The sequence below is a fragment of the Hibiscus syriacus genome, unplaced genomic scaffold (genome assembly GCF_006381635.1).
Source record: "Hibiscus syriacus cultivar Baekdansim isolate YM2019G1 unplaced genomic scaffold, ASM638163v2 tig00111812_pilon, whole genome shotgun sequence".
NCBI lineage: Eukaryota > Viridiplantae > Streptophyta > Magnoliopsida > Malvales > Malvaceae > Hibiscus > Hibiscus syriacus.
This window is the reverse complement of record NW_024063187.1, coordinates 2,127,190-2,199,278: the sequence shown is the minus strand read 5'-3', so window position 1 is coordinate 2,199,278 and position 72,089 is coordinate 2,127,190. Positions and strand designations below refer to the sequence as shown.

The window sequence follows — 72,089 nt, the reverse complement described above, 5'->3', positions numbered from 1 at the left end:
TGGAAGATAAAGTGAAAATTATCCAAAGCAATCTAAAGATAGCCTCGGATCGTCAGAAATCATATGCGGATTTGAAAATGAAATAAATATAGTATCAAGTGGGAAACAAAGTATTTTTGAAAGTATCACCTTGGAAGAAGGTGTTACATTTTGGGGGTAAAGGAAAACTGAGTCAGAGATTTATTAGACCGTATGAGATATTAAAAAGGGTTGGACCCATGTCTTATAAGTTGGCTTTGCCTCCAGATATGGACAAGATCCACAATGTTTTCCATGTATTGATGCTGAAGAGATATAGATCAGATCCCTCGAATATCATCACTCTTGAAGAGATAGAAATCTGACCAGATTTGACTTATGAGGAAGAACCGGTGATGATCTTGGCTAAGGAAACCAAGGAATTGCATAACAAGAGGATTTCATTAGTCAAAGTGCTTTGGCAGAATCATAAGGTGAAAGAAGCTACCTGAGAAAGAGAAGAGGATATGAAAAAGCAGTTTCCACATCTCTTTGCTTCAGGTACTTCTTTAAAATTCGAGGACGAATTTTACTAAGGGGGAGAATTGTAATGGCCCAAATACTAATATAAGGACTATATTGAAATGATTCAAGAATATTAGGATTTATTCTATTAATAATGAAATATGAGAATGGTTAGAATTAATTGTTAAGACTAAATTGTGACTATGGATTATTAAGCGGGCCTTTTGGTCTTTTATATGAAAGAGAATTTAAATGTATTTTAAATTGGTATTAAAGATAAGGGAAAAGAGGATTATGTTGTAAAAAAAAGTTCTCTTTCTTCTTCTTCGTTTTCCCCCGTAGAAGAGCTCCATTATAAGCTCAAAGGTAATATTTAAATCTAATGGTTTATTCTTTTAATTTTTGCTAGTTAATGAATCCTTGTGTATGATGGAAGCTTAATGAAGGTTTAGATGGGATTAAAACAAGGAGATAAGGGAAATAAAAGAGATTTTAGAAAATAGGTTTTATAATGATATGTTAATATACGAAGGTTTATTAATGTTTGTTGGTAAAATTGACTTGTCAATAAGGTAAATGAAAGATTAGAAGCATTGGTTGAGTGAAATAACAAGTTAGAAATTGTGGTGTGATTATTAGAATCAAATGCTCGAGGAATATTAGATGTTTTAAGTGTCTAAATGAAGGAAAGTCAGTAGGGACAAGTAGAGAAGTGTTATATAGTATTGTTAGGGGTAAATGAGAGGAAAATTGGCCAAATTTGGGTAAATTTTGGGTTGAAAACTAGAAAGGGGTATCGGTACTGGTAGAACAATACTAATACCATAGACAAAAATTGGGTTGAATTATATGAGAAGTATTGATACTAATTTAATCAGTATCAGTACCGAGCTATGTAGTATCGATATCATGGTAAGAGTATCATACCAGGAAACATCGAACCTAATTTTGGTATCGATACCGAAGAGGGTATCGGTACCATAGCGTAGTAGTATCGATACCATAGTGAGGGTATCGATACCCGGCTACATCGAAGCTAATTTTTGTATCGATACTGGAAGGGGGTATCATACCATAGTAGGGTAGTATCGATACCATAGTAGGGGTATCGATACTGAAGGGCCAGAAATTTTAAGTTGGGCTGATATTGTTAAGTTATAATTGTTACGAAACACGCTAACAATTGATATTATGCATGTATTTAATGAATGTGGAATAGATCGAAATCAAGCTCATGAGTCGAGTAATTCGAAAGGCAAGGGCCAAGTTCCAAAGTAATTATCTTCTCATTTTAGATATCTAAGCAAAGCGAGCCAAGTGAGTACATTTTATTGTATGAAATCTAGATGAAAATGATTAGTAATTATGTAATATGAAATCTTTAATTGTTAATGTATATTTTATTGTAATTACTATGTTTTATTGAATATATGGAAATGATATTGTGTATGAGTTAGAGTATGAATTGCTCTAAAAGAAATGAAAATACTAATGCATATGGGTGCATTATTGGCATGAAAGGATGCATTATTGACATGAAAGGATACCATAGTTGAAATGTATATGGGTACATTATCAACAGAAAAGCATACTTTAGTTGAAATGTATATGGGTGCATTATCAACAGGAAAGTATGCTATATTTGAAATGCATACGGGTGCATTATCAACAGAAAAGTATGTTAGGTTAGAATGATATGGGTGCATTATCAACAGAAAAGTATGCTAGAGTTGAAATGTATATGGGTACATTATCAACAGAAAAGTATACTATGGTTGAAATGTATATGAGTACATTATCAACAGAAAAGTATACTATAGTTGAAATGCATATGGGTGCATTATCGACATAAAAGAATGTATTATAGTTTAAATTGCATAATGTTGTATTATAAACATAAATGAAGGTTACAAATGAAAAGAAAGAATCATGACAAATGATTATGATCAATGGGGAATAAAATATGTATGAATATCCAAAGGTTATTTATTATATTATGACTCACTAAGATATACTTAACGTGTCTATTTCCACGCGTAGGTAACAACAAAATTAATCAAGTAAGGAGTGAAGCCATAACAGCAGATATTATTCACCAAGGTTGACTCACCAGTAACAATAGGACGGTAGTAAACCTTTTGTGAAGGCATATAATTAAATTTAACATAACATATTGTAATGTGTTTTAATGAATACTTATTTATTATGTTTATTTATGTGGAAATTAAGTTTGTAATAAAATTTAAAGACTTTACAAAAGCTGTAAAACATTTTTTAAGTAATGTAACAATTGTATACGTATACGAAAACGTATAAACATATATGGATGTAACACTTAGTGCCGATACGGTCGTTCATAAACTTATTATGAATTTCGTGGGTTGCACACTTAATATCGATACATAAAAATGCAACATTTACATTAACCAACATGTAATTATAACTCTCAATGTACATAATAATTGCCCTCACCTGGTTTGCCTCACTATTATGCACCGATGTAGTTCGACTACTCTGCGACTTTATCATTGCCTTTCGGTTTGCTTCACTCGGGAGGTTATTTCGGTCTAAAGAAGCATCCATAGTCACACATACAATTATGACGTTAGTATACACACTAACCTTTATACTTTTAATAATACTCAAAAGTATATTATTTTCAATTTTTATTAAAATTCATCATATCTAAAAATTCTAGGTTCAATAGTATCAACACCCCTACTATGGTATCAATACTTCTATACTATGGTACCGATACTCCCTTTAGTATTAATACCATTTTTGCATTATGGAATCCATAATATCGATATCTTCCTCTTAGTATTGATATCCATATCAATATCGATACTAATTGCATCAGTATCGATATGTTCATCCTATTTCCTCAAATTTAAACCTATAGTACCAGTATTTGTTGAGTTAATCGATTGACGGAATTGGCCAAGAGGGGGTGAATTGGCAATTAAAAAATTTGGTGGAAGCTTTTGCAGAAAATTGAAAGAAATTGCACAGCGATTTAGAGTGGTTCGACTTTCTCAATCAAAGTCTACGTCACTACCTTAGCTATCCACACTAAGGATTTTCCAACAAATTCACTAATTTGTTCTTTCTTTTGAGGCCAAAGAGATAACCTTACAACACCCTCAAGAATATACCCCAATTCTTGAGAACACTCTTTCCTAAAGAGAAGATTACAAATTTGCAAACTTACAAGGAAAACCTCTCAAGGTAAGATGTTTGCACAATTTTAGAACAAGAAAAGAACACTCACAAATAATTACAAATGAGCACAAATGGTGTTCTTTGAAAGCAAAATGAATATTGAAAGGAAAATTGGCTTGATTTGCACAAACTGGTGTTTGATACTTTCTCTCTTGTTTCTATATAATTTCTTGTTGATCAAGGGCTTCAGAACTTGTTTAAATACACCTTGAATCACTTCTGAATGTTGGGGATGATTAGTGAAGATCATATAGCCGTTTTAGTGTGAAAACAATTAATAAAATAGCTTGGAGCGTGGGGGGAATCGGTACCCCCTATGGGGAATCGGTTCCCTAAGTGTAAAATTCAAATGTTTCGACCGTTATACAAGGGGGAATCGGTACCCCCTGGGGGGAATCGGTTCCCTCCGAGCATATTGGAATTCTCGGAGCCAAACCATTCAGTGGGAATCGGTACCCCCTTAGGGGGGAATCGGTTCCCTCTGAGCAATCTGGAATTTTTGGCTTTGAAATGGTTCGAAATACTTTGTAAAATTATTTTGAAATTGTTTTAAGATTAAAACTTAATTTTACACTTTGAGTAAGGATTAAAAATGATCTTTGAAAGATTTGGAGTAATGTTCTGATATTCGAATAATTCTATCAAATATACTTAGAAAATCATTTGGAAAATCTTAAAATTCATTTAACTTAATTTGTTATATCGAAATATCAAAATGTTTTCAACAATCTCCCCCTTTTTGATATAACAAAACATTTTAGTAATTTTAAGATTTTGAAATCAAGTTTTGAAATTACTCCCCCTTACTTTAACACTTCTCCAATTTATCATTTAAAAAACACTTTAACACTTCTCCCCCTTTTTGTTAAATCAAAAAGACATTTTAAAGAATTTAAACAAGGTTTTGAAATCATTTAGCCAATTGATTATATATAATATAAGCTGCTAAGATCACAAGCAAGAGAAACGTTAGCCATTAGTTTCATAATCAATATTCATAATTAATGTGAAATGGAAAAATTGGTCATATATCTAATCATGAAGTAAATGATGCAATAATGAATAAATTTAATCACACCAAATAGATAATTTCTAACCATTCATGAATCCAAACAAATTCAAAGTCAATCAATCCACAAATTCAAACATTCCAAAATATTCAAAATGTTAAAACAACAAGTTTAGAGTTCAAAGCAAAACATTGAATCACATATCCGGATCAGGAGGAGGAAAACGAGCTCGCATAGCGTCCATTTCGTTAGTGAGGTCAATAATACTTGCGTTGGTTGCTTCATTATTTGCACGCATTTCCCAAAAATTTCTAATTATTGAGCTCCCATTGTGGATAAATGGGACTCTATAGAAGTAAAGCGTGAATCCATAGTAGCGTATCGAAAATCGAATGTCTCCATAAAGGATTGGAAATATGGAGGCATTGGATGCATTTGTTGTGCTTGCTCTTCGGGCTGCTCCTCGGGCTGATCAGGTTCATCTTCGGCTTCATCGATGTCTCGCATTAATTGCTCAAGCTCGAGATCTTCGTCAGCTTCGGGTGGAGCTTGTGAAGAACTAGCTCCTAGAGTATTTGCAGAAGATCGAACCCATTCACCGGTTTCCTTATCCTTAATCCATCCCGCTCTCGTTAAGGAAAGAAGGTTAATTTGTTTCTTAAGGGGAAAACGACATCTAGACCGACTCTAAGGCCATCTTTGGAAAACAGATTACTCAAAATGCAATCGTAAACAAGAGATGAACAGAGTTTTTTGTTAGGAACAAGATTTACAGTTTCAACAATTTCAGCAAAAATAAATGAGGTAGGTTGATTTTAATATTGTTTTCGAAACAATGTAACCACCAAAGATCTAAGGCTCTAAGAGTAGAATAACGACCTCCAGATGGTCGAAACCACCAAGAAATCATTAGATGAAGAAAACGTTCATGAAGGTCTAGGACACTTGCACTATCCCTTCTTTTATAACGAGATCCTAAAACCTATTTTTCATTTGAAATCCCATCATTATCTAATCCGAATGTATTGGCTATGTAAGCTGAGTCAATATATAAGAATTGTCCTAGAAGGTAGGAACGAATTCCTATGGTTTCAGTTTGATTTTTAACACAAACGGCATTAGAATAGAAAATACGAACAAGTTGATGATAAACGATGGGTTCAAGGTCAAAGAGTTTATCAAATTTCCACTCTTGTAAAATAGGAAGATATTTAAAATTGATAGCTAACATAGCTTGACGAGAAGGAATACGTTTTTCCCGGATTTTGTAAGAGTCGAAATATTGATAATACCAAAAACGATGATTTCTAGGACCAGGATGATTGAAACACGAATTTTGGATAGTCAAATTAGGATTAATAGGATTAGGATTAGAAATTGGAATAGGTGGAGGATTTGGAGGTGGATTTGGTTGACGGTGTGAACGACTAGATGAAGACCTAGCACGTTTAGGATTGGACATGGTTTAGGAAATCGGAATAGAATTGATAACCTGCAATTTAGAAAACACGTGTATGCAATTCAATCAATCCCAAAACTCAATTGAGTCCTCAATATTTCAAGGTTCTCTAAATCAATCCTAATGGGCAAAGTTTTTGAAAAACTTTTGAAAAATATGGTTTTGAGAAACAATATATGTATAGTTTTCATAACAACAACATAATTTAATCAAACACAATAATTTGAAAATTAACATTTTTTTTAATTTCGAAAATTTAAAAAAAAATTGGAAAATTCTTGTGTTTTTGATGAAATTGGTTGTAATATCTAGTTTATAATCACTAAACAATCAATGCCGATCTAAAGTTCATCCTAGAACTAATTAAAACAAGTTCTATGTTCAAAATCAATAAAATAGAGAGTTTAGAAAATTTTACCTTGAAGGATGAGATTGAGTGGATTTTGATGTTGTTTGCATGATTTTAATGATGATTGCAAGTTTAAGAGATGATATTTGAAGTGAATTCCGATTAAAATTGATGATTTGAGGCAAGAATGGAGATAGGGAGAGAGTTGAGAGGGAACGGCGGAAGAGAGAAAAGGGTTTCGAACAAAAATAAGGGTTCTGCCCGTGTATAACCAGAACCCCATGGGGTATCGATTCCCCTGTGGGGGGAATCGGTTCCCCTTCAAAGGGGATTGGTTCCCTCATGGGGGGATCGATTCCCTCTGCACCAAAATGCTAAAATCCGATTTTAAACACTCAAAATGCTAAATTAATTTCCTCTAGTGATATTGGCAACTCATATATTGAAAATTAATCATGTTCAAATAATTAAACTAATCTTTAAACGATATTTGAACATAAAATTAATTTTTCATTACCCCTAACTAATAGCAATGAATGCAATCAAAAATTACTATTATAAGCATTTTTCATTTATTATTAAAAGTGCTAAAATTATTTTAAACACTAAGTGAAGATAGGTTGGTCAAACCTAATTCTCTCCTAAGTGTCCAAAATTTTCCTTGTCTAAGGGTTTTGTAAAGATATCCGCTAATTGGTGTAAAGTATCAACAAATTCTAGAACTACATCTTCCTTAGTGACATGGTCTCTAATGAAGTGATGTCTTATTTCAATATGCTTAGTTCTAGAATGTTGGATGGGATTTTTAGTGAGACAAATAAAACTAGTATTGTCACACTTGATAAGAATGGTACCTACTTCAATTCCATAATCAAAAAGTTGTTGTTTCATCCATAAAACTTGTGCATAACAACTACCAGCTGAAATGTATCGGCTTCAGTGGTAGATAATGCAACACAATTTTGTTTCTTTGAAAACCAAGGAATTAGCATATTTCCAAGGAATTGGCAAGTACGGGAGGTGCTTTTCCTATCTAATTTGCATCCTCCATAATCCGCATCAGAAAAAGCATGCAAGCTAAAGCTAGAGTCTCTAGGATACCAAAGTCCTAAACTAGGAGTGTCCTTAAGGTATCTAAAGATTCTCTTAACAGCTAGTAAATGTGATTCCTTAGGGCATGATTGAAATCTAGCACATAAGTAAACACTAAACATAATGGTTAGTAAAGTAGAGATCCAATCATTGACCTATATAATTTAACATCTACACATTTACCTTCTTCATCTAAGTCAAGCTTTGTTGAAGAGCTCATTGGAGTGTCATGAGGTTTCCCATTTTCCAGTCCAAACTTCTTGAGCATATCTTTGACATACTTAGCTTGATTGATGAAGATGCCATCTTTTCTTTGCTTGATTTGGAGTCCCAAGAAAAATGAGAGCTCCCCCATCATGCTCATCTCAAACTCACTTTGCATTAGCTTAGAAAATTCTTGGCAAAGAACATCATTAGTAGAACCAAATATTATATCATCAACATTAATTTGAACTACTAATAAATCTTTACCTTTATGCTTCAAAAACAATGTAGTGTCAACCTTCCCTTTTGAAAAACCTTTTTCAATTAAAAAATTTGACAATCTTTCATACCAAGCTCTAGGAGCTTGCTTTAAACCATAAAGAGCTTTTGTCAATTTTAAAACATGATCCAGAAAATTTGAATCTTCAAAACCTGGAGGTTGTTCCACATACACTTCTTCTTTTATAAAACCATTTAAAAATGCACTTTTAACATCCATTTGATATAATTTAAATTCATTGAAACATGAAAATGCTAATAACATTCTAATTGCTTCCATCCTAGCTACGGGAGCGTATGTTTCATCATAGTCTATACCCTCTTCTTGAGTATACCCTTGAGAAACAAGTCTAGCCTTATTTCTCACTATATTACCACTCTCATCAAGCTTATTCCTAAATACCCATCTAGTACCTACAGTAGATTTATTACTAGGCCTTTCAACTAATGTCCATACTTTACTTCTCTCAAATTGATTTAACTCTTCTTGCATAGCCATAATCCAATGTTCATCATTTAATGCTTCTTTAATATTCTTAGGCTCTATGCATGAGATAAATGCAACATAATTACAAATATTTCTAAGAGAAGATCGAGTTGTTACCCCTTTTGATGGATCACCTATAATTTCACCATCCTTGACATAGTTGTACTCTCTTGGATAAGATAATTCCCTTTCTTCAATGGTTGGATTCTCAAGAGGATCATGAGTTTCTTCATTTTTCGTTTCTTCCTTTAATGATGGTTCTCCAACGTCATGTCTAACGTCATTTGTATTTATAACACCTACATCATCATTCACACAAGAATCCTTCCTCGGAAGGGGATTATCATCGAAAACAACATGTATAGACTCTTCTACAACTAAAGTTCTTTTATTAAATACACGATAGGCTTTAGAATTTAAGGAATAACCCAGAAAAATTCCTTCATCACTTTTAGCATCAAATTTGCCAAGGTTTTCTTTACCGTTGTTTAAAACAAAACATTTACATCCAAAAGGATGAAAATAACTAATGTTAGGCTTTTTATTTTTGAAAATTTCATATGGAGTTTTCTTTAAAATTGGTCTAATCATTACTCGATTTACAACATAACAAGCGATATTTGTGGCTTCCGCCCAAAAATATTTTGGCAAATTATTTTCACAAAGCATGGTTCTAGCCATTTCTTCTAAAGTTCGATTTTTCCTCTCAACAACTCCATTTTATTGAGGGGTTCTAGGTGCTGAAAAATTATGGCTAATACCGTTAGAGTTACAAAATTCAGTAAATACAAGATTTTCAAATTCAGTTCCATGATCACTCCTAACACTAGTTATAGAGTAACCTTTTTCATTTTGGATTACTTTTGAAAATTGTTCTAATGCTTCATCTTTAGTATTTAAAAATAGAACCCAAGTATATCTAGAATAGTCATCTACCAAGACAAATGCATATTGTTTTCCACCCAAGCTAGTAGTTCTAGTTGTCCCAAAAAGATCTAAATGGATCAATTGTAAAACTCTACTAGTTGATACATCATTAATGGATTTAAAAGAAACTCGCTTTTGTTTTCCTTTAGCACAAGCATCACAGATTTTATCATTATCAAATTTAAGCTTAGGCACTAGGTCTCCTTGAATTAACCGTTCCAAAACACTCATACTAGCATGTCCTAGTCTCCTATGCCATAACCAACTATCATGTTCATCCTTAGCAACTAGGCATAAATTAGTCATATCAAAAGAATCTAAATGCACCATGTATATGTTTCTTATTCTATGATCAACAAGCATAATCTGATTATATGCAATAACAATGACTTTACAACCATTAATTTCAAATAAGACATTATATCCTTTATCGCATAATTGACTAATACTCAATAGATTATGCTTTAATCCATTCACATATAAAACATTTTTAATTTGTATGGAAGAGGTATTACCTATTGTACCAATACCTTCAATGTGACCTTTTGAATTGTCTCCAAAAGTCACTTCTCCTCCATTTTTGGCGTTAAGCTCAATGAACTGGCTTTTGTCTTCGGTCATGTGTCTTGAGCATCCACTATCAAGGTACCATGAATTTGAATTTGTTTCTCGTGCCTTGTAGCAATGCTCATTTCCCTACAAACATAGATTAATTTTTGATTTTTGGTACCCAAATTCTTTTGGGTCCATATTCATTAGTTTCCAAAATCCTAGTCCCCTTAGGTATCCATTTGTGTAGGATATTTTTATCTTTAGTAGTAATGAGTTCTTTAGGAACCCACATACTTCTAACGATTTTTCCATTAGAGGTTCTTTGGGGACCTCTATGATTGTAGTTTCTAAAACTTTTTCTAACAAAGTTGGATTTTGAATTTCCACATTTTTCAAAATGTTTTGTTCCAACTTTATCAAAAGAAGTTTTAAGATCATCGATTTTCTTTTGATGATCATCATTGATCTTTGAAAGTAAATTTTGCAAATCTAAATTTTTCTTTTCAAACTCTTCTAGTTTGATTTGCAAATCTTTGATTTTACTTTCAAGATCATTGTTGGTTTTGGATATGAGTTTGTTTTCATTTTTCAATTTTGAAACATCATTTTTATATTTTAAAAATAATTTCTCATAATCCAAAGCCAACCCATTATATTCCTCTAATAACTCATCATAAGATAAATCATCAAAATCGGATGAGTTAGAGATTACCTTAGAATCTTCCCCAAATGCCATCAAGCACAAGTTAGCTACTTCTTGTTCCTCTTCATCGAAACTTTCTTCATCGCTTCATGTAGCCACATGAGCCTTGTGCTTATTCTTTGATTGACCCTTTTTCTTCAATTATGGGCAATCATATTTGACATGCCCTGGCTTTTTGCATTCGTAGCAAATGATTGGGTCCTTCTCTTTTGGTTCATTTTTGAGGCCTTTATTTCGTTTGAATTTTCTTCCTCGATAAGGTCTCATCATTTTTCTGAACCGTTTGGCAAACAATGCCATTTCCTCGTCATCATCATCGTTATTCGAATCGCTCTCATGTTTTGTGGATTTGAGAGCAACTCCAATGTTTTTCTTCTTCTCCTTCTCCTTTGGTGTCTCGTCAATCTTGTCGAGGTCCACCTCATCTTCGAGCATCATTTCATGAGTGAGGAGTGACCCAATTAGCTTTTCAAGAGTTAAGGACGTTAAGTCCTTAGACTCGATGATTGTCGTCTTCTTTGATTGCCACGATTTTGGGAGGGAGTAGACTAACTTCCTCACAAGCTTTTCATTTGAAATGATCTCTCCATATGATTTGAGACCATTGACAATCGTTGAAAATCTATCCGTCATAGCTTTGATATCTTCATTTGGTTTCATCCTGAAATTTTCATAGCTATGCGTTAGAATACTAATTTTAGATTTCTTTGCCTCATCGGTACCTTCATGAGTGACTTGAAGTTTGTCCCATATTTCTTTGGCGGTTGTACACGATGAAACTCTTCCGTATTCATCTGGTCCAAGAGCACAAAAAATGATATGGATGGCTTTGGAGTTGAGCTGGAACATTCTTGTCTCTCCTTCACTCCACAACCTTGGATGAGTGAGAGGTTTGATGTATCATTCTTCTACAACATTCCATGCTCTCATGTCACTTGCTTGAATGAAGTACATCATTCTATTCTTCCAATAGGCATAGTTAGCTCCATTGAAGAAAGGAGGCTTGTTGATGGGCATCGAGTCGAGACCGGAGTCGAAGTTTGAAGCGGAGGCCATTGATGACTTTGATTATCGATATAACTCTTCCCGAATCGACTCAAGAGGTGATTAAACCTTCAAATGAGTTAGGCTTTGATGCCAATTGTTGAGTTAATCGATTGACGGAATTGGCCAAGAGGGGGTGAATTGGCAATTAAAAAATTTGGTGGAAGCTTTTGCAGAAAATTGAAAGAAATTGCACAACGATTTAGAGTGGTTCAACTTTCTCAATCAAAGTTTACGTCCACTACCTTAGTTATCCACACTAAGGATTTTCCAACAAATTCACTAATTTGTTCTTTCTTTTGAGGCCAAAGAGATAAACTTACAACACCCTCAAGAATATACCTCAATTCTTGAGAACACTCTTTCCCAAAGAGAAGATTACAAATTTGCAAACTTACAAGGAAAACCTCTCAAGGTAAGACGTTTGCACAATTCTAGAACAAGAAAAGAACACTCACAAATAATTAAAAATGAGCACAAATGGTGTTCTTTGAAAGCAAAATGAATATTGAAAGGAAAATTGGCTTGATTTGCACAAACTTGGTGTTTGATGCTTTCTCTCTTGTTTCTCTATAATTTCTTGTTGATCAAGGGCTTCAGAACTTGTTTAAATACACCTTGAATCACTTCTGAATGTTGGGGATGATTAGTGAAGATCATATAGCCGTTTTAGTGTGAAAACAATTAATAAAACAGCTTGGAGCGTGGGGGGAATCGGTACCCCCTATGGGGAATCAGTTCCTAAGTGTAAAATTCAAATATTTCGACCATTATACAAGGGGGGAATCGGTACCCCCTGGGGAGGAATCGGTTCCCTCCGAGCATACTGGAATTCTCGGAGCCAAACCATTCAGGGGGGAATCGGTACCCCCTTAGGGGGGAATCGGTTCCCTCTGAGCAATCTGGAATTTTTGGCTTTGAAAGGATTCGAAATACTTTGTAAAATTATTTTGAAATTGTTTTAAGATTAAAACTTAATTTTACACTTTGAGTAAGGATTAAAAATGATCTTTGAAATGATTTGGAGTAATGTTCTGATATTCGAATAATTCTATCGAATATACTTAGAAAATCATTTGGAAAATCTTAAAATTCATTTAACTTAATTTGTTATATCGAAATATCAAAATGTTTTCAACAGTATTGTTCTTCCAGTACCGATACCTTTAACCATATTTTTCATTTTTCATTTCGATTTTTACCCAAATTTCGTTTAAATCTCTTACTTTAATCACCAACCATACCATTAAACACATCATCACTTAACCCAACTAATTTTCCTCCATTAATCTCCCTATAACATCTAAAATCTCTAAAGAACACTCCCAACCAAGAATCACATTACTTTTTCATACATGTTTTTAATCACATCCAAGGCTTCTAATATCTCATTTACTTCTTTGACAAGTCAAATTTACTTGTAAACCTAAATAAAAACTCATATATCAACATATCACTCAAAAACCCATTTTCTTAAATCTCAAATAAATCCTTCATCTTTTAGTTTTAATCCTCATTGAACTTTCCTTAAGCCTTTATAACACTTAAGGTTTCAAAACCAACCAAAAAATGAAAAGAAAAACATTGAAGAATCCTTACCTTGTTATAGAGGGCACGAGACTACGGTGAAGAAGAAGAGAACCACTTTGACTTATCCCCTTATTTCACTTATTAAATATCTTTAATAATAACGAATATTAAATTCATTTCCCTCCAAATGACCATAATGTTCTTCCATTGTTTCATTCTTACTAATTAGTCTTAAACACAATTTCCTAAATCATTCCCTATACTTTTCAATCTACTCACTTCAACCCACCAAAATTTTAAATACTTTCACTATGGTCACCGACCCGATAATTGGGGTATTACAGATTGATTGTAGTGCCTTAGGGTAGACTGCTATTCCATAATTAATGGAAATATCTTTCTTACAAAAAGAATATAATCTAATAAAAATTGAATAAAATAAATAAGTAAATATAAGATTTAAGAGACTGATAAAAATATAATGAAAATTTAGTCGATCTCTCATTTTTTTATCTTTAGGGTTTGTGACATTTTCTATAGATCATGTTTTTTTTTAATTTTGTTTAGTTAAGGACGACATCGATTTTGATGTTGGTTGTTGATTGTCGGTTTTTTTCTTTGTATTTTTTATTTTTTTAATAAAATAATCCTACCTCTGTGATATATTTTTTTCTTCATTTATAGCACATTTTGTCTTCTTTTTCCGTCGTCTACCATTCTTTTTGTTTTATGTTTTCTTTAGTTTGAATTTGACGACGTCACGACGTTCGTCTTTGATTTGCAATTTTCGATGATCTTTCAATTGCTTAATCACTTTTATAATTCATTTGATGTAGTTAAATTTATTTGTATATATTTTTTTGTTCGAGTCTTTTAGTTAAGGCTTTAGCATTTTATCTTAGAAAAGTAATTTTTAAACTTTTACCTTTTTTATAATTGAGATAAAATTGAATGAGAAAATCAAGAAATTTCACATTTCTGCTGTATATTGGGTTTAACTATTATTTGAGTTGTGCAAGATAAAACTTTCATATATAATTCTTAGGAGAGTACTCAATAAGTGAATTTGAAAATCAACAAAAATATCTAAGGTAAAGTCGAAGAAAGAAAATATGGAGGAAAGTATTTGCGTTTGCTGTAGATACACATACACCGGGAGCAATAAAAGAACGTCCAACCTTCCCCCACTCTCTCACTCAAAATTTAATTTTTTACTCTCATTCCATACTTCCATACTTCTTTTCTATTTTCCTCACTCCTTGCGGCAGATCCCTCGTTTCCCCCCTTTTTCTCTCTAGAAAAGAAAAAGAGAAACTCATTTCGTTGCATTGCTGCGGTCGATCTTTGCCGTGTTTCGTGAATCTACAATCCAGATCTTCTCTTTTTCTAGGGCTTTTTAATTTCTTTTTTGCTGCTCGGCGCAGCAGTGTAGCAGCTTCAGTTTTGTTTGGTTTATGAGGTGTGGTGCTTCGCGCGGAGAATGCTCGGGTGGAACCTTAGGAATCTCCGGTGGCTGTCCGGCGAGGCTCGAGTTGCCATCTGTTTTTGACGATGGTGGGTTTGGACTCTGGTTCAGCTAGAGAAGATGCCTGATTTGACTCTGTTCTTGTTGCTTTTTGTTTACTTACTCAGCTTTCTCTCTTGTTCTTGTTTAGGTACTAACTCTTTCGGGATACTTGCTCTTTTCTTTAGTTAAATTTCTTTACTTATCTATTGGGTTTGCTGTAAGTATAGTAGAAACGGAGGAAATGTGGAACAAAAACCAGTTCTACTCGAGCTTTAATTTTATTTGGAAATAAAATAAAAAGTCAAAACATCAACATGTTTTATTTAGCTCAGTAATCTTTGCCTAGTGCTGATTGGCTCTCTCATGGCTACTTATTTGTCCACTATAAAGTTATCCCTTTGACGAACTTGCCGGCCTTCGAGAAAAATGAAATTGTAGAAAAAAGCTTTGCTTTTTGAGTAATCGTTTGGTAACCAAAACTAAGAATCTACAAGTCTCCAATTTCCCCGTTCCCTATAGTATTTCTAAAAGAAATGGGAATTTGGGGAAAAAGTTAGATAATTGATGAGTATTTTAGCCCCTTAAGCAATATACGGTTCCATGTTAGTTTTCTGCTGCTTTACTGAAAATGATGTAGTTGAATTTGCTTATACCATGTCTCATATGTAAATATATATAGATTATTTTATTGTGGTACTATTTAAAAGGGAGTATGAGCGTTAATTATCTTATTAAAAATGTTTTAGCATTTCTATTGAAAAAAATGTTTTTAGCATTTATTTTGGGTATTTTGAGTAAATGATCAAAATCTGCTACTATTGGAACTGTTGAAATCTTTGTCATAATTATCGAATTTGTTGTAAACGTGTAATATACAGTTTTTCATGATACAAATCAAGTGTTTTGATATACCATTTTGGGTTTTATCAACATTTTAAAATATTTTTTATGTAGTCCATTTTCGAGTTTGATACTAAGTATATATTCATTTTGTTCATTTGATATTTATAGTTTTGAAAATTTATGTTTATATAAATTTAAATGATTGTGTGTTGAAGATATATTGAATAATAGTATTTTTTATTAACCAGGTAAATACCATAATTTAGTGAATATGTTCAATTGTTGAAAGAAATGTAAAAAAAAAATTATCTTGAGAGAAGAGGCATTAGTAATTTGTTAAAAGAATAAAGTAATATAAAAATAAAAATCTACAAGTGCCAATAGGTATGAATTGGTATAGACCGATACAAGATATGTGCCAGTTCTAAAACTGAAATGGTATAATACTGCTACTGTACTGGTACAAATAACTCGAATTCAAATACAGCTATGGACATTTATCAGTATAATAACTACGGTTACTGAAGGAAGATTAACATCCGTGCCATTTTATTTTACTTTATTTCAGGGCTGCGAATATTCTTGTATCCATTACAACCAGTGCATCGGTTGTCTGCAGTGGAAACAATAGTTGACCGCGGTAATAATTTATTTCATTGACATGTTAATGCAGTCGAACAAAACTCTTTTGATTTTTCCTCGTCTAGACTTGAAAGAACCTACTATGTCCAATTCAAATAGCTTGATGTAGATATTTTGTATCCATCAAGAACGTTAACTGAAGATATATGAAGTAAAAGAAATTTTGAGTGATATATGTTTTTCTGTGTACTAGTCCACTGAACTTGCTCTGAGCCTGTTTGGCAAGTATAACACATTACTTAAAATATTCAAAGATGCATTCGGTTTCTACTTCTAGTTGATGGATTGGCATGTTCCTGCTAAAAAGCTGTCATTTTTGACAAGTTTATGATTTTTGTTATACAGTTTTCTATGTTCTTCTGCCCACTAATTGTTAGAGCTGAAAGATTAAGGATCTTTGTGTATCCTGTCCAGAATAGGAACTCTTACCTTCTATTCATGATGGAGGTGTTAGTTATGAGATATGTTCTCCCCTCAGTGCATCTGATCTTCAGAAAGCTTAAGTGAAGCTTCTTTTTTTGTCTGATTCCTATTCTTCTTGGGTCAATTTTATCTAAAGGTTTTTGGATCCTCCTATTAGTTGTTCTGGTATATAGACCAATATGATAAATTCATGATTTAAAGAAAACAGTAGCGTACAAGTTACGTTCCCACTTCCCAGTTTATGTAGATGTGTCGTATAGGTAATTGAATGACCTTTTAAAGGAATTCTAACTTCCTTTTTTTGGATGTCATTCTATACTCCTTTCATTATTGTGCATTATTGCTTCTCATATGGATTACCAATAAGGTTACTTCTATCCTAGCAGCTAGGTCTATTTCAATGCGTGGACTATTTTCTTCTCAACCAAGATCACCCCAACAACATGTTAATCCTTCTTTTGGACCTTCCGCTGCACCTGTGCCTTCTATCAATGAAGGTACCTATTGCAATTTGTTTCCATCACCTTGCTACCACATTAATGCTTCTACATGGCTCATGTATATTGCTCTGCAGTTGCTAGCCCCAATAGCCGCATGGCATCCAGACATCATCATCATGGTGGTCACCATCACCATCGTCATGTTAAACCCCGAGTGGATGCTCCATCACCTTCAGAGCAAGGTAACATGTTATGTGCCTTAAGCAATGTCTAGAAGAGTAGCTTACTGATGCTTGGTTCCTTTTTTTTTCCCAAGTAAAACTAATTGTTGTTTAAACTTCAACCTTAATTGATGGGTCTGCAAAACTTATTGTTAGTCTTGGGGATTATGGTGGGGGTTGATATGCTCATTCACGTAAGGAGCATGTTTGAATAATCAATTTGTCTTAGCATATGCCTACCTTCACATGGTATGATTTGCTTGCACTTTAAAAAAATGTTTTAGAACACTCTAAACACTTATTTTTCTTCTTTGTGGTTTTGATTATAAAACTTCGTCAGGTTGTGATCAAGTTTGTGTGGAGCCACTTCTGCTACCCCTTTTGGTTCGCCTTGCGGCTGTGTTTTCCCAATGAAAGTCAAGCTTCTTCTAACTGTAGCTCCTTATGCTGTTTTCCCTGTGATGAATGAGCTGGAGATTGAGATTTCTGCAGGCATATATTTGCAGCAAAGTCAAGTGAAAATAATGGGCGCCACAGCTGATACTCAAAATCAGGAGAGAACATTGGTAGAGATTAACTTGGTTCCACTTGGAGAGAAGTTTGATAATACAACAGCAATTCTTACATACGACCGTCTTTTGCATAAAAGGCTATCTCTAAATTCAACTCTTTTTGGAACATATGAGGTGGTATCCATCAGTTATCCAGGTGTTTATCTTCGTTCCATTTTTGCGTTAAAAACTTATTCTCATGCTATTTTGTTGCTATGTCATGTTTGAAATTTGAAAAATATGTTTTCAGGAGTTCCTGCTTCACCACCATATGGTCATATTCTTGGGAGTGGTCCAACTGGAAGTACAGGAGACCTCCCAATCACAGCTAATTTTGTTAACAAGAACCAAAAGATGAACATCAGGATCATTGCAATTATTGTTTTATCCGCGTTTGTGCTCTTTTTGGTTTTAGCTGGAGCAATCTCTGTCCTTATAAAATGGAGGAAGTTTGGAAGACCATCAAATGCTGTGGGTCCGGCGTTTCCTTCCTCATTGAACAAAAGATCTGGTAGGTTAGATAGTGAGCTTTTTTTTTGATAAAAAATTGAAAGTCTCATTAAAAACTCCATATTCGTCCACATACTAACAAGTACGTTAACGAATATTGGAAGGAAGAAAAGAGTATCTCATATTTCATTAAATAAAACTCCCAGTACATACGAAAACACGGAATACCCTCATACGTGGGTAGACGACATTACAAAAAACCATAATCACCTAAAACTCTCACCTCCTCAACCACAAAACCCCAGAGACAATCACCCTATTCCTAAGTTACACCTCCAACAAAAGAAAAACAACCCAACACCTAAGGACATAATAGAACAAAAAAAAAACACTTACAACCATAAAAACAAAATCAACCGCCTCTGAAGAGAACTCCACTGAAAGCACCATTACGAACCAAAGCCACCAAAAAAATATTTAGCTCCTAAAGAAATCATCAATGGAACAAAACCACACTTCCTTTCTATAAATCAAACTGTCCTTGCAACTTAATTCAAAACTCCTTTCTTTTGCTTGCATTTCTTCACCATACGATTTCTTAATTTTCCCGGGAAAGGTGGCACTGTTGAGGAATCTTCTTGTAATTGTATTGCGTCACCGGATAGACCATTAGAAAGAAAGAGACCCATCATAAGAACATCTTCCGAGGCTCGGGGGCTAACTCCATCAGAAGGGTCAAGTTATTTATCAACAAGATGTTTCACGATATTAAAGTTTGAATGATTTAAAGCCTTCGTTGAATGAAACCCTGAATCTAAACAAGGGAATGGAGACAATCCAACCCCAACACCGACAGACCCGCTTTTAATTAGATCATCCTCACCAAATTTGTTACTCGAATTCTCAATACCTTTGGCACTCTTCCGGAGTGAAACCTTTTCTAGACTGGCAGTCTCAATTGCAACATTTTTGTTGGAGCATTTTAAAACTGAGGAGAACACCAACGTTCCTGACTGAGAATTGTCCGGTGAAGCCCCAAGAGAACAAACAAGATCTAATGAATCATAGCCTTCCTTAGGGACCCAATCAAAAGACGAAGGAAATTGAGCGCTTTCGTCTATTGCTAATAAATTGCTCCACCTAGCTGCAATGTTCTTGAAAGTACTCCAATTCCAAGCGTGAAAAGGAATCCCTTCGCAAACTAACCACACTCGACGGCACTCCACCACCATACTCTCCGACCAAGCAGCAACTTTGGAAAACCATTCTGCAAGAGTCTAATTTTTCATTCTTCACATTTCTCAACGTAGCAGAGTTCAAATATCATTAGAACTACATTCCTCGAAGGAAATTGAGAGCTTTCGTCTATTGATAATAAATTGCTCCACCTAGCTGCAATGTTCTTGAAAGTACTCCAATTCCAAGCGTGAAAAGGAATCCCTTCGCAAACTAGCCACACTCGACGGCACTCCACCACCATACTCTCCGACCAAGCAACAACTTTGGAAAACTATTCTGCAAGAGTTTGATTTTTCATTCTTCAAATTTCTCAACGTAGCAGAGTCTTCAAATATCATTAGAATTACATTCCAGCAGCTCTCATTAACAAGAAACCAACGAGGCCTTTATCTTGCATTTGGCTAGCAAGATTGCCGATTTTGATAAATTTCTTGCACCACCCCATTAGACAGTTTCCTAACACTTGAAGTTTAGCTTCGTCAACAACACCTTCTACTGTATAGAGATTATTCCTCGTAACTACTTCCATCCCAGACTTTCAGTGGACAACTGGCGAGGACTTTCTCCAATAAGATCGTCGAGGGTTGTATTTAGCCAAAGAGACACCAATTTTACTGCCGTCAATGTGAGAACCATTCATCTTTGAGATCGCTTTCCTTGATTCTTCAATTATTGCAAAGCGAATGAACCCGAAACGAACCCCTTTGTATTTCTTTTGGTTGGAATGAAGGCATCAATGACCTGACCGTGGGTGCAAAATAAAGATCCAAACCTCTTTCAATGGATCTTCTCTGGTAAGTTTTCAATGTATAACGTATAGCATCCAATTTGCACCCATTACTGTCTTCCTTCCACCAATTGTTATAACCGATTCTCCCACTTTTTGCTACTACGCCAAACTTGTCACCACAACACCCAGTCTCCATTGAAACACACCCACGTTAGAAAAGACCAAAAGGACGCCACCAGCAGGCTCCCTGTGAATTTAGGGTTTGAACGTCGATCGGAAAGTGGCTGCTGACGGTGAAGAGAAATGCCGGAAGATAACAACGGAAAACGGTGGAAGACGTTGAGGAGTGCCAAAAGGGGGACGAACGAATATGTATTTTTTTCTTGCAAAGACAGGACCAGCCCTGTGAATTTTGGGTTCGAACGGTGATCGGAATGTGGTGGCGGACGGCGGAGAGAAATGTCGGAGGATAACGACGGCGAACGGCGGAAGACGTTGAGGGGCGTCGAAGGGGGGACAAATACGACACCTTACACCTCTTCAATGCTGCATTCCTAAGTTGTACGAGCGTCGGTGGGGGCTCATCGGCTCCGTTTCGTAGTCATTCGTTCTCTTGTTCGTTGGTTCGTCGGGGAGAGGTTCGTCGGAAATCGGGAGATTCGAAGATCTTCTTCTAGATCTACGCCGATTTAGTTTGTTTTTGAAAAAACCAGCGTCAGATCCATGTCCGGGGTGAAGAGAGGCTTCGAATGATGGCTTTTTCTTACTTTTCCGATGCTGGCGAGCGGCGGTCGAAGCTGATTGACGGTGACTGGCGCGGCAGCGAAGCGGTGGCTGACCACTGGGTTGTGAAGGGAGTGACGCCTAGGAGTGTGAATGAGGTTTTCAGAGAAAGGATTTTTTAAGATCGCCTGGATTATAGCACTAGCTTTTCAAAATTGACTTGTGTGCTAAAATTACAAAACCTGAGAAATTTTATGGGACGAATAATTAGATAGTGAGATTTATGTTTGACATTTAGATTCTGTTGCATGGGATTGCAATGTATTGCAATGTGGCTAACTGATTTTTCACTATTGCTGTTTAGGCACCCATACAACCCTAAGCTGATGCATCTTTATGTATTTTCAGTTACTACAACAATTGAATCGTAATGGTTAATCTTTCTTAAAGCTGTGAAGTTGGAACATATGATAATTGGAATTTTGATGGTTGGATCTAAACTAGTTATATTTCCTTGTTGTCTGTATAGCCTATTTTGTTGTTGTGAAGTGGGAATATATGAAAATCTGGTCTTCATGTTAATGCAGGCATTGGTTATATCTTTTCAAGCAGTATGGCAAGCTCTCCATCAATGTCACTCGTTTCCGCCATGGCTACTGGTGCTCTCCCAGTTAAAAAATTTACACTTGTTGAGCTTGAGAAGGCGACAAACAATTTCAATTCAATGAGGATTCTTGGTGAAGGGGGATTTGGACGAGTTTACCGTGGTATTATGGAGGATGGAAGTGAGGTAGCTGTTAAGTTACTTACTCGAGATAATCAGAATGGAGATCGTGAATTTATTGCGGAAGTCGAGATGCTAAGCCGGTTGCACCACCGTAATCTTGTCAAACTTGTCGGTATATGCATTGAAGGATGCACGCGCTGCTTGGTGTATGAACTTGTGCCCAATGGAAGTGTGGAATCGCACTTGCATGGTATAACTTATGAAATCAGCCATTATTTGTCTGTTACGTTTATTGGACTGCTTGTTCAATTTAGTATTTTTCATTAAGAAAGCTACCTATTAGCTTATTGTCCTGAAAAGAAAAATAAAGGAAAAGAAAGAAAAACTCTCTGTTATTCCCTACCTATATTACCCAAGTCACCTACTGTTGAATTTGCTCATAGATTGACCTTTAATTCAAGTTTTCTTTATATAGTTTTGTATTGGTGGTTTAGGTGTTGACAAAAACCAAGAACCTCTTGATTGGGATGCACGGCTGAAGATTGCCCTTGGGGCAGCTAGAGGATTGGCTTACCTTCATGAAGATTCTAACCCTCGAGTGATTCACCGAGATTTTAAGGCTAGTAATGTTCTATTAGAAGATGACTTCACACCAAAGGTCTCTGATTTTGGCTTAGCAAGGGAAGCAACTGAAGGAAGCCAGCACATTTCTACCCGGGTCATGAGAACTTTTGGGTAATTATTTGTCATATGATAGCTTTAAATTTCCTTGAAACTTTTTTGCATACCACTACATATCCTCCAATTTACTGGACGGTGAAAATGACTAGTATTTTATATATTAATTAAAAGTTAATTCATGCAAATTTTATGGACTGATCCGTGTTAAAACACTTGATATTATAATGGTTACAATTTCTTACGTCTGAAATCTTCTAACTCCTATGTCTTCTGTCTGATTGCTTTTCGAAATATTATTAACGGGAAAGTTTGTGAATTTGCAGGTACGTAGCTCCTGAATATGCTATGACAGGGCACCTACTTGTTAAGAGTGATGTTTACAGTTTTGGGGTTGTGCTTCTTGAGCTTTTGACCGGAAGAAAACCCGTGGATATGTCCCAACAACCTCAGGGACAGGAAAATCTAGTAACTTGGGCGCGGCCTCTACTGAGCAGTCGAGAAGGTGTACAGCAGTTGGTAGATCCTTCTTTGGCTGGAACATATGACTTTGACGAGATGGCTAAGGTGGCAGCCATTGCTTCCATGTGTGTCCACCCAGAGGTGACTCACAGACCTTTTATGGGTGAAGTTGTGCAGGCACTGAAGCTTATATACAATGACACCGATGAAACCGGTGGAGATTGCTGTAGTCAAAGGGAGTCTTCTGCCCCCGAATCCGACTTTAAAGGAGATTTTGCCCCTTCTGATAGTAGTTGGTGGAATGCTGGCGAGGTCAGCCCCCACTTAATTTACGGACATTCATCATTTCCTTTTGTCACAATGGACTACAGTTCTGGTCAACTCGACGAGATGGAGAAAAGACCATATTCAGTTTCAAGTTTGATCGGAGATGGAACATCTTTGCCGATTAGACACTGTAGCAGATCAGGTCCATTGAGAACGGTTCGAAGCAAGGCAAGCTTTAATACATTAAGAGGGAGCATGAGTGAGCATGGGGGACTGCTTCCAAGGCGAATTTGGACCGATGCCAATTGGGTTTGAGCATTCCTTTTTTTTATTTTTTGAAATGTAAGCAGTCGATGGTAGTCTAGCATTTGGGGGACGTTGATTGAGAAGCAGAGACCGTGGATACTCGTTTTTCTTGATTCCTTACCATACAAAAAATGGAGATGTAAGACTGCTTTTATGGTTATTGGCAAAAAGTTTAATTTCTTGTTATCTAATGCCAAACCCAATCCCAGAGCCACAGGTTCATTTACAGATCGTCTTGCAAACCAATTTGTGCTTTTTTCTTCTAAGAAAATTGTATTAATGCAGTTTTGTAATCCTGCTGCACTTTTGTGATAGGAGTTTGATAACGTCGATGTTGTCGGTCTGCAGGACTACACACTCAAAACCATATTGCCACACTAGCTTGAGGCCTTGGAATACACTTGATAATTCAGCTTCACCAATACAAGGATAAAATAAGCACCATGATCTCTCAGCTTCACTTTTGTTGCTGGATGAAACTGCACCGTCCGTGCTTAGTGAAAGTATTCCCTCATCCGGAGGTTGCTATTGAACAAACTTGGGTTCTATTTGTTTTCCTCGTTGAGCATTAGCACATAATTGATGAAGCCTTTGTTTACAGAAATAGCATCAAATGATAATTTTTACATATACTCACATTTGTCGGACATGATAATAAAAATTTTGATTTTTGAATAAAATTTTAGATTTGAATTTTGGGTTTGATCCAATTTGATAACGAAATAATAGATTTTATGTTACTATTAACTATATAAAAAAAGGACAAATGAAAAAACATAGATAAATGGAAAGAAATTGTGTGATCTAAAGAATCGTCTATGGTAAATTTTAGTTGTTGACTGATCTGAACTGGTGTTGACGCTAGCTATTATTCTGTTTTGATCTGCTCATTTAGTTGCTTCTCGAGATCCACCTTTCAAGATTTAAACTGTTTTGGTTTGCTATGTCAGTTGAAAATAGTGGACAGTGTATCAGAAATCATACTGCCATTAACTGGAACTTGAAGTAATACATTTTGGTCTAATATGAAGTAATCGAGCATCTTTGACGAGTATGTGATTTTATTGGTTAGTGGAGGCTTTAATGCTGGGGTGTGATTGTTCTTTCCGGTGACTTATTTGTTGTTCTAACTCTCTTTGGAGCATGAAAAATAGGATGCCTTTTTTGTTAATATGATAATAGAGCCATGAAATTGGAATTTCTGATACTTAGCCAACCTTTTACTTCACATACTTTCCGGTTTAGAAATGTAGTGTTCGTTAATGGACCCCCCATTGTCTCTAATGAAGCCCGAGCGGCAATGTGCACCTTCATAAATTTATCCCTAAAACATTTTTGAATTTGAAGGGTTTTAAAAGAATGAATGTTTGGAGGGTTTTAGATGGGTCACGCTACTGTTAGAATACTCTTCATCTCCATTATTGTTTTTTAAACAAGAAATAATCTTCACTTTGATCTGAACTGAGTTTTTAATTTTGTTATTAAACCTATTCAAAGTCATTTGAGATCGGAAAGCAAGAACTTAACTGCATGGTCTTGCCTTAATGTTTGAATCTTGAGTGAAAAGTGCCTAGGGATGTCAAATGAATTGGTGAATCCTGGGCCCTCGTGGCTTTTGTAGGCTACCAAAACTAGCCTTGCAGTTGGATCTCTCGTCTGGGTGGAGGATTCTGACATTGCTTGGATAGATGGTGAAGTTGTGCAGGTTAACGGTGAAGATATTAAAGTTTTGTGCACTTCAGGGAAGACGGTGAGTTGCTTTGTAAAATTTAATTGGATTATCTTATGTGCCTATGAATCTCATTTTTATTATGGTGAATGCTAATTATATTTGCTACAATTATATTTATGTGGCTTAAGATTTTCTTCCCTCTCCCTTTTACATGTCATGCAAGTCCAGTATGGTATTATAGGAATTCATGGGGCACATAGAATGCTTGGATGAATTGCTTAGTTTGACTTGCGTATTTCACAACTTTTGCAGCAGGTTGTTGTTATGGCTTCAACTGTATATCCTAAAGATGTCTAGGCCCCATCATGTGGAGTTGATGATATGACAAAGCTTGCTTATTTGCATGAACCCGGAGTCCTTCAAAATTTAAGATCACGATATGATATGAATGAAATATATGTAGGGTTCTGAACGGATGTTCACCTTATTCTTTTAATGTATGGGTGTTAGTTCAGTCTTTTCTTTATGTATTTTTGCTGAAATGGATGGATGTTTTGTATTTTGTGTGGCAGCATATATTGCATGGATGAATGTTGGTGTGATCTTTATGTTTCATCATGTTTTCAAAGTTTACTGATACAAGTATGCAAATGCTTTAAATGGTGCTTCCAGACATATACAGGAAATATTTTGATTGCTGTGAATCCATTCCGAAAGCTACCTCATCTATATGATAGGCATATGATGAAACAATATAAAGGGGCAGCCTTCGGTGAGTTGAGTCCACACCCTTTTGCTGTAGCAGATGCTGCATACAGGTACCCTGTTGTTTTGACCAGACATTTATTTTATATGATTGCTTTCTTTGACAATGAAACAATTTTCATTAATTAAGACTAATGATCAACGATGGAATAAGTCAATCGATTTTGGTTAGTGGTGAAAGTGAGGCCGGTAAAACAGAAAGCACAAAATTGCTGATGCAGTATCTTGCTTACATGGGAGGGAGAGCTGCTTCTGAGGGAAGAACAGTTGAGCAGCAAGTTCTGGAGGTGAACATGGTCATGAATTTAGATTTATGTGACAATAAGTTCAATGTTGGTAGTTTGAATCTTCTATCCAAGTAACTTTGTTTAACAACTTTTATTTTTGTTTTCGGCTAATCTGCAGTCCAATCGCGTTTTAGAAACATTTGGTAATGCAAAGACTGTTAGGAACAATAACTAAGGTAGGGTATTTACCTTTAACGTAAACATCTTACATAAGTAGATTCTACGCTATAATAGAATAATTTATTTTACCTTTACATGCATGTTTTGAATGGTGTAGTCGTTTTGGTAAGTTTGTGGAGATTCAATTTGATCGGAGGGGAAGAATTTCAGGAGCTGCAGTCAGAACTTATTTGCTAGAAAGATCACGTGTTTGTCAAGTGTCTGATCCAAAGAGAAATTATCATTGTTTCTACATGCTTTGTGCAGCACCACCAGAAGTAAGTAGTTTTTGATTGCTTTAATCAGGTGGCTGATAAAATATTTGATACAATGTGTTTTTGTATAGTCATACCATCAGTAAGCATTTTCCATGTTTAAAGATATCTCGAATATCTTTTTTTTTTTGGATACATTAAGTAGAAACCTCCTACAACCAGGAGTTTACATTCTAAGGGTTGCTTCGCCTCTGGCATCCGCCATTAACAGAGGGACAAGTCCTTCTGGTGGGTTCTTTAGATTCTTCACCTCGTTATCCTATTCAATTGCCATATTGGTAGTCTGTCGGCGCACTTGTTGCCTTCTCGCCAAATGTCCCTTATTTCGGTTATCCAACCTTTTTGGAACATTTCACGTTCCTTTCAGCAGAGTACTTCCTGGGCGATCTGTTATGTGTAGCTTATAAAATTACAAGCTCAACAAATGTTGGTCAAACTTATTAGCCATTGAAGAAGTCAAGTTCAAATTTGTTACTACAACATTAAATTCAAGTTGAAAAGTGCCTATGATGGACACCAAAGGTTGACAAGTTGGCAAGTGGCCAACTTGTGCACATAAAAAAATTCATCTTTGGTCCCTAAACTATTAGGTTATTTATAAGTTTAGTCCTTAAAGCTCAACTATAAATAGCCTAAGCACTTCCGTTTGAAGCCATCCCAATAAATTCTCCCATTTGTTTTCTTCATTCTCCCATTTTGTAATATTTTGAGAATTCTTAGGAATTCTATTTGTTGTAATATTTTGTTGATAGTGAAGTTATCATCCGTTGTGGTGCCTGAGGAGTAGACAGTATTTTCGTTGAACCTCGTAAATTCGATGTGTTCTCTTTATTATTTACTTTGTATGTTCATTATTTGGTTTTCTCCATTGTATTTCAATGTTCAATAGTTTGACAGGTTTGTCCGCTGCGTAAATTCGATAGTTTTAATTTTGACATTTTAGATCAATTTTGAACTACGTTCATGTTAGAAATAATCTGATTTCTCTAACAATTGGTATCAGAGCTTCAGTTGAGGTTATCCTAGTCGTTCCATTACTGAAAAGATACAGTTTGTGCTATTGAATATTGTTTGTTAGAATTAAAATGCCAAAATACGGATCAATTGAGACATTGAGCTCTTCATCTGGACCAACGAGGAGGGTGATGTCAAATGTAAACTTCTCGTTGGAGTTGTTCGATGGATCCGATCATTTTGACATGTAACACCCATAACTCGTATACGCGAACCAATACAAGTTACAGATGTCACATCAGAAATTTAAAACATTTCTTTAATTCAACTGAGTAAAATTTTGTTTCTTCAAACATCTCAATTTTCATAACTTGAACAATTATTGCAAAATAATTATTCAGAGAAAAATCGTAATATAATATTGTTGGTTACCAATTCAGAACCAGTTTCAAGCAGTGATAGATAATTCCGTTATGTTTCATAAAATAAATACGACTGTCCACCATGTTTGATTTAAAACCCAAATTAATTTTATTTAAGCATATTTTAATATCAATATTTATTCGTACTATTAATTATATTTAATACAAACTAAATTAAGAAATTTCAAACATTTCATTCTCGTATACATTCTGGCTAGAACTTTTAAAACACAATAGGATGTCATCATTGTTACTTGTAAATATTTCCTTGGTGATTGATGCCAAGTTCAGCTCCTTACTCATTTTCTTTCCTTTTTCCTACTCGTGAAAATCATCACACGCTAAATATACACGTGAGGCAATAATATGAATATTTAAAGCAATGCAACAAATAAATTTAAATGAATAATCATATTCAATGCAATATGATCACTTTACATGTATTCCAACCATATTACCATATATTAACATGATATAACCGAATATCAAGTTTCTTACCAATATACTTGCCATTTATCCCATAAGTTCGTAAGCTTATTTGCATGTTTACCATTTATTAACCAATAAACCATAGCCCAAAGTATAACTATATGAGGACCCCGATATAGGAGTTAAATATTGCACCGTAGTGCTGAGGTCGGACTTTACCCAATTTGTACACCGTAGTGTTTTGTATTGCGTGTCTTTATTAGACACTTTGAGGCCTGCACTATGTGCCTTCTCTATACACTCTAGTGCTACCTAATATATAGTTGCTAGACTCTATGGCATGTCATTAATACTACTGACCCTCAATAACATACTTGGGCATATAGTCTATTTTTATTTGATCCATCCATGACAAAGTATATCAATAACATTTAACATTGGACAGTTCATACCCGAAATATCATTCATGATAAATATCATATATGTTCATGATAACATCATATGTAACGATCAATGATCAATGCATTTTATACTCAACCTTTGACATATTTAGAATATGTCAATTATATGTATATAACATAAATATCATGTCAATATAAACAAGGTAGACTTATCGCAAGTCTTGCCCAATGATGCATAAAACATCAATGTATAATGTTATGCATGCATTGCACTCATTTTTAAATTATATACAAGTTAAAATATAAGTCTCACTAAGCTTTAACTTGATCATTTGCTTCTAATTTGGTTAAAACCAAAATTTCTCATAATTTCATATCTTGATAGTCTGCATTACTTTTAAAGAAATATTATTATGTATTAATCTACAACTTTAAAAATTATTCCGTTTATACCACTTGAAACTAGACTCAAATAAGAATCTATCCATATAAGGCACCTCTTCTAGTTCAATTTGTACAATTTATGGTGAATGTTCAAATTTGACTGACAAAATCTGTTTTGAGCAGAATCTGCTACCTTTTTTCTAACCTATCATCGGTTAAAAATTCATATCTTTTTTTATACACCTTGAAATCAGTTTCCGTTTGTTATAAACAAAACTAAACTGATATAAGAATCAAACAATATAAAATTTATCCTCGAATCATTTTTATAAAATTTATGGTGATTTTCTAAACTTACTGTCCAGAACATAAATTCTAAACAGATTTCACCAATTTGCATTTTCAATTTGTTCACTAATTCTATTATCTCACCAAATTCACATATATGCATGCATCACAAATCACATAACATTTTTAGGAGTCACTATTTACCATAGTAACTTCGTCGCTGGCTCATCGCAAGCCAATGTTTGTTCGTTAACATAAGTACAAATTAAATTTGCACTCACCTAGTGTCCTTAGCTTGCAACATTCATTGGAATTTCCCATTTCATCATTAAGCTTCTCCTTAGATTTTATAATATTTGATCTTGATTTCAAGCACTCAATATCCAGATGAACACCATTACCAAAGATATACAAATTCAAATCAAATGTTAGAATCTTACTAACATAGACATACTTTGGAAAATAAATTCCTAAACAATTTTCCGATGTTTATTCGATACAATTTTCATGTCACAATATAAATTTTGACGTTAACACTTTCAATTGACCATTCAAATTCCATTTAATCCAAATTCACATAACATTTTCACTTGAGCTCCCAAACTTTTCATATTTGTGCTTTAAACCTTAACTTTTATAAGCTTTCCAAAATAATCAAATTTCACATCTTAACTTCAATTTCAACACTCAAAAATTAATTTCCAGCATAGTAAATCAAATATTGAATAATAACACAACAATCTAATTTTTTCTAAAATTACCGATTAGGTCCCCCAACTTTTTAAAAATTACAAATTGGTCTCCAAATTTTTTTAAGGCTTGTAGACTACTTCATACATCATTTCTAGCCCTTACATAATTTTTTTCAGAATTTTCCTCATTCTTTAAGACCAAGGTTGAATGGTTCGAAGTTCCAAAACTAGGGTTTTCATGATTTTGATTCAATTCAAACATGAAATCAACTTCCATCCAACCTTACATCATCTCTACAATCAAAACCCTAATCAAATTTCATAAAAACAAAAAGTTTCCCTAACTTATAATTTGGTCGAATATCAAAGACACATTTCTAGGAAAATTGAACATGTTCTAATCATCATACAAGCTTGAAAATGAATTTATAACCTCAAAATTCATCATCAATTTTATAAACCCTAATGTTAACACAAACCTTATAATTTGGGATCTTTGAAATCAAGCAAGATTAACAAGCATAAATGGTACCAAAATATAGCATTTCTCGCGTAGAACAATTTTCTATTTCACGGCATAACCCGAAATCCAAAGGAAATTGCTCAAAAATGGAAAACAATTTTTTCTTACCTTTGGAGTGGTTCACGACAATACTGGTGATGATGAAGAAATTCCCTTGATAATTCTTCATCTTTCTTTATAAAATAATGAATTAAAATTCATTAAATGCTAAATTATCAATTTACCTTGAAAATTAAAATATCTTTACAAATTTACCATTAATGAAACTTGAATTTACCTTAATACCAAGCCTCATAAACCTTATCATCTGTTAACGATGAACAAAATATTTCCCACTTTACCATTTTGCCCTTATAAATTTCCCAAAAATTACAATCTTGCCACTTTAATCAAACAGTCCAAATTTAATATGGAATTAAATCCTCAAATCTGATGCTCCATATTATTTTCCATCATTTTTATTTATAAACTTAATTTATCATCCTTCAAATTTTCCAAAAATTTATATTCGATCCATTTTACCAATTTTTTACTGGACTTTATCACTTTATAGCTTTTAATACCAAATCTGTACGAAAAATCTGATTCCCAAAGAAACATCATTTTTGGGGTAAAATACTCATTTACAGGGTCGAATTACATAACTTTTTAAAAATTACACTTTAGTCCCTAAAATTTTCCAAAGTTTATAATTTGCCCACTTAATTTTAAAATTTACATTTTGGTAAAATTTTCACTTAGGTCCTTAAACTTTTCATAATTTTCTATTTTATCCATCAAACTTTCAAAATTTATATTTTGGTCACTAACAAAAAATTTGGGGTATTATATGGCATGTGGCAAGGCGAGGTATTAGACGCTTTATTCCAACAAGGTCTAGACATCTCCATTAAGGAAGAAAAGCCCGCATATATGGAGGAGAAAGAATGGGGAACAATCAATCGTTTGGCGTGCAACACGATTCGACCTTGTCTTCCCAAGGAGCAAAAGTATGGCTAAAAGAACGAGACTTCTGCAAGTAAGATGTGGAAAGAATTCGAGGAAAAATTCCTAAAGAAAACTCTCATAATCTTCTCCACGTGAAGAAAAGATTGCTCAGATTTGATTATCAACAAGACACCAGTATGAATGAACACATCACTGCGTTCAATGAGCTAGTGGCAGACTTATTGGGCATGGATGAAACCTTCAAATGTGAAGATTTGGCTTTGTTGTTGTTTTTATCTCTTCTAGATGAATTTGTGCATCTTGAAACAATGTTACTTCATAGTAAGGATAATGTTACACTTAAAGAAGTAATTGTTGCTTTGTATAGTTATAAGCTCAGGAAGAAAACAAAAAATGAGAGCAAGTACGAAGCAACGGTGGCCATGGTGGCAAGACGTTGCTCGAAAAGTCAAAAGCCAAAGAGAAGAGGGGATCAAAGTCGAAGTCCAGACTGGGAAAAATGAATGTGCCTTTTGTCATGAGAAAAACCACTTGAAGAAATATTGTCTGAAGCTGAAGAAGAAAGAAAAAGTTGCTCCAGATGCATGTGTTGCAGAGCATGATGCTAATGAATCTGACATATCATTGGCTACTTCATCAACAACATTCCATTCAGATAAGTGGATATTAGATTCGAGTTGCACCTATCATATGTCCCCTAATCGGGAGTAGTTCTCCAATTTAGTAGAACTAAATGCAGGAGTTGTTTATATGGGCAGTGGCAATGTCTGTAAAACTATTGGGATATGTTCAATTCGATTAAAGAATCAAGATGGATCAACCAGAGTTTTGATTGATGTCCGGTACGTGCCCAGTTTGAAGAAAAATATCATCTCTTTGGAAGCCTTAGAATCCAAAAGCTCAGCAGTCACTATGAGAGATGGAGTTTTAAAAGTCACATCTAGCGCATTTGCAATGATGAAGGGCATCGGCAAAAATAATTTGTATTACTACCAAGGTAGTACAATTATTGGAGCAGTTGCAATAGTTTCTGAAGGTGATAATTTGGACACAACCCAGTTGTGGCATATGCGGTTGGGACATACTAGAGAGAAATCCTTGCAAATTTTGGCAAAGAAAGTGTTGAAAACATTTTGATGTTTCGATATAACAAATTAAGTTAAATGAATTTTAAGATTTTACAAAAAGGTTTTCTAAAGTATATTCGATATAATTATTCGAATATCAAAATATTACTCTAAGTCTTTCAAAGTTCATTTTAATCCTTACTAAAGTGTAAAAATATGTTAAACAAATTTACAAAGTATTTCGAGCCTTAATCGAGTCAAAAATCATTTCTTAATTAAAATCAAACCAAAATGGGCAGATTGCCCAGAGGGAACCGATTCCCCCCCCCCAAGGGGGTACCGATTCCCCCTGAATGGTTTGGCTCCGAGAAATAACAGAATGCTCGGAGGAAACCAATTCCCCCTGTTCAACGGTCAAAATATTTGAATTTTACACTAAGGGAATCGATTCCCTATGAGGGGGTACCGATTCCCCCCACGATCCAAGCTATTTTATTAATTGATTCTCATCCCCAAACGGCTTCAAAACATCCCCAATAGCTATATACGACTTCAAACACATTCCAAGCTATAAATACAAGCTAAAGACACTTAAAGAAGTAAGAGAACAACTATCCAAACAATCAAACACAAGAGAAGAGTTTTTCATTCTTATTTCATCTTTCTACTGTAAATATTTTGTTTTGTGAGCTTAATTCTTGTAAACACCTATCTTAGAGAGGTTTTCTTGTTTACATTTCTTATCCTTTTGTAAAGGGGAAAGGTTCTAGTTTAACCCGGAAAAACTAGGGAGTTGTAAGGTTATCTCTTTGTCCTCAAAAGAAAGAACAAATTAGTGAATTTGTTAGAAAATCCTTGGTGAGGAGCTAAGGTAGTGGACGTAGACTTTGGTTGAGAAAGTCAAACCACTATAAATCGCTGAGAAATTCCCTATCTTTCAATCTCCTTACTCCCTAAACACAAAACTATTCCGACTCCTCTTTGCAAATCGTTCCAATTGTCGATTCGACCTTCCAAAAATCCCAATAATTGGGATCAGAGCCTAACTCATTAAAAAAGTTTAACCACCTTGAGGCGATCCTCAAAGAAGGTCTACTAATTCCCGACGTAACCGACAAAGAAATGACTTTTCCTCCAGTGCTTATTATCTTGAAGAATATCCTATTATGGATTCACAACCGGTCAACAAGCCACCCTTCTTCAATGGAACAATTTATGCACATTGGAAGAATAAGATGATGTACTTTATTCAATCATACAATCTAGGAGCTTGGAACTCAATCATGGATGGTTATTCCTCTCCACCCGACAAGTACAACGATTGGAGTAGAGAAGAGCAGAAAAATTTTCAGCTTAATTCTAAGGCTATACATATTCTATTATATGCTTTAGGCCCAAATGAATATGGAAGAATCTCATCTTTTTCCAGTGCCAAAGAGATATGGGATAAGCTCCAAATCACTCATGAAGGAACCGACGAAGTAAGGGAATCAAAGAAAAGTCTTCTCAACCATAGCTACGAGAACTTCAAGATGAAACCCAATGAAGACATCAAAGCTATGACGGATAGATTTTCCGTGATTGTCAACGGTCTCAAGGGATATGGAGAAGTAATCTCAAATGAGAAGCTTGTGAGGAAGATGATCTACCCTCTTCCAAAGGAATGGCAATCAAAGAAGACATCTATTATCGAAGTAAGAAACCTAAAGTCTCTCACTCTCGACGAGCTAATTGGTTCCCTTCTCACTCATGAGATGATGGTGAAGGAAGATGAAGAAAGGGAAGAGAAGAAAAACAAGAAGAAGAAGAAAGAGGAGGTAGGTATTGCCTTCAAATCCACCAATGAAAGCTATCAAGATTCAAGTGATGAGGTGGATGAAGACGATGATGAACAAGAAGAAGATATGGTCAAGCTCTTGAAGGAACTCAAGAGATTCATGATTTCCAAGGAAGTGAAACATGAATCAACGAAGAAGAAGAGTCCCCAGTATGTTTCAATTGTCAAAGAAAGGGGCATGTCAAGTATGAATGCCATCTTCTAAAGAAAAAGGGGAAGAAGGCATTTGTTGCATTTTGGAGTGATGAAGATGATTCCAATGATAAAGATGAAGTAGTCAACTTATGCCTCATGACCACTCAAGAAGAATTTGAGGTATCTTCTAACTCAAATAAATTTAATTCATTTACTTTTGATGAGTTACAAGATGCTTATAATAGGTTGTATTTGGGATTTGAGACCATGAATTCCAAATATATGAAATTAATTTCAAAACTCAAAATTAAAGATAATTTGATTTTGAAAGCAAAAGTTGATTTTGAAAATCAAAATGAAATTTTGAAAAATAATTTAGAGCTTTCAAAAATCAAAATAAATGATTTAGAAAAAGAAAATTTTGAGTTAGAAGTTAAGCTTGAAAGCTTAATAAAAGAAAAAGAATTAATTTCTAAAAACAACCTATTATGTTTAAATATGGCAAAATGCTCACATTGCCATTATCATGGTCATATGGAACATGCTTGTCCTTTGAAGAAAGGAAAACGTTTTAAAATTAGGCAAGTATGGGTTTCGAAAGGAACAAGGGGCATTGAAACTAACGTCCAAGGATCCAAAGTGATTTGGATACCAAAATCTACTTAAATGTCTCTTGTAGGTGTGTGAGAGCAATTGTGATGAAAATGGTGATATTCAAGATGCTCTAGCCACATATGAAAAAGGAATGGGTCACCAAGCTTAATACTTTTAATTTTGGTTATTTGGTTGCTCATTTGATTTTAAGCATGCATGAGTTTTATATTTAAATGATTTTGCATCATTGTTTTAATCTCATGTATGTTGAAAAGATGATTATGATGAACATTTTAAAGATATATTAATTTTTAAGAATTTTTAGTTCATCATAATAAAATTTTGGTCAAATTGGTTTTAAATGCAAATGATATCTCTCTAACAATTGATATCAAAAAATTTCAAATGCATAACATTTTTTTTGGAAAACTTTATGCATATGATCTTAAATTCAACAATTGGTATTGCATAAAGTATTTAGACTTGGATACATTGAATTTCATGTGCTACTAACATGTTTGTTATTCTTTTTTGAAATTCAATTTTGTTTAAGTGTCAAGATCCTAAAAGTATAATTTTATTTGGAATGCATTTATTGAGGGGGAGCTTTGATTTTCAAATGATTTTTAAAATGTCAAATTTACTACTTACTCTCCAAAGTTATTTTGAACTTCTAAGATTGAATTATTTTTTATTTAACAAAAAGGGGGAGTAATTTCAAAACCAATTTCAAAATTTATTTTCAATTAGAAAATCTTAAAATTACTAAAATGTTTTGTTATATCAAAAAGGGGGAGATTATTGAAAACATTTTGATGTTTCGATATAACAAATTAAGTTAAATGAATTTTAAGATTTTACAAAAGGTTTTCTAAAGTATATTCGATATAATTATTCGAATATCAAAATATTACTCCAAGTCTTTCAAAGTTCATTTTAATCCTTACTAAAGTGTAAAAATATGTTAAACGAATTTACAAAGTATTTCGAGCCTTAATCAAGTCAAACATATTTCTTAATTAAAATCAAACCAAAATGGGCAGATTGCCCAGAGGGAACCGATAACCCCCCCCCCCCAAGGGGGTACCGATTCCCCCTGAATAATTTGGCTCTGAGAAATAACAGAATGCTCGGAGGGAACCAATTCTCCCCCAAGGGGGTACCGATTCCCCCTGAATAGTTTGGCTCTGAGAAATAACAGAATGCTCGGAGGGAACCAATTCTCCCCCAAGGGGGTACCGATTCCCCCTGTTCAACGGTCGAAATATTTGAATTTTACATTAAGGGAATCGATTCCCTATGAGGGGGTACCGATTCCCCCCATGCTCCAAGCTGTTTTATTAATTGATTTTCATCCCCAAACGGCTCCAAAACATCCCCAACGGCTATATACGACTTCAGACACATTACAAGCTATAAATACAATCTAAGGACACTTGAAGAAGTAAGAGAACAACTATCCAAGCAATCAAACACAAGAGAAGAGTTTTTCATTCTTATTTCAACTTTCTCTTATAAATATTTTGTTCTTGTGAGCTTAATTCTTGTAAACACCTACCTTAGAGAGGTTTTCTTGTTTACATTTCTTATCCTTTTGTAAAGGGGAAAGGTTTTAGTTCAGCCCAGAAAAACTAGGGAGTTGTAAGGTTATCTCTTTGTCCTCAAAAGAAAGAACAAATTAGTGAATTTGTTGGAAAATCCTTGGTGAGGAGCTAAGGTAGTGGACGTAGACTTTGGTTGAGAAAGTCGAACCACTATAAATCGCTGTGAAATTCCTTATCATTCAATCTCCTTACTCCCTAAACACAAAACCGTTCTGACTCCTCTCTGCAAATCGTTCCGGTTGTCGATTCGAGCTTTCGAAAATCCCAACATGAAGGATTTTGAAAGGTTCAAAGGATTACAAATTGAACTTTTGCAAGCATTATGTTATAGGAAAGTAGAATAGAGTGAAGTTTGGCACCACTATACATATTACAATAGGTATTATGGATTATATTCACTCAGATGTGTGGGGTCCTTCCAAGACACTGTTTTTGGGAGGAAAATATTATTTTGTAACATTTGTAGATAACTTTTCCAGAAGTGTTTGGGTGTATCCGATGAAGCCTAAAGATTAAGTGCTCTGAATTTTCCTTAAATGGAAAAATAATATTGAGAACCAGGCTGGTAGAAAGATCAAACATCTTAGGATAGACAATGGATGAAATATAAAAGTAAATCATTCACTGACGTTTTCCATGACATGGTATTGTACGACACTTCACTGTTAGAGATACACCACAACAGAATGGGGTCGTAGAGCGTATAAATTGAACACTATTGGATAAATTTCGATGCATGTTGTCTAATGTTGGTTAGGTAAGACATTTTGGGCTGAGGCTGTGACATATGCTAGCTATCTCATAAATTGTCTTCCGTCATCATCGATAGGAGGAAAAACACCATTTGAGGTATAGTCTGGAAAACCCGCTGCTGATTGTGATTCCTTACATGTATTTGGATCCACTACTTATTATCATGTGAAGGGATCCATGCTTGATCCGAGAGAAAAGAATGCTCTCTTTATGGGAATCCACGTGGAGTGAAGGGATTCCATCTTTGGTGTTTAGACACTAAGAAGATAATTTATAGCAGAGATGTTACCATTGATGAATCTGCCCTAGTAAAGAAGGTAACAAATGAAGCTCCGCAACAGATGAAGTATACTCCAAAAAAGGTGGAGTTTTAGTAGACGATGATCCAAAAGTTGATGTAGTTGATTCTTCAAATCCAATAGAAGAATCGAAAGATGAAGAAGATCAAACCCAAGTTACAAGGCCAAGGAGAGAAATTCGTAGACCTGCTCGATTTACTGATATGGTGGCCTATGCTCTTCCAGTTGTTGATGATGATATCCTATTACTTACCAAGAAACAATACAAAGTTTGGAAAATGATAAGTGGAAAAGTGTCATGGATGAAGAAATGCAATCTCTCCGAAAGAACAACACTTGAAAACTGACAAAATTACCGAAAGGTAAAAGAGCAATTGTGTAATACCCCAAATATCAGGTCAAAAAATTTATTGAAAAGATTTAAGAATTTGAGGATTTATTTGAAATATGACAAAAGAATGAGAAAATGATTTGGAATTGTGTTTTAGACAAAATTGTAACAATAGATAAATAAAGAGGGCATTTTGGTCCTTTAAGGAGGAAATGAATTTAAAATTTAATTTTAATAATGTACTAAAGTAAAGGAAAAAGGGGAAAGTAAGTTAACCAAAAGCTATCTCTTTTCTTCTTCTTTCCCGTGGAAGAACTCTCGTCCATAACCAAAGGTAAGGTTTCATTTGGCTAGTTTTTCCTTTAGTTTTTTGGTTGGTTTTTGAATCATGGAGTAATATAGAGGCTTAAGGAAGGGTTAAACAAGATTAAAACTAAGAGATGGATGAAATATTTAAGATATAGGAAAATGGGTTTTTGAATGATTTGTTAAGATATGAGTTTTTATTGATGTTTACTAGTATATTTGACTTGTCAATGAAGTAAATAAGAGATTAAAAGCATTGGATGAGTTTAAAAACATGATAGAAAAAGTGGTATGATTCTTGGATTGAAGTTTTCCTTAGAGATTGTAAATGTTATAAGTAGCTAAAAGAAGTAAAGTTAGTTGGAATAAGTAAAAAAGAGTTTGATAGTATTGTGAGAGGTAAAAATAAGGGAAATTTGTCAAATGTGGGTGAATATCGGGCTGAAAATGGAAAATTTGGGTAAGGGTGTCGGTACTGGAAGAACAATACTGATACTATAGGCTTAAATTGGAAGAAATCAACTGAACAATATCGATATTGATTCAATTAGTATCGATACTTAGGTGGGTATTGATACCATGAGGAATGTATCGATACTATTGATTTATAGAATGCAAAAAATGGTATCGATACTGTGATAGAGTATCGGTACTATAGTATAGAAGTATTGATACTAAGAGACAGATACCGATACCATGGATTCAAAATGTAGAAATGGTATCGATACTGAAGGGGAGTATCGGTACCACATTATAGAAGTATCGATACCATGGTAGGGGTATCGATAATATTGAGCCAGAAATTTTAAGATAGGCTAAGATTGTTATAAAAAATTTAATAATAGTACTTGTGAGTATTGTTTAAGTATAAATGTTAGGGAATATACTAACACTTGGTATGGTATGTGTCTTTAATGGATGATTGTGTAGATCGTAACCAAGCTCCAGAGTCAAGCCAGAACATGGGTAAAGACAAAGTTGCTAAATAGTTGGACATCCTTAAAGCATACGAACGAGGTATACCAGGTGAGTGCATTTATTATGTACAGTAAGAGTTATAAATGTGTGTGTTAAAAGTATATGTTACAATTGTATATCACTACTATGTGTACTCTAGGCACTTTGTGTGCAACCCATGGAATTTATCATAAGTTGATGAACAACCGTTTAGGCACTATGTGTGCATCCCACGGAATTCATCATAAGTTGATGAACAACCGTTTTGGCACTATGTGTGCAACCCATGTAATTCATCATAAGTTGATGAACAACTGTTTTGGCACTATGTGTGAAACCCACGGAATTTATCATATGTTGATGAACAACCGTTTAAGCACTATGTGTGCAACCCACGGAATTCATAATATGTTTATGAATAACCGTATTGGCACTATGTGTGCATCTCAACGAAAAGATAATGACTTGAAAATAATGAATTAGTATTTGATAGATATGAAATAATGATGTATTGATATCATCGTACTAGTATTATTGCCTCACTAAGTAAATACTTAACGTGTGTTTATTTCACGCGTAGGTTATTATACAAGCATAGTAAGGAAATAATCTAACATCACCAAGCAAGGGTCGCGTCATCACTAACTGTACGATATCCATGTCTATTTTTGATATAATTAGTTGGCATGTAATAGACTTAGCAAAAACACTCTAAAAAGTATTTGATTTACCATGATGTAAAATGATAAAATGTTTGAACATTACTTTTTATTTACCTACGTAAGTTTAGTGAATGTTTTTAACACCAAATTAAAATGATTTAAAAAAGAAACAAAATTTTACTGATATTCAAATAAAGGAAATGCTTTTAAAGTAATGTGTCATATGTATCTCATGTACGGAAAGGTATACGAAAGATGAGTGTTACATTTATTGGAATCAGAGCTACATGTTTAGCTGATTCTCGGGTGAAACAGAGTATATTTTAATGTATAAAGGGTTTACATACCACTAAGATATCAAGGTTACTGATAAGGTATAAGTAGAATATGATCGATGTCTATCCTTACTAATGTCAGTATTATTTTTTTATGTATATTATATTAGATGTCGAATTCTATGAATTCGAGAAGAGAAGCTGAGAAAAATAATAGTAATGGATCGACTAATGAAAGCTACGAAGAGAATAGTGAGCATCCGATTCCATCCGAGAACGCCAATGCACTAACACCTCAGGGTATGTCTGTTTCAGAGTTTAGAGCTTTTATACAAGCTCTCGATGTTATATTGACACGGTTCCAACCTCGTCCACCTCCCGTTGCTCCTCCAACATCGAGAATGTTAATCCCAAAAGATTTAAGAAGTTTGGGAGATTCTGAGTTTCGGGGAGAAGAAGGTGAATGTCCGATGGACGCTGACTTGTGGTTAAACAATATTATGGTGATGTTGGAAAGTCTACAATTCTTAGATCATGAAAAGTTGGTGGAGATGTATCATTACTCCGAGTATCAGCTCAGGTCTGGTGGTCAAATATGACGATGTATGCATCACCTGAACAAGTGAACTGACAATTCTTTCAAGATGAGTTCAATAACAAGTACATAGGGGAGCAGTTTATGAATTTAATGTTGCTGAAGTTTCTTAATTTGACACAAGGTGATAGAACAGTGCATGAGTATGAGGCTAAATACAACAAGCTCAATCGTTATGCTACGGAGGTAGTTCCCAATGATAAAGCCCGACGTGATTGGTTTATTGAGGGTTTAAGGCTTAAGTTGAAAGAAATTATGTTGGTGTTAAACTTTCCTAGCATACAGGAACTTATAAACTGAGCTAAGGCTATGGAAAGAGCTCAAGAGGAGACTTTAGCTGCGGAGTAGAATATACAGACTGGAAAAAGAGTGGGAATGTCTTCAACTTCCCATCATGCTAAGAGAGGCAAGGGCTCGAGTTCCCGATATACTGACAGAGACAGTTCTACTACCGTTTCTCAGATATTTAAACAATCACAATTTGTTATCGCTAGCTCGGGTAGAGCTTATGGAGGAAGAAGTAATCTATGTCATACATGTGACAAATTTCACCGGGGAATATGTAGAGTGCTCTCTGGTGCTTGTTTTCTTTGTGGAGAAATGGGTCACTATGCTCGGAACTATTCACAGAGATCCATAGATAAATAAGTGAAAACTGAGAGATAAGTAGCAACACCTAGAATAAGCATAGGAAGAGGGAGATCAGGCGGTCAATCTGAGGCTAGCCATCAACAATAGACTTGGGTAGTGGCTCGAATTTATAATATAAAGACCAGTGAGGATCGAGATGATCTGGAGATCATAACAGGTACATTCCATTTTTTTGTTGAGCCTATCTTTGTTCTAGTTCACCCTGGTTCTACACACTCTTATATTAGTACAAAGTTGGTTAGAACTAGAGGAATTCCTTTAGAACAAATTTCTAGTGAAATGATAGTGGTAAACCGTATGGGTCATAGTGCAAGGGTATCTCGGGTATGTAGAAAATGTCCAATTAAGATTTAAAGGGTGGTGTTCTCGGCAAACTTGATGGAGTTTCCCTTTGATGAATGCAAAATCATTTTAGGCATGGATTGGTTGTCTCCACATCATGGATGGGTAGATTGTCGCAAGAAGCGATTATTCTTAAAGGATGTGGAAGGCTCCGAAATAATAGTGATAGGTGAAAAAGCGAAATCATCATCTAATGTGATATCGACCATAATTGCAAAGAAAATGATGTCAAAGGGATGCATAGCTTTTCTAGATAATGTGATAGACACTAGAGTGTCGGGAGTGAGATTAAATGATATTCCAACGGTTAAGGAGTTTCCAGAGGTTTTTCCGAATGAATTATCAGGTTTACCTCTAGATCGTGAAGTGGAATTCAGGATTAAGGTTTATCTGGGTACCAAACCTGCTTCTATGGCTCCATATCGAATGGCTCCAATGTATTTAAGGGAATTAAAAGCCCAGTTGCAAGAGCTACTTGATAAAGGATTTATCAGACCCAATATTTCTCCTTGGGGATCACCTGTTCTATTTGTGAAAAAGAAGGACGAGTTTATACGATTATGTATTGACTATCAACAATTAAATAAAGTAACGATAAAGAACAAGTATCCTCTTCCGAGGATTGATGACCTATGTGACACTACAAGAAATTTCTATTATTATGATAAATTTAATTTTGTCAACATTAATTTTGTCACTATAGCAGTTTTTTGGTGACTAAAGCATTAAATTAAAAAAAATATATATATAATTATGACAAAAGTTAAAATCATCATAATAATTTGTCACAATTATCAAACATGTGTAACATATGGTGACAAAATAAATATTATTACGAATTTTTGTCACAAATATTTCCCTCCATTTTTTGGTTTGCCAAATTAAAGGCATATAGTGACAAAATTTGTAACTAAAAGTTTTAGTAACTATGACATAAAAAATTGTCACAACAAATAATGAGATTTAGATTTATTGTGAGCAATTTTGTTTGTAATTATATATTTTAATTATAGTGACAAAATGTATAGTCACAAATGATTATCTCCAATTTTTTGTACAAAACAAAATCATATAGTGACATGTTTTGCAATTATAAGATATAATTATTGTTACAAAAAAATTGACACAACAAATAATGAGATTCAAGTTTTTAGTAAAAAACAGTTTTTGTCGTTATATGTTTTAATTATAGTAACAAAATATATTGTCACAAAGATTTCCCTTCATATCTGTTTGCGCCAAAAAAGTCATATAGTGACAAATTTTGTAACTATAAGTGTTAATAATTATTACAAAAAACATTGTCACAAAAATAATGATATTCACGTTTTTGTGACAAATTATATTTGTAGTTATAAATTTTAATTATAGTGATAGCATATATTGCCATAACTATTTTTTCTCAACTTTTTTGTTTCAAAAGTTATATTGACAATTTTTATAATTATAATTTATAGTTATTGTTACAGAAAAAATTATCACGTCAAATAATAAAATTCAAATTTTCTGCAATAAATTATTTTTTTACTCATATATTTTAATCATTATGAAAAATTATACTATCAAAATCATTTCTCCCTATTTTTAGTGTTAAAAATGTTATATAGTAACAAAATATATTTTCATAAAGATTTTTCTCCATATTTGTTTGTGTCAAAAAATCATATAGTAACAATTTCCGTAACTATAAGTGTTTATAATTATTACAAAAAAAAATATTATCACAAAACATAATGGATTTCACATTTTTGTAGCAAATTATACGTGTAGTTATAGATTTTAATTATAGTGATAACATATATTGTGATAAATATTTTTCTCCACTTTTTTTGTTTCAAAATTTTATATTATCAAAAAGTTCATGGGCTTGTTTATTTATTAAAAAATCATTATTCTAAATTTAAAATATAAAATAAAAAAATAAAATATAAAAATATTAATAATGAAAATTAAATTGCTAAAAAAATTGAACAATATATTTTAAAAAATTTAATTGCTAAAAAATAAATACAATTAAAAAGAACCAAGAGATTAAAATGTAATAAAATAAAAAGGCAATAGTTAATTAAAAATAAAACATAATAGCAGAAAATGATGACTAAATTGTACTAAAACAAAACAGTGAGCCATGATCAGAAATAATAAAGAAACATTTAGTGACAAAATTGGAATAAATGAAAATAAGGGACCATATATAAACATACTTGAAACTAAAAGGACTCCTGTTTTAAGTATACCAAATATTTTAGGAGAACACAAAAACCCTACCTTTTCACGCTTGTTGTTTTCACTTGGCTATTTATCTTCTTTGTGCGCCGCATCTGGGACTCAAAGCCTTATAACAAACTTGATTCTTCCTGGGTTGGTGGATAGATTCGTTTCGATCACTGAGTTTTGTGGAGTTGTTGAGATTTGAACTATTATTATTTCTGTCTTTGTAGAGGTTATAATATCGGCAGAGTTCCACCCTACCCACTGTAATATGTTAGCATATAGTAGTTCAAAAGGATCAATTCGCCTCATTGATTTGTGGCAGTCAGCACCTGTCTTATTCTCATGCCAAATTGTAAGTGTTTCACATTAGTACTTTTGTTTATTTTACTGAGTCTGCATACACTTAGAGCTAGCAAACTGGTAGTTTGTCAATTTATTCTCGACTGTTTTGTACTTGAACTTTTTTGAGTTCATATTTTATTTAGATTCATGTCCTTTTGGATTTTGGTTGTTTGTATTCATGCTAGATGGGTAATTTTTTTAAGGAATTTATGGAAGATGTAACTATTTAAGGATGCTTTTTTGGGGTCAAGTCAGATGTGGGCAGGTTCAGATTCGGGTTTCGCATGGTTCTTTTTTTTTAATTTCCCACCTCAACTTATGGTTCTAGTTTCCACCTATATAGTAAGATACCTTGCCATGGATCCTGGTATGCGAGGGTCTATTTGTTATTTTTTTAGTATCCTTTATGATTAATGAATACTTCTCCATGGAAACAGATTTGAAGACTCAGAGGCACCTGGTTCTAGATCATTTTTTATAGAGATAATTGCCTCTATCTCAGTTATTAAATTTGCAAGAGATGGAAGATATATACTTAGCCGTGATTACATGACTCTTAAGGTTTTGACTTGATTCCTTTTATTTTCTTCTCTCCTTGCATTTTCCTTTGATACATATATTTATACTTTGCATTGCATGAGCATCACATTATGCATGCAATTTCTCTCAAGCATAAGCCACAATGACTTTAAACGCCACTGAATCCCTGATGTAATTACACAATGGCTTATCTTATAAGACATTGATATAATTTATCACAATCGGTACCATGTAATGTTTAGAACACATGAAACCCTAATGACCTTTCGCTGCAATTATTGAAAAAATCAACCCATAAACGAAGGCCACGGAGACCCAAAAAATACCGAAAACTTCTTTATTTCTCCTCTAACTAAAACTTCCGAAGACTACAACTCGGCTTCTAACGATGCAGAAAAAAATTGAAGAGACCCCAACCAATGGAACTCGACTCTTGTAAACAACTAAAAACCTTTTTTTCTTCCTTTTTATTTCTTTGAATAACACATACACACCCAAAATCTCACCAAAAATATGAAAACTAAGGTGAAATGTCCGTCGAAAAAGTTTTCTACAATTTCTTCTTTATATTGTTTTTGAAAAGAATGGTAACCCCTTTATATTGTTTCAAGAGAAAAGAAAATGAGAGCTCCCTGTGTGTATTCTTTTTTTTTTAATCAAGGGAGAGCCTTATCCTTTTGCATGCCTTTCGGGGAGGTTTTATAGAACCCCTCCATATTATAAAAAAAATCAGATACTGAAATGAAAAAGCTTTCTTTTCTTCCTCTGACTTGCTTCTGCTTGTTATGCTCTTTCCTAGTTTGCTTGTGAGAAACTTGCTAACAGGTACGGTGAGAGCATGGTCACCAACAACAAAGGGCATGGGATGCACCTGCTGTTAAGGCAGATAAGGACCATTATTGCATGTGTGGCAGTGAGAGGAAGTTTGTTGGTGTGCTTTATTATTTGTTGTTGGGGTTGCTCATGAGTCATTTTTAGCATTAAATGCCCTAAATTTGTATTGGATTTCTTTTCTTTTTTAATGTATATATGGATAAAAATGATGATTTTAGTCACAATAACATATTAAATTTAATAAAAAATAGTAAATTTAATCAAAATAAAAAGTTATATTAAATTTATTTTGTCATAATATTTCCTTAAAATAACAATTATATTATTTCTTGACAAATTTGTTTAGTCATAATAAAAATTTATAATAAATATTAACTTCCCAATATAAAAAATTATGACAAATAATATTCTTTCACTATCACTATAATAAATTGTAACAAATTTATTTAGTTACAATAACACGGTAATTTTAGTCGTAATAAAAAGTTATGTCAAATATAGTTCACCACAATATTTTGTTAAAATAAAAATAGTGACAAATTTATTTAATCAAAATAACAATTTATAACAAATATTAATTTCTCAATATAAAAAATTGTGACGAAGTAATATTCTTTCACAATAACAAATTGCAACAAAATTATTTAGTAACAGAAAAAATTTATAGAAAAAATTTAGTGACGAAATAAGAGTAGTGATAAATTAAATTTTGTTGTAACATGTTTTTTGTCACACAAACTTTTTTGTTTGATGTCATAATTTAAGTTAATTGTGACAAAATTTACTTTTTGTGATAAAATAAATATTTTATTTTAACAAATATTTTGTCTCTGTAAGTTACATTTAGTGACGAAATAGAAACTGTGACAAATAATTTTTGTTACCGCATGTATTTTCGTCACAAAAACTCTTTATATTTGATGTTAGAATATAAGTTAATTATGGAAAAATGTAGTTCTCGTGACGAAATGGTTAATTGATTGTGACAAATATTTTATTGCGATAAGTTAATTATAGTAACAAAATTTCATTGTTACAGTAAATATTATACAATGGTAACGAACACAATATTGTCACAATATACTTTACATGACAAGGTTGTTCTAACAAACATGGTAACAAATAAAATTGGTCAGAATAAATATATCGTGACAAATTTAGTACTTTTAGTGATAAATAATTTTGTTGAAACAATCGAAATTTCTTGTAGCATGATCAATTGAAAGGTGCAACAATGTTCTCTAAGATAGACCTCAAGTCGGGGTACCATCAGTTAAAGATAAAAAAGGATGATATTTCAAAGATGAATTTTCAGACTCTGTACGAACACTATGAATTTGTGGTAATGCCATTTGGATTGACTAACGCTCCGACAACATTTATGGACTTAATGAACATAGTATTCTAACCTTACTTGGATCAATTCGTGGTGGTATTTATAAATGATATATTAGTGTACTCCAAGTCTAGAGATGAACATGATGCTCATCTTCGTGTGGTTTTTCAGATACTGTGTGAAAAGAAGTTATATGTGAAACTGTCCAAATGTGAATTCTGGTTAGATGAGATTGCTTTCCATGGTTATAAAGTCTCTGCGGAAGGCATAAGAGTAGATCCCAAAAAGATACAAGCTATAGTGGATTGGCAACCCTGAAAGAATGTTATAGAGGTTTAGAGTTTCTTGGGGCTTGTTGGTTAATATAGGCGATTCGTGAAGAACTTCTCAATGTTAGCTTTGCCGCTAACTAAGTTGTTACGAAAAGATGTGCCTTTTGTTTGGACGGAAAAATGCCAAGAAAGTTTTGAAATGCTAAAGAGAATATTAACCGAGGACCTAGTGCTTGTGCAACCTGAGTCAGGCAAAGATTATGTCATTTTAAGTGATGTATCCCATAATGGACTGAGATGTGTGATGATGCAAGAAGGGAAAGTTGTGGCTTATGCCTCAAGACAATTGAAGAATCATGAGAGAAATTACCCGACACATGATTTGGAAATGACAGTAGTAGTGTTTACTTTGAAAATTTGGCTACATTATCTGTATGGTGAGCGTTGTTATGTTTACACGGATCACAAGAGTATAAAGTACTTGTTGACTCAAAAGAAGCTAAATTTGAGACAGAGAAGATGAATTGAGCTTCTAAAAGATTACGATTTGATCATCGAGTATCATCCAGGAAAAGCTAATGTAGTAGTTGATGCACTCAGTCGAAAGACTTTTGCAGCACTACTGGCTTTATATGTGTGTATATCCATAAAGGAAGATGGTGCCTTGATTACTAAACTAAAGTTAAAGCCGATGCTCTTGGATCAGGTAAAAAAACCGCAAGGTCGAGATGAGAAACTCTTGGCGAGAATGGAGCACGTCGAAAAAATAAGGCCAAAGACTTCGAAATGAGGGTTGATGGATGTTTATATTATCGTGAAAGACTTTGCATTCCTGATAATGATAAATTGAAGAAAAATATTCTTTACGAGGCACACTATAGTCCTTTGACAATGCAACGAGGTGGGAATAAGATGTACCACGATTTAAAGAGTCGTTATTGGTGGCCTGATATAAAAAACTATATCAGAGTTTGTTGCAAAATGCTTGACATGTCAGCAAATGAAAGCTCAACATCCTGGATTGTTACAACCGATATCCATTCCCGAGTGGAAGTGAGAGCGAGTTACAATGGATTTTGTTTAGGGCTACCATTTTCACTAGGTAAAAAGGACTCGTTATGGGTAATTGTGGACAGATTAACCAAGATGACTCATTTTATCCCGGTTAGAGTAGATTACTCGATGGATAAGTTTACAGAGTTGTATATAAAAGAGATAGTTAAACTACATTGAGTGCCTATATCTATAGTGTCCGATCGATACCCAAGGTTTACTGTAAGATTCTAGAAGTCTTTTCATGAAGCATTGGGTACTCGATTGAACTTTATCATAACTTTTCATCCACAGACAGATGGGCAGTCAGAATGAACTATTCAGATATTAGAGGATATGCTAAGGGCCTGCGTGATTGAATTTATAGGATCATGGGAAAAGTATTTGCCTTTAGCGGAATTTGCTTATAACAATAATTACCAGTCGAGTATTAAGATGGCCCCGTATGAAGCTTTGTATGGGAGGAAATGCTGAACACCGTTAAATTGGTTTGAACTAAAAGATCAAGACCTAGTTGGTCCGGATTTGATAAAAGAAATGGAGGAAAAAGTGAAAATTATTGAGAGCAATCTAAAGATAGCCTCCAATTGCCATAAGTCTTATGCATATTTGAAAAGAAATGAAATTGAATTTCAAGTGGGAGACAAAGTATTTCTAAAAGTGTTGCCTTGGAAGAAAGTTATAAGATTTGGACATAAAGGAAAGCTGAGTCTGAGATTCATTGGACCTTATGAGATCTTAAAAAGGGTCAGACCCATAGCTTATCAATTAGCTTTGCCTCCGGATATGGACAAGATTCACAATGTTTTTCACGTATCGATGCTTAAAAGGTACATATCAGATCCATCCCATGTTATCACTCCTGAAGAGATAGAAATCTGACCAGATTTATCTTATGAGGAAGAACCTGTTCAAGTCTTGCAAAATGAAAACAAGGAATTACGTAAGAAGAGTATTCCGTTAGTTAAAGTGCTCTAGCAGAATCATAAGGTAGAAGAAGGCACTTGGGAAAGAGAGGAGGACATAAGGAAACAGTTTCCACACCTCTTCGTTTCAGGTACTTCTTTAAATTCGGGAACAAATTTTCTTAAGGGGGAGAATTGTAATACCCCAAATATCAGGTCAGGGACTTTATTGAAAAGATTTAAGAATTTGAGGATTTATTTGAAACATGACAAAAGAATGAGAAAATGATTTGGAATATTGTTTTAGATTAAATTGTAACAATAGATGAATAAAAAGGGCATTTTTGTTCTTTAAGGGGAAATGAATTTAAAATTTAATTTTAATAAGGTATTAAAGTAAAGGAAAAAGGGGAAAATAAGTTAACCAAAAGCTATCTCTTTTATTCTTTTTTCTCGTGGAAGAACTCTCCTCCATCGCCAAAGGTAAGGTTTCAGTTGGCTAGTTTTTCCTTTCGTTTTTGGTTGGTTTTTGAATCATGGAGTAATATAGAGGCTTAAGGAAGGGTTAAGCAAGATTAAAACTAAGAGATGGATAAAATATTTGAGATTTAGGAAAATGGGTTTTTGAATGATTTGTTAAGATATGAGTTTTTATTGATGTTTACTAGTATATTTGACTTGTCAATGAAGTAAATAAGAGATTAGAATTATTGGATGGGTTTAAAAACATGTTAGAAACAATGGTATGATTCTTGGATTGAAGTGTTCCTTAGAGATTGTAGATGTTATAAGTAGCTAAATGAAGTAAAGTTAGTTAAGATAAGTAAAGAAGAGTTTGATAGTATTGTGGGAGGTAAAAATAAGGGAAATTGGCCAAATTGGGTAAATATCAGGCTGAAAATGGAAAATCTGGTAAGGGTATCGATACTGGAAGAACAATATTGATATTATAGGTTTAAAACTGAACAGTATCGATACTGATTCAATTAGTATCGATACTTAGGTGGGTATCGATACCATGAGGAATGTATCGATACCATTGATTTACAGAATGCAGAAATGGTACCGATACCGTGATAGAGTATCAGTACCATAGTATAGAAGTATCGGTACTAAGAGAAAGAAACCGATACCATGGATTCAGAATGTAGAAATGGTATCGATACTGAAGGGGATGATCGATACCACAATATAGAAGTATCGATACCATAGTAGGGGTATCGATACTATTGAGTTAGAAATTTTAAGATAGGCTGAGATTGTTATAGAAAATTTAATAATAGTACTTGTGAGTATTGTTTAAGTATAAATATTAGGGAATATACTAATACTTGGTATGGTATGTGTCTTTAATGGATGATTGTGTAGATCGTAACCAAGATCCTGAATCAAGCCAGAACAAGGGTAAAGACAAAGTTGTTAAATAATTGGACATCCTTAAAGCATACGAACGAGGCATACCAGGTGAGTGCATTTATTATGTACAGTAAGAGTTATAAATGTATGTGTTAAAAGTATATGTTACAATTGTTTATTAGTACTATATGTACTATAGTCACTATGTGTGCAACCCACAGAATTCATCATAAGTTGATGAACAACCGTTTAGGCACTATGTGTGCAACCCACAAAATTCATCATAAGTTGATGAACAACCATTTTGGCACTACGTGTGCAACCCATGGAATTCATCATAAGTTGATAAACAACCGTTTTGGCACAATATATGAAACCCACAGAATTCATCATATGTTGATGAGCAACCGTTTAGGCACTATGTGTGCAACCCACAAAATTCATAATATGTTTATGAATGACCGTATTGGAACTACGTGTGCATCTCAACGAAAAGATAATGACTTGAAAGTAATAAATTAGTATTTGATCGATATGAAATAACGGTGTATTGATATCATCGTACTAGTATTATTTCCTCACTAAGTAAATACTTAACGTGTGTTTATTTCACGCGTAGGTTATTATACAAGCAGAGTAAGGAGATAATCTGACATCACCTAGCAAGGGTCCCCTCATTAGTAACTGTACGACATTCATGTCTACTTTTGATGTAATTAGTTGGCATGTACAGTAAGAGTTAAAAATGTGTGTGTGTTAAAATTATATGTTACAATTATATATCAGTACTATGTGTACTCTAGTCACTATGTGTGCAACCCACGGAATTCATCATAAGTTGATGAACAACCGTTCAGGCACTATGTGTGCAACCCACAAAATTCATCATAAGTTGATGAACAACCGTTTTGGCACTATATGTGCAACCCACAGAATTTATCATAAGTTGATGAACAACCGTTTTGGCAATATGTGTGAAACCCACAGAATTTATTATATGTTGATGAACAACTGTTTAGGAACTATGTGTGTAACCCACATAATTCATAGTATGTTTATGAATGACCGTATTGGCACTACGTGTGCATCTCAACGAAAAGATAATGACTTGAAAGTAATGAATTAGTATTTGATCGATATGAAATAATGATGTATTGATATCATCGTACTGTATTTTTGCCTCACTAAATAAATACTTAACGTGTGTTTATTTCATGCGTAGGTTATTATACAAGCATAGTAAGGAGATAATCTGGCATCACCAAGCAAGGGTCCACTCATCAGTAACTGTACGATATATATGTCTACTTTTGATGTAATTAGTTGGCATGTAATAGACTTAGCAAAAACACTTTGAAAAGTATTTGATTTCCTATGATGTAAAATAATAAAATGTTTGAACATTACTTTTTATTTACCTATGTAAGTTTGATGAATGTTTTATTAACACTAAATTAAAATGTTTTATAAAAAACAAAATTTTACAGATATTCAAATAATGAAATGTTTTTAAAGTGATGTGACATATGTATCTCATGTACGGAAAGGTATACGAGAGATGGGTGTTACAAATTTGATGCAAGTGAGTATTTGCAAATAAAGATGGATCTCATAGAAAGAAAGATGTTTACTACAAGGCAAGGTTGGTAGCTAAAGGCTATGTTCAAAAGGATGGAATCGACTACAATAAAGTATTTTCCTCTATTGTGAAGCATTCCTCCATTAGAATATTGTTGGCCTTGGCAACACAGTTGAATTTGGAAGACGACTTTCTTGCACAGTGATTTAGAAGAGGAGATCTATATGACTCAGCCAGAAGGATAAAAAGATGGTGGTTGTGAGAAATGTGTTTGTAAGATGAACAAATCACTATATGGATTGAAGCAATCTCTGAGGCAGTGGTACAAGCGATTTGATAGCTTTATAAGGAGGCAAAAGTACAGTAGAAGTAAATACGATCATTGTGTGTATTTGGAAAGCTCAAAGATGGATCTTTCATTTATCTTCTCTTGTACGTTGACGATATGTTGATCGCTTAAAAGAGTCAAAAGGAGATAGAGAAATTAAATGCTCAGTTGAATCAAGAGTTTGAGATGAAAGATTTAAGTGAGGCCAAGAAGATTCTTGGTATATAGATAAGCATATATAGATAGAGCGGAAAGTTTTGTTTAACTCAGAATCAGAATATGAGGAAGGTTTTACAATGTTTTGGCATGAATGAAAATACCAAATATGTAAGTATCCCACTTGTTTCTCATTTTAAACTTAGTTCTCAGTTATATCCTAAAATTAATGAAGAACGAGAGTATATGTCAAAATTTTCATATGCTAATGCAGTTGGGAGCTTGATGTATGCAATGGTGTGTACGCGTCCTGACATTTCACAAGCAGTTGAAGTTGTGAGTAGGTACATGCATGATTCTAGAAAAGGACATTGGAAAACAGTGAAATGGATTCTACGGTATCTCCAACAAACTGTGAATGTTGGTTTAGTTTTTGAATATGATGAAACACTTGGTCAGTTTATGGTTGGATATGTTAATTCCGACTATGCTGGTGATTTGGATAAGCATCGATTAACTAATGGGTATTTGTTTACTCTTGCTAAAGCCCCAGTAAGTTGGAAGTCTACTTTGCAATCTAAAATGTCTTTGTCTACTACAGAGGAAAAATACATGGCAATTTCAGATGCTGTGAAGGTAGCAATTTGGCATAACAGGTTGATGGAAGACTTGGGAGTTGTTCAAAGTCACATTAATCTCTATTGTGACAGTCAGAGCGCTATTCACTTAGCAAAAACTCAAGTCTATCATTCAAGGACTTAGCATATCAACGTGAGATATCACTTTATGCGTGGATCTTTAAATAAGGAAAGATTCTACTTCAGAAAATTATGACAACAGAAAATCCTGCAGATATGATGACCAAGGTGGTAACAGTAATCAAGTTCAATCATTGTTTGAACTTGATTAACATCCTCAAAGTTTGAGCACCTTCCGGTGTATGGCGCTTGTGAGCGCAATTAGAGTCACTACATAAGAATAGCTTCATCAAATTAGGGGAGTTGAAGATGTTGAGTAGGCTTGGTAATTCAAGCAAGGTGAAGATCTGTTATGTGTGTCTTGTAAACTTACAAGCCTACAAGTTGTAAAGTGAACAAATATTAGTGAAACTTGGTAGCCATTGAAGAAGTCAAGTTCAAATTTGTTACCACAACATTAAATTCAAGTTGACAAGTGGCTATGATGGACACCAAAGGTTGGCAAGTGGCCAACTTGTGTACATGGGAAAATTTATCTTTGGTTCCTAAACTATTAGGTTATTTATAAGTATAGTCCTTAAAGCTCAGCTATAAATAGGCCTAAGCACTTCCGTTTGAAACCATCCCAATAAGTTCTCTCTCCCATTTGTTTTCTTCATTCTCCCATTTTGTAATATTTTGGGAATTCTTAGGAATTCCATTTGTTGTAATATTTTGTTCGATAGTGAAGTTATCATTCGTTGGTGGTGCCCGAGGAGTGGACGATATTTTCGTTCAACCTCATAAATTTGGTGTGTTATCTCTCCATTATTGTTCTTTATTGGATTTTCCCATTATGTTTCAATATTTAATAGTTCGACGGGTTTGTCAGCTGTGTAATTTTTGTAGTTTTGATCTTGACATTTTAAGTCAATTTTGAAACTATGTTCATGTGGGAAATAACCCACGATCCTCCAAATCTTCCACGTTTAGAGTTTCTACCACCCATTTAGCATCCATTTCTACCACCCATTGAGCATCCATTTCTACGATGAACTTCCTTAGTTCTTAACCAGTCCTTGAACTCCCTCGTCTCAAACTTATTGTTGTATTATGTAGCCCTTAGCTCTTCCCAAACTGTTTTTGCCGTGTTGCATTGTCTCAAGATATGTTCTATCGATCCCAACTCGTTTCCGCATTCCTTGTCGCTTTCATCTTCTGCTAGATTTTTCCTAACTCTTATCTCGTTTGTGTTTAATTTGTTCAGCACACAGAGCCAGATAAAGAATCTGATGCGCTCAATGGCGTTCACCCTCCAGATCCAATACGTTTTCCTTTCTTCCTGATTCAATGTTCCCTTGTTCTTCGCTGCAGCGTAAGCTGTTTTTACTGTAAATTTGCCATCCTTCTAGTAGCCGCAAACTACCTTGTCTTGTACCTGTCCAAGAGTCGATATCAGAATAGGGTTGCCTTGGATTTGTTGTTTCGTTTCTTCAGAAATCATGTTTTGGACTCCCTGTAAATTCCATGTCATCTCTTCAGTGATAAACCCAGCCACCTTATAGAATATCTTTTGTTAGAAAAATTTCTGGAATATCTTAGTTCCAAAATTTACTATCAGAAAAGGGCTTGTGCTGGGAAATTGACTTTTGAGCAGGTCTTTTCCATATTTATATCTTCAGATATCAATCTATTTGGATATGATTAATGATTGAAGGTTATAATTTGGGTCTAACTATGAACATTTTGTTCTCTTACTCACTTATTCTATCATTTCTGCTTGATTCTCCATTCCCTCTTATTTTTTTATTTCTTTGTTGGTGTCATTCTCTTAGCCTATAGAATAAAAACTTACATGTTAGTGTCTTAGTGAGTTCCACTTTTAACATTTTCTTAGCCAAATTTATTATTGTTAAACTGGGGTCTTTTATGTGATCTATAGATTCTGGTTCAATTTCAGTTGTGGAATTTCATCCATTATTTTTATTATAGAATAAAGTGATTGGGGAAGTTAATTTGGAGGCCTTGAGATAACATTATTATGGGATTGTCCCATGGCATCTCTTTGATGTGATTGTAAAGATGGGTGATGTGTCAAATAATTTTTCAATCTTTACCTTTTGAGTACAGTTTGCTGTTCTTGGTCCACATTTTTTTTGGGTTTAGTTCTAAAAGATAATTTGGATTTGAAAGCTTTATTGGTGTATCATATCCATTATTTTCCAGCTTTAATGTCTAATGATTTTGTATTGGATTTCCTAGCCTGTCAATGGTCTCAAGAGAAATTCACAGCTTCTCAGTTGTGGTATAGAACATAAATTGTGAGGCAGTTCCTTGTTCTTTTAAAACCCCTTTAGTCTTTTGTTGAACGTCTCTGTAGTGAAAGAACAACAAAATTTTCTTGGCCAATATTTTTATTTAGTTATTTTTAATAAGAATGGGAGGTTTCGTTAAAAACTGTCATTTAATATTGTCGAACACCAAAAATGATATTCAACAAAAACAGAAGGAAGAAAAAAGTACCTCAGTAATTTTATTGATGAAAGGGCAAAAAAAAAACACCCCAAGATTACATACACCAATTAGAAAAACCTTAATTACCAGACCATAACTTACCAAATTACATCCCATGCTACTCTATGGTTACTCAATCCCCTTCTTAGCTAACTCATCCGCTTTCCAATTTGCACTCCTATTTACAACACTTAGGAGGTCTTCCTCCTAATTAACTACCAAGGCAATCTCCTTAACAATTGTTTCATAAAATGGAGGACACACTGAAATATTCTTAACCCAATCTGCAATGTTCCTGCAGTCGCATTCCAAAATCAGCCTCCCCTTCTCACACCAGTTAGACCTTGAAAAAAGAGAGAGACCAGCATTAACATCCTTCATTTCAGCCAAAGCCGAAGGGCCTGGTCCAATGGGTTTCGAGAAAGATTCGATTATCTGGCCACTAGAATCCCTCAGCAATCCCCCAAAACCACCCTTACTCCAGTCCTTATTCACAGCTCCATCCTTATTCAGCTTTAGGAAACCAGCAGGAGGAGGGAACAAGACCGCAGCACCGCTACGGACGGATGTAACTTCCTCGAATAGTACAGGAATCTGCTAAAGATGGATCACCAATCAAGGAATCAATAAGAATCAAAGACTGAGATGCTTAGCTGAAAACCAAGAAGCAATACGAAATCTTGAAAGGAAGAAGAGGGATGAAGTATCAGCAGAACCATTCTAAAAAACAATAGAGTTCCTAATTTTCCAGATTGACCAAACAACAACTCCTCGGAATGAAAGCCCAGATACGTGAATTTGGTACAAGGTCTTTCCAGGCTAACAAGAGAGTATATAGATCCATAGGAAGAACAGTAGATACATTCCAGAATTGGATAAGGTTGTTCCAAAGGTTCCAGGCTATCCTGCATACAAAAAACAAATGAGATATTGTTTCAGGAGACGACCTACACAACGGGCACAACTGATCTACCACACCAGGAACCCCTCTTTTAGCCAACTCAGTTCTAACAGCCACCCTTTGATGAATAATCTGCCAAAGAAAGGTTTCCACCTCGGTGGAGCTAACCCAGTCCACACCTGGTTCTTCCAAAATTGATCCTCGCCCTCCAATCTCATAATCATGTTCCTGCAAGATTTAACAGAATATACCCTCACCGTTCCCAGTCTATAATAGCCCGTCGTTAACATTCACTTGCAGATTAATATTGGATAAAAATACCATGAGGTTTGGCCACTGATCCAACTCCCAATCGCAAAGGTTTCTCCTCATTTGAACATCCCACGTCCAACCGAACGAAATCTGAAATTCTCCCACCTTTATTAATAGAGAGGGTGAAGATTCTAGGAAATTGACTCTTTAAAGGAACTTCTCCAATCCATACATCATGCCAAAAAGAAACCGCCTTCCCGTTCCCCAAACTAACTTTGATATGGTTCCGAAAACATAACTCAAACTTATCCTCCTTCACGCAATTGTTGACAATTCCTCTCCACATCCAAGAAGCCTGTGGAAATTGAAAATTGTTGAAAACCAATGACCTGGGATCGATATTGTAACAGCTGCAGATCATTCTCTTCCACAACGACTCCATCTCAGTTCCAAACTTCCACACCCATTTCCCAAGCAGTGACCGATTCAAAAAACCAAGATCGGCCAAGACCTCCACAGCTCTTAGGAAGGCATAAAGTAGACCATTTCACCCATTGAATTCGCTTTTTTTCCGAATTACCACCCCAAATAAACCTAGCCATTATTGCATTCAATTTCTTAAAGACAGAAGACGGCGTTCTAAAGATTGAGAGAAAATAAATTGGTAAGGCTGACAGGGCCAATTTTAGGAGCACCAATCTCCGAGCGAATGACAACGTAGCAGCCTTATTGTATTTAGTTTGTTGTTAGAAATTTCTCATCTCTGAAAAAATGAGAGCGATTTTTTTTTTGGTGAAAAAAAAAACTTAGTTAAGCTTGCATGGAGTAAGTCGTGGACTCCTCCTGATGTAGCTGCAAAACCTCCGGTAGTGGGGAGTTGTACAGGCGAACTTCAAAATCTTTTTTATTAGCATTTTTGCCATGACGTCAGCTAATCTGTTTCCCTTTCGTCTTATATGCTGAACTTTGACGGTCCAATTACGTCTAAGCAGCTTGTATATGTGCTGTAATAGAGAAGAGCTTCCTCGGTTCATCTTGCTTCCTTGTAGTAGTCGAAAAGCATCCATTGAATCCGCTTCTAGATAATCTTACGTAATCCAAAGTCCCAAGCGCAAGAGAGTCCTACAAATGTCCCCCATAATTCCGCCTCAAGTATCGAGCAAATTCCAATGAATTTTGCAAATCCTAATTTCCAGTTACCGTTTGAGTCGCGCATTACCCCAAATGAGAGCGAATTTATCATACGATTTTAATGCTTCAGATCATCAACTCTTATATGATTGTTTCCCCTGCTTGCTTTTGTTCTCCTTTTTACTTTTCAGGATATTCATCGGTACAAACTGGGAAATCCAAGAACATTTCACTATCTGAACCAATCTAATTGCTACGAATTGGATGGAATTGATGATTCCAAGGAATATACTGCAACGAGAAGGGAAATGGAAATTGTTGGAATAAGTTCTGTGGAGCAGGTATTTTAATGAACTAGGAACTCATACAATACGCATAATGTTTTTGATATTGATTTGTCATCTTTTTGGTTTTTGCGTTTGTTCGTTTTAACTTTTAAGGATGCAATATTCCGTCTTTTTGGTTTTTGCGTTGGTTCTTGGGAACATCGAATTTTCTAAAGGGAAGGAAATAGACTCATCAGTGCTCAAAGATGAAAAATCATGGTTCCATCTAAGAACTGCTGCTGAGCTTCTAATGTAGGTGGACAGGATCAGGGTTGCACTAGCATATACTGAAAGACATAAGTCTTTGATATTTGTTCACTTTATGGGCTTTGTAAGATAAGAAATGGATCATTTAAATGCGGGTTTCTTGTATGTGTGATGAGAAGTTACTAGAAGATTCTCTTTGCAAGCGTATAATTGTAACTCATGATGAAACTATTACAAAATGGCTGGATCCAGAATCTTCTGCACTTAGTAGAGATGCCTTGGCTAAAATTGTGTACTCGAGGTTGTTTGACTGGTATGGTTCATTCTTGCTGTTTGAGGATGACATTTCAGAGTTGTCTGTGCTTATTATTTGGCGTTTTGTTCAGTTGTGGAGATTTTTACTAGACAATGGGTTTCCTTTTTTAATTTTCACAGGATTGTGGATAAAATCAATAGCTCAATTGGTCAAGATCCTGACTCGAAGTTCTTAATTGGAGTGTTGGATATCTACGGATTTGAGAGTTACAAAACAAACAGGTGCTTAATTGGGGTGATGGTATTTTATGATTGACTGAAGATGGTTTTCTGAAACCAATGGATGGAAATGGAAGCTGTGTATAAATGAGGCACATTTAAAACTCTTGTGGTAGTCATGCATTAATTGAGATTAAAAGACGTTTTAATTTTAGGAAACCTATTCTTTCACCAAATTTTGCCTTTTAAAAATGGCAGTGATTTGAGAATTCGCAGAGAGTTCCAATTGTGCCTCTCTGCAATAAATAAATTTAATTGTGATTAAAAATTAGAGACACCGTGATCTTGTTAGATGTGTGCTATTTGCTTCTGTTTATCTGATGTTGATGTACCTCTTGCTTTTGCAGTTTTGAGCAATTCTGCATTAACTTGACCAACGAGAAACAGCAGCAGTATTTCAACCAGGTTTGTGTCTGAAAACATGCTTAACATATCTCATTATTTGTTTCGTAGTTTGTGATGCATAAGTTTCTGGCTCCTCAGCATGTCTTCAAAATGGAGCAAGAAGAATATAGTAAAGAAGAGATTAATTGGAGCTACATTGAATTTGTGGACAATCAGGATGTTTTGGACCTCGTTGAAAAGGTGTGTTGGATCTACCTCTTCAATTTATTTGGGTGGCCTTTCAAAGATTATTTCAGTATTATATCATTTGTACCTCCAATGTTCATCCCCATTCAAGTGAATCTTCTTATAGCTGTGGATTTGGTACTGTGTTGTTGACTGTATATCGGTATTAAAGGAAATTTAAGTTACAGCCTACTATTACTATGCATCCTTGCTTCCAATTATTTGATATGGTTCCATTTTTGTTGCATCCATCTGGAATTCTCCGTTTTCATGGAACACATGGAGATGTGGTGAATGAACAATATATGTAATGTAGTAGTCACATCTCCTTACTTTCAAGATCTTTCAATCATCTCCGAAAAATGAAATTGCCTTAACTTTTGGCAAGGTAGAGTGCTGAACTCTTGTCTTTACATGTTAGATGTTGCATGAGCTGTTATTGTTATTTTCATGCAATATAGAACAATTGGTAGTGACATCTTTGATGCTTTATTCTAATGGAAAATTTTAAAACATGTGAAAGACCTGATTGATTAGGATTCTGTTGTAAAGTTTTAAGCTTGAAAACAGGATAAGCAAATTGGTGGAAGAAAGATGTGAAAAGAGAAATCTGAAGGGATAAGATGGATTAATTCTATTGGACTAAATTCTTTTGTTATATTAACCGAGTTTTAAATCTTATTTTAGTTTCATTCTTGTATTCTTTTAGGTTTGTCCTTAATGATTTATTAATTATTGTTGGATTCCCCTTTGGGAGTTTTTGGTCTGAACTTCTTATGATATGGCTTTAATTTTCGTTATCTTTGTCCTTGAGAAACTATGTTTGTTCTAATGAGATGATCGCGTTCGTGCATTCCTGTGTGCTTGTAATTGTCTTTTCCTTTCCTTTGCACGCCATAGAATTTTGAAATAGAATGATTTCTCATATGTTTATTCATCAACATTATAGGTATATATACTAGTACAAAGGTCCTATAATATGTAAACTAACATCCTACGTTAACCATGTAGTATCCTACATAAATACAATATACATTATTCCTAAGATTTAGCCTATAAATTTGTAACACTCCCAAAAGTTGGAGCATAGATATTAATCATGCCCGAACTTGTTACATAAATAATCAATCTGGATCTCGTTAAGAGCCTTTTGCGAAAATATCTCCTAGTTCTCCAGTTTTAGAACTTTTGATACCATGTAGAATTTTGAAATGGAATGCTTTCTGATATGTTTATTCATCAACATTATGGGTACATATACAAGTACAGAGGTCCTATAATATGTGAAGTAATATCCTACATTAACTATGTAATATCCTACATTGAATACAATGTATTAATCCTAAGATTTAGCCTATAAATCAGTAACACACGCAAAAGACAATATTTTAAAAGGTTTTTATTTCAGTTGTTTAACATTCTGACCTAACATAGTCCTGTATAGCAGTGGACTTTGAGTGAACAAATCAACAAATTAAACATGTTAAATGATCCATGCATTTTTTTGGTGGTTATTTGATTTATTATATATATTTTAAAATTTTCATGTTGTTGCTTTCCAGAAACCGGGTGGCATAATTTCTCTTCTAGATGAGGCTTGGTAAGATGTAGTGAGGTTTTTACTTATTTTTGACATCTACAGATTTGACTAAGATTTTTTTCAGTTACTTTACTATATATTAATAATAATATCTGACTGTTGTGGTGCTGTTGCTGAGGTTTTTTTTACTCTCTTGTTTGTTCCTCTTTAAAATTTCAACTGCATGTTTCCAAGATCAACACATGAAACATTTGCTCAGAAGCTGTACCAGACGTTTAAAAGCCATAAGCGCTTCAGCAAACCCAAATTGTCCCGTAGTGACTTTACAATTTGCCATTATGCTGGTGACGTAAGTTTGTTATCTATTTTTTGTAAATTCATGCTGTAGAAAGAAATTAAGAAGTTAGAAGTGAATGGATTTCTGTTTATGATCTTGAACAGAAAAATTATGTACTATGCAGGTCACTTACCAAACTGAATTATTCCTGGACAAGAACAAAGATTATGTTGTTGCAGAACATCAGGCCCTTTTGACTGCTTCCAGATGTTCTTTTGTTTCTGGTCCATTTCCACTTTTAGCTCAGGAATCCTCCAAATTATCAAAATTCTATTCAATAGGTTCTCGATTTAAGGTGAGCTGGTATTTCTGTTTCTTGAAAGGCAGATTATTACTTTTTTTCCAGTCTAATGAGTTAGAAAGTGGTTATCTTTTTTGTATTATACAGCAACAATTACAATAATTTCCACAGAACCACATTACATATGCTGTGTAAAGCCCAATAATCTTCTTAAGCCTTCAATATTTGAGAACAGAAATGTTCTACAACAACTACAGTGCGGGGTAAGAATAATGACATTCTATGTGGTTGAGTTGAAATATATATTGGTATGTATTTAATTAGATCTGCTTGCCTAGATTGTTCACATTGTTTATTTCATATCAGGGTGTTATGGAGGCAATCAGGATTAGTTGTGCTGGATACCCTACTAAAAAACCATTTGTTGAATTTTTAGACCAATTTGGCCTCCTTGAACCTGAAGTTTTGGATGGAAGGTAAATTAATAGTTTTCTTGGCTCTCAAGGCATTCTTCAAAACTTTACTGATTTTTACTATACATGTTAGTTCTGATGAGATTGCTGCTTGCAAGAAGCTTCTTGAGAAGGTGGGACTTCAAGGGTATCAGGTAAATATCTGGATATTCAAACAATCTTTCGGTAGTCAATTGAGTTTCCTTGGAAATACTAGATTTCCTCTTGAATCATTAGGATGTATCTTATGTAAATTAACCATGTCATCAACATGTCAAAAAATTTAGCATACAGACATTCAATTGGAAAACATTCATGTTTGGCTTTGGTTTATGCCCACTGACAATAATAATACCGAGGAGATTCCACTCTACTCGTCTTTTTACTGGGTGAAGACTATTAACATGTTATTGGGTGGAAGGAAGTGCTCAAGTTTAGATTAGGTTAGGCAACAATAGAAACTGGGCCCGAAGGCAAGAAATTTCGAGAAGCTGGCAACTGAGAGCAAAGAGAAAAACACTTTTCTTGATACATGCTGCTTCTGAATGAGGTTTCATTCTTGTACTTAATGTAGGTTGTTGGATTCATGCTCAAGTTTGGTTTTACTGTTGCTTGCTTGTGTACATGAGCATTTGTAGCATAAGTACGCATGGAATTGATACATGCTGCTTCCGAATGGGAGTTAGTTCCTTGTTCCAAATTGTATATGCTTCCATTTTTTTATTGTTTACTCAAATGTTCTGTACATATGCGTTCTAGTTGGGTTTTGGGAAAGACCATACTGATACCATTTTATTTTCTGCAGATTGGTAAGACTAAGGTTTTTCTCAGGGCTGGTCAGATGGCTGAACTAGATACTCGTAGGAGTGAAGTCTTAGGAAGATCTGCTAGCATTATCCAGAGGAAAATTCATTCTTACTTGGCTCACAGAAGTTTTATCATGCTCTGTCGGTCTGCATTACAGATTCAATCTGTCTGCAGAGATACATTTGTGTCTTCTGTGTCTGTTGTGAATTAATTAAAATTTACTTCCTATTAAGGCTTTTGGTATTATATACATTTGTTGATAGTTTTTGTCTGTGGTGATTTTAGAACAACTTGCTTGTAAAGTCTACGATGACATGAGAAGAGAAGCTGCAAGTTTGAGGATCCAAAGACATTTGCGTATGCATCTTGCTAGGAAAATTTTGAAAGAATTGCGTTCCTTTGCTGTTTCCATTCAGACAGTTATGAGGGGGATAGCAGCTCGCAATGAGCTATGCTTCAGAAGGCAGACCAAAGCAGCAATTATAATTCAGGTTAATTTTTTACTAAATCATGCTGTACATGCAATGATTTTTTTAGAAAGAATGTCTTACCTTTTCAACTTTCTTTGAGAGACTGACCCTCCTTTTGTTTTATATTACTTACTTTAGCTTGGAATGACATTTTTTTAAAATCAGATCCAATGTCGCAAGTTCTTGGCCTAATTGCATTATATGAAGTTGAAGAAAGCGGTAATTGCAACACAAAGTGCATGGAGAGTAAGAGTTGCTCGGAAAGAACCGAGGAAGCTTAAGATGGTATTTCTGTCTCTATCATATTTTGCATTTATAGCAGAACCCTTTTTCATAAAATCAATTAGGAACTTTTTATTATCTTCTGCTTTTAGATCTTTAAAAATTCTTTACTGTTGGAACAGTTGTTTTTTATGGCCACTTTGCTTAAATTTGATAACAGAACAGTAAAAAAGTTGTATCCCTGCTAAGATATAATTTTGTTGTTCAAATTTGAGTTTGACTGCTGAAGTTTTCTCTAGCCTATGCTCTGGGGAAATCTTTCTTATCAACAATCAAGAATATGTTGCTTTACCAGCTTACATAATGGGGTGAAAAAAGGAAACCAGACAGTTTTTCTTCTCTATCTGCTAATTCTGTTCTCGGAAACAACTTAGAATGTCTAAAACCAGTATATTGATAACTTGTTTCATGTGTGTATTGATAACTCCGTAAAAAGACTATAGTTTAGGTCTTTTTATTTAAGTTATTGATTGTCTAAAAGTCATTGACATAACATTTTAGCAGCATATAGTTGTATTTATGACATATTTGCATGTGGTGGATAAGTTTTGCCGAGGCAAAGTTTATTTGACTAAACTGATGCTGCTGAGGAGAAGGGTTGTTTGTTGGTTGTGATGATTCAGGAAATGAATGAGGAATAATTTATTTGCTGAGACAAATTAATTTGCTAGGGCCAGTGGAACAAAAGACGACGACAGTGAGGAGCAAATTTTATTGCCAAGGCAAGTTTTATCTCGTTAATCTGACGCAGTACGAGACAAAATTGTTGACGTCACATGCTCAGCTGTCCAATGCACCTCACCTGAGCCCCTTCCCCTGCTAAGAATTTAGGATCACTGTCGGCTGTCATTTTATTCATACAATGGGTATGAAAACAAGGGTATTTATGGAATTTCTAAGGGCACTAAACCCTAAAAATTTCTACTATAAATAATCCATTATACCTCTTCAAAATGGGAGAGAAGGGAGAGGAGAAAAAATACCCTAAAGAAAGGCTTGGAGAAAGGTGGCTGCATCACCTCTTTTCCACTGTCCCCCTCTAGTCCGTCTTGGTGCCCTCCATAGCCAAGCTTCACTAAAGAAAAGGCCAGGCCCTCGAGAGAGGCTGGTGCGCTAGAGCAGTCATGGTGGTGGTCTAATGTCATGACAAAGCTTTGTTTTGAGAGTTTTTCTTCCCTTCTTCGTTTTCTATTTTTCTAAGGGTTTGTACTTAATGAATATTTTTGGGATGATGTGAACCACAACATAAACTGTTTTATTTGGTGTTGGAAATGTTTGGATGATATTTTATTTTGCTATTAATGAATGATTAAGTATGGTTTTGTTAAGTGTTGTTTTGTTTACTGTTTTAATCTTTTGTCTTGACACTGTAAGAGCTTTTAAGAGATTGTCATTTTTTTAAGAGTTGATATCTAATATCGAGAGTTTTAGGTTAGATCTGCGTGAACAAGGGAACTAATCCGGGATGGTGAGATTCTAATCCACCTTAGAGATAAAGAGAGGATTTCATACGACTAAGAATGATAAATGCTTAAGTAGATAGGCTAGCGCTACTATTTACGCTGAGCAGTATTGTTGTAGCAACAATTTGACAAACCAAGGGTTGCATTTTACGCTGAGTAGTATTGCCGTAGCAAAAGTTTATCTGGTTCCGTGTTAGAGATACTCTTAGGAACACTTTAGTAAATCCTGTCTGGCAACATATGCATAGCATACTACATCATCCTAGCCATAGAATAATTTTTCGCCGTAGCAAATCCAACCCAAGTGCTCCGTTAGAAGTTTGATTGTGTGAGGTTGCCAGTCTATTTCTAGAGTTTTGACAACTTTAGCCTTAGCATCTTTTATTTATTTACTATCGCATATTTTTCTTGTCACGACAATTTTTTTGCTCACTTTACAATTTTCTTGCCTCGGCCAAACTTTTTCCATATGTTCATATCATTTGCCACTACATATTTTCCTTGTTTATATCATTAGACTTAGATACTTAGGATTAGTTAGAGACACCAATTCCTAGCTGTAACAATCTTTTAAAAGCCCTCCATTCCCTTTGGAGACGATACTCACTCACTACTATATTACTTGCATCGATTGTGTATACTTGCACAGATTTGCATGCCACAACATACACATTTACATGCAATCATATATCACTATGATTTTCTGCTGTTATTTGCAGGCTGCTAGTGAAACTGGAGCTCTACAAGTTGCCAAGAACAAACTGGAAAAGCAAGTTGAGGAACTGACATGGAGATTACAAATGGAGAAACGTATGAGGGTAAGCGTGATAATAAATAACTGAAGCTTTTTTTCCTTTTGGTTATAGCTTGCAGGACAGTGAATCCAGTAGAGGTAAGAAGATATTGAACTGAATGATTTTGTGTGCTTGGCATGTGTCATACTATTGTGTTCTCTATTCAATTGCCATTTTAGTTGGGAAAAGGTGTTAAATTGTATATACATCATCTCTTTCTCCAAATTATGTAGGTTATGTGGTTGTTAGTTGTATTTGACTTCCCAACTTAAGTTGCTTTAAACAAATAGATATTGCATTAGTTGCATGTGTCTATATGAGCCCTGCCTGCATATTCTGCCTATTTGGGTTGGGCTTTAATATGTTTAATTCTTAGGTTGGCCTGGTCTGAAGTGATTATTTATTAAATAATGTATTTCTTTTTAAATTTATTTAAAAATTGAATATTAAGATAAATGAATTTTAATAATTTCAATAATATAAACGTCGTTACCAGTGGGGCACTACTATAATTTTCTTTTCTCATAATTTATACATTATTTTCTTACTCTGTAGGTTGACATGGAATTGGCTAAAACAAAAGAAAATGCAAAATTACAGTCTGCTTCGCAAGACATGCAACTTCAGTTTAAAGAAACCAAAGAATTATTGGCCAAATAACGTGACGCTACCAGAAGGGTAGCTGAGGTGGTCCATGTAATTCAACAGATTCCAGTGGTGGACCACATGATGCTGGAGAAAATTTTATTTTTCTAGCTCATTTTAACACTTCTCTCAAAATCCAAAACTCAAACGCTCTCTAAAACACTCTCTTCCCTCTTTTAGACCTTGAATGAATCTCCACCGACCATCGCATATCATCTGTCAGACCACCGGTCTAACAACCGCTCACGGTTGCCGGAGACCTGAAAACTACACCACTAGAATGCCTTCTCTCCCTTGAACCCAAATTTGAACTTTATTCACCCAAAAGGGATCCCTAATGGCGTAGATCTGAGCCAAGAACCCACGATTCTTTTAGCTTTCCAACATCGACTCACATTTTCACTGGTTCTTCTCTCCTATGCAATGAGAACTTCAAAAGCTAAGTTATTTATTTTCTATTTCTTTGATTTTTTGGTGGTTTTTCTTTTCGAAAAGCTTCAGAAAAAAAATCATGTCCTATTTTCTTGTTCTTCACAAGGTTTTATAACATGGTGAGGGGGACTATTTTCCTTTTTCTGGAGATTTCAAATCTCCATTAAAAGGGATTTTCTTTCCCCATTTGTTCGATAATTTACTGATTTCCCTTGAAAAAGGGCTTTGTTTCGTATTTTGCTTCGAGTTGTTTCCATATGTTTGACCGATTTGTTTCGCTTACTCTCTTTGATTTGAGTTGACCGATTTGTTTGATTTGGTTTTTGTTTATCTTGATTTAATCACTATTTTCTGAAAGATTTCATGGGGTTATCTTGCCTGAAAAACTGTTAAAAATTTTGGAAACGATTTGGTATCGGCGCGTGGTAGCCTTTGGTGTCATTTTCGTCGGCGCGTGGTATTCACGTGTTGTATATCGGTCGGCTGGTGACCCTTGGGATTTTTTGATGAATCATGAACCGTTGGATCAGATCTCGATCTAACGGTGGCTATGCGTGCAATGTGGATGATAAGATTTAGGGTTTTATAACTCAAATTGTTACGCGATCTGCACCGTTGATTTCCTTTTGATCTTCCAACTGGAAATGTGCAACACTAATGTTTGTGCTTAGAGCCCTAATTGAAAATGGGCCTTACTTGCTTAGCCCAATTAGATTGGCTTGCTGGGTCAGACAAATTCTTTTTGTTGTGCCTTCCCTATTGCTGGCCTATTGGACCTTTGACCTTAATTTGGATTTCAACCTTGGACCTTAATGAATTGGATTCAGATTTTCGGACCTAATCTAAAAATAAAAATAAAAAGTAAATAGAAATAAAAAAGAAATAAAATAATAATACATATATTATATACTATTTTGCAAAAATTATATTATATATATTTACAAAATCTATATATCGTATATTAAATAAAAATTAATATTTAAATGTACTTTTAAACTTGTTTTTTGCTCGATTAATAACCTGATATCCTCTAATTCATCAGGAATATCACAATGATTTTTTTATTGATGAACACTTATTTAATATAAAAATATATTAATTCATTTTATAGTAAAAATATTTATAAATAAATTAATTATTTAAATTACCTTAGTAATAAAGGGAAGACAAATATTTGTTTCACGATCGGACATAAAAAAAATATGTGATACAATGTTGACGATTAAAGGAGATAATGCCAATACCATTTTTGGTGTAGTCTGTTACTTGACAAATCTCTCTAAAGAGATATACTAAAATTGTTTATCCCAACTGAATTTGCCCACTTCAAAATTAATGAGGTAATTAACTAAATAACATGCACTTGACTGCGAGATTTTTTGAGCATCATGATCCCTCTTATGATTCGTAAAATATATGCATGAGCAAAACCTTTCTCCTCCTCATCAAAACAATTTTTGTTCAACTCTCCAAAAGTGTTTTGCAGCCACGCTAACAAGATTCAGCCACCGTTAAAAGAATCTAGAGACACTCTTAAACACTCATCGCATGAACCATGTCGATCCCCATCCGTCACACCACAAAAACAAATCCATCAATCGAAAGTCCCAAATGAATTGCAATATCATCCAGAGTAATGGTGCACTCACTACATAGAAGATGAAAGATGTGTATCGCTAGTCTTCACCTATCTATTAGTGTATAAATGAGGCAAGATTCAAGTTTACAACCTCCACTTATTTTTTCTACGTAACAAATCCAACATCATTTAAATAGCTCGAGATACGAGGCAATGTGCTCATCTTAGTGTTATGGATAAATAATTCTAATATACGATCATTTTTCCAATTGATAAAAATGTAATATATTAAAAATTGAAATATTTAATAAAATATTATAAAATTGAATAAACATACTTAAATAATTTTACCAAATTCAGAAAATGAAAAATATGCATTTAATCCAATCGTAACATGCCTTTCATTTCTAAAACTACACAAAATTTTTAAAAAATAGTAATTAAGATAAATTAATAAAATAAATATATTAAAAGAAAAAATTTACACATTTAATTGTTTTCCTAATGATGTTAATAAACAAATAAAAATAGATTATAGAGAAAAAAAGAGATAATTATTGATTTTTGGTGTGATTTAGAAGAGGGGATAGGATGGGTTTATATGAGGGTTGGGGAGGGGATTTTTAACACCCCAAATTCTGGGTTAGTAGTTTCAGGTTTACCCGAGAGGTGAGTGGACTGTGTGGACGTTCTAGTTAAAGTCGTTGGGTTGAGTGTGGGCTTATTTGGTTGTGAATTGAGCCCAAATGATATTAAAAAGGGTATTTTTGGTTTAGGATAAATATATAAGGGACTAAAAGTGTAATTATTCCATTAAAGAAAAAGAAGGTTGATATTAGGGGTTTTCTAATCTTTTGGGGTGTGAGTTTTGTGGTCAAAGAGCATCTTCTCCCTATCTTCTTTTTCTATCCATCCTTAAGCCTCAACAACTTTAAGTGGCTAGTAAGAACATCTTTCCTTATTTCTGTATGTTTTTAATTTATCTAATAAACTTCCTACAACCCTTTGTATGTTAAGAAATCCTTAAATTTTGTTGCCTAAAGAAAAATACGGAGAATCAACCAAATCTTAAGGGAAGTGAGTTTGGATAAGTAAGGAGCGTCATTTAAGGATTATTTAACCAAGTTAATATATTTTTAATCCTTTGGAGTGTTAAGGCTTTCATAAGTATTAAGAATTTTTAAGATTTATGTATTTGAGTATTTTAGGGTTTATGCTTGATTTCATGATTAAATGACGTTTTAGATTTAAAACATGTGTTTTTATGTCACTTTAAGACCCTAAGTAACCTCCTAAAGTTTTAGCACATGATTATGAACTAAACTAATACCTTTGGGATGATTTTTGGGTGTTTCCCAAGCTTAAATAAGATATTTCCAGGTTCAAGTATCGATATTGGATGAATAATATTGATATTGAATGATCTAGGACGAATTATGGGCATTTGTAACTGAGATTATCGATACTGATGGGGAGAGTATCGATATTGCCCCTCCGGTATCGAAACTAAGCATATCTTATATCGATGCCAAAAAAGGGTACTGATATTGAAAACTAGAATATTGATATTGTCGCTTTGTCATCGATATTGAGGGTATCTGATATCGTTATTGAGCCACAAATAGGTAATGATACTCAAGGGAGTACCGATACTTTACCCTAGGGTATCGATGCTACAAGTAGAGTATCAATACTACATATTTTGGATGGTTAGATTTGACCTCGTTTAGGCCCGTAATAGTTAAGGATGACCATAATGATGGAAACTTAGTCCATGAGGGGCGTAAATGACCAATGGACCCTAAAAACACTTATAGGAGTGGGTTAATATCTAAGTAAACATATTAAACGTAATACGTCCAAGTATCTTTAGTCAAGCACATATCGAATAATTAAGAACGAGGATCGCTACAAGGGATGTACACCGACAAGCGATACAACAAGTAAGTCAAATTAAGTAATAACGAAAATCGTGTACTTTAGGAACATTAGTGAACTGAGAACGTATAATTCGCTCCTCTATATCAAAGTGTATTGTGAAGAAGTACGATAAGAGTGACTAGGGTGTCGTTATCCAATAATGAACCCGAGTTAAGTATCGGGCTAGCTAGTATTACATCTAGTAAACAAAAAACAAAGTAATCATAAAACATATAGAGAACTCTTAGAGACAGAAGTGACTAAAATGCCTTTAAGAAACAAATGAACAGAATATAACAGCTTAATAAACTAACAATAATAATAGACTAATAAACCATTGCATACAATTTTAGATAAGAGAATGAGTGAGACAACAACTAGTGAGGGGATAACCTCTCCTTAGTGTGTCAAGCTACACTAGTATGTAGTTAGGTTACCTCACTTACCCTAATGGGGCATTATCAGTAGTGTTAGGATTTTCGGAAGCTCGAATCGACAACCAGAACAGATTGCAAAGAGGGGTCGGAACGGTTTTGTGTTTAGGGAGTAAGGAGATTGAAAGATAGAGAATTGCAAAGCGATTTATAGTGGTTCGACTTTCTCAACCAAAGTCTACGTCCACTACCTTAGCTCCTCACCAAGGATTTTCCAACAAATTCACTAATTTGTTCTTTCTTTTGAGGACAAAGAGATAACCTTACAACTCCCTAGTTTTTACGGGCTAAACTAGAACCTTCCCCTAGCTTTTACACGGGCTAAGCTAGAACCTTTCCCCTTTACAAAAGGATAAAAGATGTAAACAAGAAAACCTCTCTAAGGTAGGTGTTTACAATATTGAGCTCACAAGAACAAAATATTTACAAGAGAAAGATGAAATAAGAATGAAAAACTCTTCTCTTGTGTTTGATTGCTTGGATAGTTGTTCTCTTGGTTCTTCAAGTGT

The 72,089-nt window shown here is 34.3% G+C and overlaps 2 pseudogenes; both read left to right on the top strand.

Annotated features, from left to right (window-relative positions):
• Window positions 1-14,892: 14,892 nt before the first annotated feature.
• LOC120171115 lies at window positions 14,893-23,663 on the top strand (annotated as a pseudogene).
• Window positions 23,664-24,736: 1,073 nt separating this feature from the next.
• Window positions 24,737-66,643, top strand: LOC120171147 (annotated as a pseudogene).
• The last annotated feature ends 5,446 nt before the right edge of the window (window positions 66,644-72,089 follow it).